This window comes from Quercus lobata, chromosome 12 (assembly GCF_001633185.2).
Source record: "Quercus lobata isolate SW786 chromosome 12, ValleyOak3.0 Primary Assembly, whole genome shotgun sequence".
Lineage (NCBI taxonomy): Eukaryota > Viridiplantae > Streptophyta > Magnoliopsida > Fagales > Fagaceae > Quercus > Quercus lobata.
Genome location: NC_044915.1, coordinates 23,051,136 through 23,122,329, shown reverse-complemented (window position 1 = coordinate 23,122,329; position 71,194 = coordinate 23,051,136). Strand labels below are relative to the sequence as shown.

The window sequence follows — 71,194 nt, the reverse complement described above, 5'->3', positions numbered from 1 at the left end:
TTTTTCCATACTCTGTTACCTCCAGAAGAAAATTTAAAAAGTTATACAGCTGGAGAGAACCTGTTCACACCAATTCGGCTGTACATACGGTCTACCCTGAAACTTCAAGACCGAATTAAACTCTACCAAAGAGTTTTTAAACTCACCCCCCTTGAACGAAACTAGCACCCTGCACAAATTTATGAATTTCCATCTACAGAATGTACATGAGAAAGAGAGATAGAGGGAGAGCGAGAGAGAGATTAATCACATACGCTGCCAACACTTGCTTAATGTGTTGCCAACATGTCACTCCTTATTTACACTGCATTACACTTTGATTGTGAAAAGATTCTACACCATCCCCACTCTAGAAGGCCTTATTGGAACTTTCTCTTCATCTTAATGAGATGACTCCATAAAAAGGCGCAATCCCAGAAGCTTTCCATAATTTATGCATCAACCTGCAAAAATATATGATAAAAAATGGAAAAGAGAACAATTGCACATAATTAGTAGTCATAAAATCCAAGTGAGTTCCGGTTAGCTAAACCAGTAAAGTCTCTTATAGTTGAATAAGAGATTTTGATTCAAACTTCAAATCCTACCTACACCAAATATAAACCCATTGGTGTTTTGTCCTTATGATAAAGAGCAATTATCATAGAACGAATGCCACAGATTTCAAATTCTATCGCATATCTATCAAAAAAGAAACAATCAGAGAGACAATAGTTTCAGGTTTCTACCTTCTTCAGAGAAGGCAAATATGCCACCAAGCATTTCATCATCTTCCCCATCCTCCCCTGGCTTTTCCCTCTCACAGTGGTTACTGCTGCTATCAACATCACCAGTATCGACCACAGTTAACCCATCACACCCATTGTCCTGCATTACCTCAAAGTGCCCCACCTGAATTAATGGTCCAAAATCTACAGCAGGATAGTGCACAGTTGTATGCCCTTCTTCAAGAATATTCAGATTAGAAGCATGTTGGTCAGATCCTGAAACTGAGACTTCACTGATCCCAATCCCACCAGCGTTTGGAGATGAGGCATCTCTTGTTCCACAACTGTCAACTTGAGAATCAACAGGTTTTGGATGTTCAGATGGAGCAGGTACAATATTCGATGAGTTCTGCTTCAATAGGGAAGGTTCAAAAAGGGGTCTTCTTTCCGGGTAAATCTCATTCAAAGTTTGACAACTGTATGCATATGACTTCTCACTATTTATTTGATCGAAGTCAGGAAAATTCTCAATTCTTCTTGATGAACCTGACAGGAATTTTGTTCGTAAAAATTAAATAAATACGTATTCAAGTGGACTTCAATTGTTGAAGTAAAAGACAAAATCAGAACTGCATGTTGGCTATGCTATTTTGCACATCATGCATTACATTTCAGTGGTTTGACATAGATTGTTTTCAATCAAGCGCAATATTGATGGATGAAGTCTAAATATCATTTTATCTTTCAAGAAAAATAAAAAAGAAAAAAGAAAAAAAAAAAGCCCGTCTTTCTTACCCCCATCCGAGCTTTCAGTCGAACTAAGTGATGCTGGCTTTGAGTGACAGATGACAGTCTCTTCTGTGATCTTGCCTTCACCTGGATGATGCTCTGCAGATGTAGAATTAGGATATCCTCCACTGGAAAGGCCTCTGAATCAAACAACCAAGTAATTACTCCATAAATAACACAAACAATCAGCATAAGATAACAGACACACAGACACAGACAGTCTCAGCAGAAGTCAGAAAAATGATAAGACTTTTATGACGTTAGACATATTCTGATAGCATCTGACAGATCATAATTCTATGCTACATCAGAGTCAACATGACATGGAACCCTTCTTGGCAAATGCCTCTAGACCCTAAGATCACGCATTTACTTTTTACTATTATTTTGGATGAAGTGGCACCTCACCAAGGCAGGACCCTTTGGAGTTTGGACCCACCTCTAGGGAGTAAACCACAGATACTTGACCCCACCTGCAAGAACTGGTGTATAAGATAATCCAAGGGAACTCCTAGAGGGGATCGAACCTAGGATGAGGGTCACACATTTACATCGCCAAATTACTGTAAATTGTAGCATCCAAGCCATAACGTTTATGATGTAATATTGTACGGAAAAGTATGGTTGTAGCTACAAAAATAATTATCGATATAAAATTAACTCCAGTAGAAAAAAAAATCTCAAGTAGTTTGGTATCAATGAAAATATGGACGAACAACGTGACACCTAGACCTACAAGTTCAATGTAAAAGTAAAATTTATCCAACACCCGTTCCTCTCTTGCAATAACAACATCAACACAACAATAAAACAGTTTAATAGAAGTTCTGAAAAGGTTAAAGTAACATGCCTTTTTCAATTAACATTACAGTGAAGTATCGCCCACTTCCAACACTAGACAGGCTCAAAACTCAAAAGCAATTTTAATCAGAATATTTTACAAAGATACAAAGTCCAAAATTTTATGGCAAGAATCAAAAAACCAATTAATAAAGAGGAACCAAAACCAGAATGGAAGTATGGAATAAATGATCATTACCTGCCATTCCAGTCTGATTTTATGCTAAGGAAATGATCAAAAACAGGCAATAATTCCTTCTGCTTTATTTCAACTTCATGAATGGAGACCTTTTCAATTTCAAACTCTCCACCAGCAACTGTATCAATTCTTGGAGAATCCATTGTGTAAAAACAGATCTATAACAATGAAATAAAGAAATGACATCCAAAATATAGAAGAAGATAATGAGCATTGCAACTTTAACAAAAGAAATACCTTAGATTTTTGCCATATTGGTAACCTGCCGGAGCTTATTTGCACCTCTGCATTAGACAGGTACCAGTGAGATTTTTCGTGAGGCTTTCCAGAATAAGTCCTCGCCATACTTTTCCCCCTGATGCCATCATTTATGTAAAGAAAATCCACTCCATAGTTATCTCCAGAACCTGATTTATTTTGAATAACATCAGTAGCATCTGGTCCATGAAAATTGGTACCAGAAACAGAGTCCTCTCTCTCTGGCCAATCAGACCTTCTGCATACATCCCACCATTGAATAGGTTCAACTTTCACTCTTAACTCATCCTCCTGCATATGTACAAATGAAGCTGACTGGGTCCTTGAACCACTGTCACATCCTTCGACCCCAACTGATGGCAGAAGTTCGTGCTGAACTACATAACCTGATGGAGTATAAACTAACAGACGCTCCAAGGTATTGGCTCTTGAGTTAGAATTCTGAAGGCTTTGAGATAATGAATTATGAAAAACAGCAGCAACAGCACCAGATGGCACAAAAACCTTCCCTGTTGCAGCAGTAGTATTGCTAACTGTATTAAGCCATCCAAAACTACTATATTTTATTCTGCTCACTACCGAGAGGGCAACAGGTGGTGGCGGTGGAAAAGATTGCTGATTGGTGATGCAAGATGAAGTAGACCACCAAGGTACAGACACAGCAGGAAAGAGGGAGGGCTCTTCACCTTGCGAACTAAGCATTCTAAAACCCGCATCACCACCAAAAGGAGACAAAACAAAAACATGACAGGTACCCTTGGATGAAACAACTGCAACCCACTGACTATAATGACTAAAGCAAATGTCCTGGATGATCTGCATAATAAATAAACACAAGAAAAGGAATATAATAAATACTCACAAGAATCCAGGCCTTAGAAGAAAATCAAATCTTAGATACCAATAATCATCTTTAAATTGAATGTATACTAACAGCTGATGTTATTCCACGGTGCAGTTGGTAAAGATGCACATGAGAAGAACCCCATTCATAAGTTTGAACACCTGATCCACTGCGTGTGCAAGATGGCATTATCCGGAATATATTTATGTTATTCCCATAGACTGAGGCAGTAACCAGAAGGGTCCCACTAGGGTCAAAACATAGTGCAGATATTGGACTGGTATGCGCTTTAAATTGTGATATGACAGCTCGGGAAACAAAATCCTTCACAACAACCTGCAATCAAACATTGTAACTGAATTTCACATAGTCATAAAACTTCTTCCTTTTCTTCTCCTTTTGACATTGTCATGTTTATAGATTAAATGAATCATTAAGGTTTTACTTCTTGTAATAAGAAAGAAGTTAACATTAGTCATTCTCTCCTGGTAGTTTTCACTCCAAATTTAAATTTTAAATTCTGGTCAACAATATCATGAAAATTTTGCATAATATGATAAGAAAGAACCAATACGTTTAGACAGAAAACCAATAAGTTACATCCCTAAAGTAAAACAGACAGTTGGTTTCCAGCATTTAACATAAGTTTTATATCATCATATAGGAAATCCAGCATGATGCAAGCACCAAAAACAACAAGGTTGGAAAACAATATTTCCACCATACTATCTGACTTTACTATTAGGGCCCCAACATAGAGATCAATGATGTTCATAAAATAAGATGAATTACTTAAAATACTTCATATCCCGAGTGAAATACTAACCGTCCCTGCGTTATCCATATCTGCTCCTGCATGCCTACCAACTTTCCAGCCTGAATTTGGTGATACTGGAGAGTTAGATCCATCAGGGAGCAGTTCTTGATAGTATTTAGAAAAAGTTTTGTATCCCATGTCCCCCAGGTTGATAATTCCAGCAGCCAACTGTTTGCTAGACTCCATTGCATAGCGAGCCACCAAACTACCACTGCCAGGTGATGTTGAAGGACTAACTCCTGGAGAAGGAGTGAGGGTTTGTGGGCTTAAGCGACCAGTGCTAGACACCAGTGGGTTGTTGGAAGCATAAGCTAACCACCTTGGACCTACAGCCATCGGACCATAACCAACATTAACCCCACTGCTCCCCTGTCCTGACAACTGAGGAACAGGATAGGTGAGAACACTGAATTTGTTCTCAAGAGTGAGCGCATCAAAGCAGTAAATCTGCCACCAAATATAAAAAAGATTTAGTCAATTGAGTGGTAAAAATAATCCTTATATTACAAAGGATGCTGCCTTCAATAGAGTGATATCATGATAGTTCATCACACCTACAGAGTAAAAATCTACTTCGTCTTCATAAGATCTGACTACCACAAAGGACTCAGAAAATATAAACCAACTAGTAAGAACTGACTGAAATGCATCACTTCATTAACAGCCTGAACCTATATCATTAACAGCAGCAGAATTATGCAGAAAAATAAATTCAGATTGCAGACTCATGATAAATGTATGGGGGTTCTCACGTCAAACTCAACCACAGTTAGATATGTTGAGAGTTTGAAGGCAGATATAAATAGTTAGATACAAAATTTAAAATATATTGGATGGTTAAATATCTTTTGACTGAGATATCTGTACTTCTAGACTTGTGTAGTCAACCAAATGTCACAGATCAAGCCATCTTACTTGCGTTGCCAGACCAACAGCTACTATTCGAGGACTGCATCTAACCATACACACAGCAGACCGGAATCTCAGGACATGAACATAGCAATGAGACCTAAGGGAGTAAAACCGGACAGCAGTAGGACAGTTGGCTGAGTTTACAGATCGGGACTCCATATTACCATCTCTGCCACCCAAATGGCTACGATTTTGACCAAGGTTTGAACCATTGGTTTCTTCACCCGCAACAACCAGCAATAAAGGATATGATGTCTTGAATCCTTCATAACCATCATTCAATGCAGGGAAGGGCTGAATCTGTAAGAATGAAACCGGGCCATCACGCTTCGAAACAAGTTCACTGAAGTTAGAGGCATCCTCCACATCAAGGACTTGAAACCCATTCTGATAACCAAGCAAGAGAACCTGTTTGAAGACAGACGGACCAAGCTCAAGCCTATCAAAGCCAGCCCAGGTTACCTGTTCACCCAAAAAAGAAACACATTCTCATAAACACAATCTTAGTAAAAGGGGAGCAGATGCATATGCCATAAAGTTAGACTCAAGAATTGAACACCACAAAATGTCTTCAGAATCAAGACATTTAACAAGTTTAAATCCAGTCCACATAAGCCAGGGGAAACACACATCATAAAGCACTGTGTACTATTATTGATACAATGCAAAACAAAAGAAAGTACCAAACACCATCATATAAAATTAGAAGTCCAGAGAATTGCACGAATGAGAAACGTTTACAAATAGTTTTTCTTTCACAAAGTAAGATTATATCTCAAATCCAGCTCAAACAATTTTTTTTTTTATAGGTAAGAAAAATTTTATTAATCAAGGTTACTTCATAAAAGGAGAATGAAGTACCAAAAATATATTCAAACAAACAAGAAAGAAAGCAAACTATGTACAAATAAGAAAAGAAGCTAAGAACAATGGAATGAAATCACTAGAAGTGAATCCCCAAGAACGAGACCAGTCAAACAGTGTCCCTGTAAATAATGCTATGAGCTGATCCACCAAATGCTCCTGATCGTCAAAAATGCGACCATTATGCTCCCTCCAAATAATCCACATATTTGAATTGATAGCGTCCATTCCATAATGATTGTGTAGGCAGGATTTGATCCCAAGTCCCTCATTTGACAACACAAGACTTCACAATCCACTTCTTTATTGTGCAGGCAAGATTCAATCCCAAGTCCCTCATTTGACAAAACAAGACTATACTTACTAGTTGAGCTAACTGAAACACACAACGATACAATCAACTTCAAAAACACCAATCCAATGACTTCCATTTCCTCACATTTCACCAATCTTTCCAGTAAACCATCACCAAACAAAAGAAAATTCACTCGGCGCCTCGATTTTCATAACTAGCACCATATAGCTGAGTCAAATACCTAAGCATTACTAAGAAGCTCAGCACTAACAATTAAACACAACTGCTCTAAGTTCATATCATGAAAATTTCAATTCTAAACTAAAAATAAATTTCTGTGATACAATTAAACATACAAATACACAGAAACACTATAATCTAACTAATTCAGAACCAAAATTTGAGGCTTATATCAAATTAAGACTAAAATTTACACAGAGGACGAAAAATCAAAGAGATATGAACCTGATCTTTGTGATCCTCGGAAGAAGATGAGGAAATGGAAGCAGCAACCGAAGCTCCGGCGGAGCGAACCGTGGAAGCGACGGTGCTGGCGTTGGTGGAAACTGTTTTGAGGCACGACGATATGATTCTGAGTGAGTTCGGTAACAAACCGTTGTTCTTTGCCTTTACTTTCTTCATCTTCACCACAACCATACAGTAACGGTTACAGTTACAACAACAACAACTACCACCGACTCGCCGGAGCTACTCGGTCCTCCACCTCCTTCCGCCACCTCCACCACCGCCTCCGACGGTAAAACTAATTCCACTTCTGCCTCCGCCGACGATGAACATCTCCTCCGATCGCTGCTGACGATCGGATATCTCATCCGATTGCTTCAGCGCGACAGAAAAAAATATCGCAACACGCACACACACACATACACAAACAAACAAAAATTTTCTTCTCCGTTTCTTTTCGGTTTGACTTCGAAACCGAAAATCTCTCTCTCTCTGTGAGAGTTTTTTCAATCTAAGTTCATTGTACTTTCTCTCGCTTTCTTTCGCTCTCTTTCTCTATCTCTCTCTCTTCACTGAAAATTTAACTCTTTGTTTTCATCATTTTTTTTTAATTTCAATTTATATTTTTTGCTTAATTTGTTTTTTGTTTTTTTCAAATGCCGGAGATTAAGGAAAATGGTGGTGTTGGAGTTAAATACAACGGCGCTTAAAAAAGAATATCTTTTTTCTGATGCCGTAGCTAATTAACCACTTAGGATTTTTCCTCACACAACCACTTAGGATTTTATAATTTTATAAAAACTATTATAAAAAAAATTCTTAAATATTAGTTTTACTTATATATATATATATATATATAATGGATATTTCATGTAGTATTTTTTATATAAAAATTATAGAAAAGGAAAAAATTAATTTATTTTTTAATAAAAATAGTATTATATATATGAGGATTTTGATACTTTAATTAATGTTATATGAGATCATAGATAAGGCTAATTTCTTTTCATTTATTGCGATGGGACAATTGGATTTTTAATGCTTTTTATTTTTTGTTTTAATTTTTATTTTTCACAAATGGGCCTACACCGATGATAGTTGATAATGATATTGGTGGCGTGGAAGGTGTGGCCCTGTGGGCTGTGATTGGGCTGTTCAGTCATTGGCAGGTGTTTTAGTTTAGAATACGGTAATTAATCACTACTTTTTGCCTTAATTTTAGTTTAGAATGCAGGGCTAATTTAGTGATGAATTATCAGAATGATATCATTTGTGTCCACTTTGCCCAAACTTTGGGTCAAGGTGACACCATTTTTGGGTTGGAAATTTGCTTTACTTGAGAGACTATGTTACATACCCTAACGTGGAATTGTTGACGTTTTTGATCATTTTTGTATTCGAAGAATTCTGTTCTTAATGTGTGTCAATGAATGAATTCATAATGACCTTATTTTTTTTTGCAAATAAGATCCTAAAAGAGACAAAAATGATGACATTTTTGGCATGTGGCTGCTTGATTCAACTGAGGGACACAATGGTGTCATTATTACAATGTAATTGTTGGTATTTATGTTTTGTTGTTGGGTGTTTTAAGTAACCAAATTGTCTTCAACTATAATCCAGAGTTCCAGACAATTTAGATTATTTTCATACCATATTTGGCTATAACTTATTAACCATACTTACCAACAACAAAAGAAAAAAAACAAATTCTTAAACCATAAAGTAATTCTTAGATAATTGAGAAGTCTTTAATCATAATTTTCATTGAAGTTATTATGTCCTAAATAGGGCTGTAAATGAACCAAGCTATTTATAAGCAGCTCGGGCTTAGCTCAATAAAATGCTTGTTCATGTTTGTTTGTTTATAAACAAGCCAAACTTAAACTTTAGTTTTAGGCTTTTTAATAAATGAGCTAAGCTCGAGTAAAAAATATTATTCATGAACAAGCTCGTGAACAACCAAGGCTCGATACAAAAGTAACAAAACAAATTGAACTTAGGCTTATTTATGAGTTTGGTAATAAAATTGATATGAGCTTGACCAATAAACTCATATTCTTTTAAGACTTTAATTAATTATAAGTTGAAACCACTCATCCAAACCAAATAGGCTAGATAATAAACTTGATATAGGTTTGATAATATACTTGTTTTGGATCTCAAGCTCAAAAGCATGATATTGAGCTTGAGTCTGGGCTTGATATTGAGCTCGAGCTTGGCTTGACTAATGAACCAAGCCAAGCCGAGCTCAACCTTTTATACTTTATAACGAGTTCAAACTTGAACATTATTTTTGGGCTCGTATCAAGTTTAAGTCAAGTTTGAACATTCTACTTTTGCTATTGAGCTGAGCTTGAACATTCACAACTCAACAAAACTCGGATCGTTTACAGCCCTAGCCCCAAAGGATCCAAACCTTATTTTGTTAAGCTAAAACAAGCTCTAAGCCAAAGATTTGTGATTGGTTTTGGTCAAAACATCCATAGATGTAAGGGTATGCATTAAACCCACCAACCCAATGATTTTCATAGGTCAGTAGGTTGGAATTTTATTTTGAATCTTGAGTCGAGTTGATAATTTTTTTCAATCTAACTTATCCCACCATGTATATAAGTTTTTTTTTTTTTTTTTTTACTTATTGTAAGGACCAGATTTGAATTCCCAGCCCAACAAATAGATGGACTGAGACCCAAAAAGCTCAAAACAATGAATTTGTAAAGAATGAGTTGGAAAATTGGGCTCTAATGAATCAAACAAACACAAAAGTAGATTTAGATGACAAGAAGATGTAAATGGACAAGTTTATAATGAAGAAAATCATCATTGGCAAAGTCCGAGGAGATCTGTTCTTATATATTTCTTTCAGATTTGATTACAAAGTCAGTTCTTGATTCTACAGTAATTTTCTCTTTGTTTCTTCCTCTCTTACCCATGGAGGATTTCTTACATTATATAGTTCCCTTTAGACGATCTTGATCCTATACTTGTTGATCATTTGAGCCACTATTTGAGTGCTTGTCCCATCAGACATCCTCTCTGGCCTTTCTGTGAGTTGTGATAGCCAAGGTAGCACTGTTAAGAGGTCTTCTCCACATAAATACGGACAGAAAGTTAGCTGCAGGACATTCAATGTGGTGGTAGCAGCTTTCCCTTTAGATATTTTAGGACATCTCTCTGTCTTGTGTACCTGTAGTGCCTATCCGTATCAGTAGAGTGTTCATGGGACGTTCTCCCAGACGACAAACCACCTCTACAGACCCTCGACCTTGGTTAGCCGAGGATGCTCTCATCCTTGGTCCAACCCCTTATGCTGTTATGATCAAAACTGACTTCTCTATCTGCTAACATGGGCTCTTTTGATAACGTTTACCCTCCTCGGACGCCTTTAGTCCTTGGCTTGGGCCTTAGGTCCATTATATACCTAAATAATGGGATCCAAGGCCCAATGCCGCTACACTTATATAGTCTTATTTTAATTTTTAGTTTGATTGATATTTATATTTTGATGAATTTGAAATATAATTTAAGTATATTATGTAGATTGTAATAATTTATTGAAAATTTTAAAAAATAATTAATAAAAACCTAATTTTTTACAAAGAATAAAATATTAATCCATTAGTTGGATTGAGTTAGGTTGATTGACCATTACACACCTTTACATAAAGGTTACACATATTCATGCCCATCTCTAATTGGGCCTTTATAGCCCATCAAAACTAGTGATAAATTAGATAGGGTTATATTGGGTGCAAAGCCCACCTATAATGTATTCTTCAATGTTGGTGGCTTAGTGCAACAAAAAAAAAAAAATGTTAAAAAACATGTGGAATTCAATTCATTTTCTATTTCTAGTAAGGAATATTAAAAAAAAAAACCTTCGACATGAAGAAAATAGAAAAATAAATTGGCAAATTACATATACTTTATACTTTATACTTTATACTCTTCCCATTACTTGTCAAAGTCTCCAAGATGGGATTGATAAAAGGAATAGCTGCCATGATAGAAATTTTCACAAAGGTCTAGTTGAAATTGAGCTCTATGGGTCCCCATTTGGCCATTCCCCACTTCAAAATTTTATAAAAAGTAAAAATGCCAACAAGAAACGTAAATGGCAAACATCTATCTTAAATAAATAAAAACTAAGGACTAGAGGCCCTTATTTATTTTTATATATATATAGAGAGAGAGAGAGAGAGAAAGAGAGTTTCAACTCATGACGTTCGCTCCTGATGATAAAAAACTTGACCAATTGAGTTAAATGAAACCCACCCAACAACAAAACATAAAGGTCATGGACCAATTGATTTTTTATATAGGCGGAGATCGAATTTCAGATCTTTGTACAACAAAAAAGTTGATTTTAGATGAATAGAAACTTTGTGATGTGTGATAGATAATTAAAGACATTACCATTGATAAGATTTAGAGAGGTTAGACTGTTTGAGTACTGAGAAATAATTAACGGGCAAGATTATCTATTTGGTCCATTCATACTCATAGTAGCTGATACTTGGTTGGTACCTTTATAAAGTGAGGCTTAAACTAAACCTGAATAAAGTAAGGCTTAACCTAACTTAGCCCATACATTCCTCCACCCCCATTATATCAATTATAGATGATATTGACCTCCTATCAATCAAATCTTCTTCATTAAAAAAAGGTAATTTTAGCTTACCCAAAAATATATATTTGTGTATTTGGATTAACTTTATTTTTCGCTCATAGCATATTTTATTATCTTATTTGATAAGATTGGATAAAACTACATTTGTACCTAGAAAGATAAAGCTTTAGAAAACTGTATATAAGCAAATAAACTAAATAAACCAGAAGAAAATAAAGTTAATCAATCGCACTTAATTATTAATCTTTATTTTTTTGGTACATCATTATATGGTAAATAAACCCAAATGGTAGCTTGATGTAATAACTAATAACAAACATCTCTAGGGAGAGAGGTGCAATTGTAAATAACCTTAACAGAAGTTTCCCTAACTTCCTCCAAGTAAAACTGTACAGAGAATTCATTACAATATAAGTTAATTTAACATTCTCAGGTTTTGTTACCTAATCTCTTTTATGTACATAGGTTCAAACCCGTTGTCATTCTTTCCTTTTGTTCTTTAACATTTTCTTCTGAGTACATAGGTGAAAAGGCATAATCATTCCTTTCTTCTGGGACCAACATACTAAAATTCTTGATGGGGCAAGATCATTTAAGCTTCAATGTCCTAAATCTTTGTTTCATCATGTACATGATGGTGGATAATGAGTTATAATCATATTTGGAATTATATATGGAACCCATATATTGATGCTCATTAGTATCATCTAAGTCTTAATTGGGTTGCACTCTTCTGCACCAATGAACTCTTCTTGGAAAGCTCTCTGGAAGAATGCTGTTCGACTGCTTTTCATGCATTTCAAGCAGCTAAGGTCGCCATTAAGAAGCTGTAGAACCTGCTACATTTTCAAGTGCAGACAGTGAAAATTGTTACTATAGAGTTCTTTAATGTTAAACTAATTACTATTGATTATGGGGAAAAAAAACTAATTACTATCACAGATTAGTTTATACCTAGTAGAAAAGAGAGGAATAGAGTAAAAATTACATGTTTTGGTTATAAAATTGAAGTCCTGCCAGACTATCAGAAATGAAATACCTTGTTGCACTTCAGAATTAGACAATGATGAAGCAACAACTGGCATAAAAAATTAAAGTCTTTCTCCTAGACCCTACATTATCTTTGGATATTTAATTATATACAAGTTCAATAAATACATGGTCAATCCTAACTAATTTGTTGAGGATACATAGTTGATCCCAAAATTTTGGGACTAAGGTTTTGTTGTTATTGCAACAAGTTCAGTCTTTTAGCATTGGGGGAAAATCTCCAAAGCTGAACCATTGAGTCAGGCTCAACTTTGACCTGAAAGTCTCTTCTTAATTGTATTATCACTATACTCAAATATTATTAGCTGTGCTAGAACAGAACATGCCTGACTCATAGAAGGCCGTCGAATTGATGACTGTTGTATGCATAAAGAGGAAACCAAGAGCACAAGATTCAACTGTCGAGAGTTGTAGTCATCAGATAGAGAAGGATCAACAAGCTCCCTAATGTGATTCTTCTTCAGCAAGGGTTTTGCCTGATACATTTAACAAAAAGAAATTATCAGTAGCCATCTCTATGAGATGTACACTTAACATACAAGTCTAAACCTGCACATGGGAATATAATTAAGAGATATACCCACAAAACAACGCTTTGCTGTGAGTAATCTAGTGCTCGGCGTCCTGTGACTAGTTCCAATAACAGCACACCAAAAGCAAAGACATCAGTTTTTTCATCTACTATCCCATGCAGTAAGAACTCAGGAGCAAGATACCTGCACTTCAACAATTAATGGCTTCAGTCTATAAACAATTCTTTGATTGATAGTCAGGAAAAAAAAAAGAAGTTAAGCTGGTTAACAACCCAAATGTGCCTTCAAATTTTGAAACAGTATGATGAGTCCACTCCTTTGGTAGCCATTTTGCAAGTCCAAAATCGCATATCTGTTACAAAATAGGCATACTAATTGAAGTCCACACTACTGAAAAATTACATATAAAGTGCATTGGGAAGTAATCTAAAAACACTTGACCTAAACTTCATGATTGAAGCATGAACTTCTTCACAAATGTCCAAGCATAGGTTGCTTATATTTGTATATCTTAAGTGACTAAAATGGTACCTGAGGCTCATACTCCTCTGTAAGCAAAATGTTTGCAGCTTTAATGTCTCTGTGGATGATTCTTTTTTGACAACCCTCATGAAGATATACTAAACCTTTAGCTGTCCCTAATGCAATCTTATACCTAATACCCCATCCCAGCTTTTCCTTTGAACCTATATATAGGCATTTTCCAACAAGGAAAAGAATTAATAAAACAGGATACATTGAATTATAGTCTCTAAATTTTGAGATATAGTAACCCCAAAATGGAAACTGACCGTAAAGCAGAGAAGCTAAGCTCCCATGTGGAGATAGTTCAAGAACAAGGTGCATTCCTCCTTCAGTCCCATAGCCAATTAACTTGGCAGTATTTGGATGGTTCACATGGACCATTATACCAAGCTCAGATAAGAAGTCCCCTATAATCTCGTCAGCTGTTCCCTTTGTTTGACGTTTGATTGCTACAAGTCTTCCATCTCGTAAACACCCCTTGTAAACTTCAGCATAACCACCCTTTCCAATCAGGTTTTCTACACCAAATCAAAGCCGAAAATTCTATCATGGCATGTCATAATTAAATTATAAGTAACAGATTACTAAATTTGAAATTAAATACTGAAGCATACTACAAACCATGACTGAAATAGTTGGTTGCAGTTTGTAGCTCATACAAGGTAAAATTCTTCCATGGTAATCTAGTATAGTTCAAATCAGTATCTGCACAAAAGCTTGGAAACATAGCTTTGGCCTCCCTCATACTACCACTAATTCTTCTTGAGAGCTTCATGACACTGAGAGGATGCATTGTGGCCAGTGATTTTTTGGATCTACTTCTTAATAATTGGACAAATCCATGCCAACGAGAAGTGGGCTTTGAGTGTTGTTGCACTTCATAGTCTACATTGTGTTCTTTTGAAGAATATGTTTCAGATTCTGAGCTCTTAAAATAGTCCTCAAGAACTCCAACAGGAGAAGAATAATCTACCTTCTTTTTCATATTCAAAGAACAGAAACCTACCAAGAAAGGAAAATATTGCAGCATGTTAATGCTAGGAATGGTAATTGAGAATGAACAGTTTGAAATAGATGAGTGAGTGAAAAGATGGAAACTTTTACCTTATGTTGAATCAAAGGCAGCATAAACAGCATTTGATTTTCTTATGTTGTTTCAGTCAATTACCCAAATGTTTTTGTTCTCTCTGCAAATATGGTTCCCAGATAATGATTAGAAGCCAAAACATGAACAGAAAAAGTCATTACAAGTAAATCTTTATTAATAAGAGGAAAATTTAGATATATATATAGATGAACAAAAGTGAACAACATATGAAACAAACACTAACGTAGATACAAAGGAATTGAACTGATGGGACAATGCAGAAAAGAATGGTATCTTAGAAACAAAGTAGAATTACAAAACAAGTTGGATGAGAAAACTAGACATTGAAACAAAAAACTATAGCCAAAAGATTCCAAACCACAAAATTCTGATAAGCCATTGAAATACCATACCCGAAAAAAGAACATTTCAAACTTACAAATCAATGAAACAGGAAGAAGAAGCATAGCCCAATATGAAAAAAAAACACATGGAAGAATTCCAGAACAGAGAATAAGCAACAAAAAGCAAACTTGATGCCATATAATCACATATGAACACAAATTGCAATAAACCCACAAAATGAAAAGTGCATAAAGCCAAAATATAGTACTAAATTTAAAATTACTAGAACAAAAACAAACTTGGATTTGGACATACCATGAGGAGAAACTGAAGGCTGCATATATTTTCCATGCAAACACACAGAGAGAACAAATAAGAGAATGAATAGAGAAAATACAGATGAAAGAAGAAGAAGAAGAAGATGCGGGCTTTGATTTCAGGGTGTCCTCTAAGCTCTTCAACAAACACTGCCTTTTCTATGTTTCCTGGGCTACTGTTCACAATTAATATTTTTTTGGTGCAAGTTACTGTTAACAATATATATATTTTTTTTTTGAAAATAAAATATACAAAAAATTATAAATACAAAAAAACAGGTACTAGATTATGTTATTGTATTCTACTATTCTTCAAGACAAGGTCCTAAAGATTCTTATTGATCTTATCAGGTAACTTCAATGGTCAGAGAGTCAGAGACGGCTCTATTTGGCTGCTTGGTTTGCTTTGGGAAATGTCATGTGGTGTTATATAGATCATGTGAATTAGACACTAGGCTTTATGGATCAAACTGTGTCCTATTCAAAGGACCATGCATAAATAATATGTGGAGGCTGTACAAGTTCAAAGTCAGAGAGAGTTACATTTTTGAATTGTTCACTTCATTGATTCCTATAGTTATAGGAAAAAGTTGAATAGACAATTAAGTTGGACATGAATCCATACTAGTTAGGAGGAATGTATTAAGTATTAAATGGATGAGGATAATTTTTTTTTAAAGCTGTCATTAAAGCTTGAAAGGTAAAGTTTGATAATAATAGATTTTAAGGCTGTTCTCAAAATTGTTTTCATTTTAATGACTTGTGGGGAACTCTCTTTTATGTAAAATAGAATATGTTTAGCTTGTAACTTTCTCTTGCCCAATTAAAAAAGAAATAAAATTAGTATGAGGGTATGAATTAATTCAACTCAATTAAGTTTTAATTCCAATTAATCTTAAGATAAGACTCTATAGAGCTTCATCAACTAATTGAAATCAAATTCACTGAATCCATAAAAGATTTCTTCACATTAGTTGACTAATTTTACATTAATTGTCGACTTACTAAAAAGTAAAAATCTCTCTTTTTTTAAAAATCTTTTCTTTTCTTTTTTTTCCTTTTTTTTTTGGCTCAAGACTAACTGTGTAGAAAATTAAAATAAACATCAACACAAGTATAATTTTTAAAATTATGAATAAATGGTAATTAAAATGGAAATTTATGAATAAATGGTAATTAAAATTGAATTGACCTAATGTTTGTTTCTTTGGTCTTTATGCCTTGGATTAAGTAAAAATTGAGACAATATATGAGGTTTAATATTTCCATTTTTTTTTTCAAAAAATTCGCAAATGATTATGAATGAATATGTAAATTAGCTCCATGAGTCACATCTACTCAAATTATCATTATTACTATTTTAATCACTAAGTAGCAAGTATCATCATTACTATTATAATGTGAAATCAAGACTTTATACCGATGCACGATTCCCCTTGGGTACGTTATGTTGCAGGTATGATATATTACTAGATTTTTTCAACCTTTTCCACAGACATACGACAAGCCAATGGCTATTATTTATTTGGACTTTTAATCGATTGCGTTGTACTAACAATTCCTTAACAATTTAACATTCTTCATAGCAATTATAAATACTTGCTTCATAATCATTCAAACGTAACTCACACATTCACTAAGTATAAAAAACCAAAACCCCCTTGCAAGAAATTGAGATTATGCATATGATTAAGATTAATCAAAATATTGTGCCGACTATAGTGTACCATTGTACCAATTGAAAGATTTATTATATTAAGTGTTTCAGTTAGCTTAATTGGTAAAATTTTGTCAAGAGTCTTATATCTGAATTGATGCCTTCCCATGCTTAGCTTAACTGGTAGAGCATATTGTAATTATTTCTATAAAAAAAATAGTAAAGTCTATGACAATTGAATAAGAGATTTGAGATTTAAATCTGATTTACACTAAAAACCGATTAGTGTCTTAATTTGATGATAAAAAAATACAATCATGTAGACATCATAGGTTGAAACTTTATTAAAAAAAAAAAAATTATTATACACTTCATTGCTTTTGTCCAACATGTAGTTTTTATACACTTTATTGTTTGCTTTTTTCACAAGCTTGCTGATAATTAATTAATTCACCAAAAAAAAAAAAAAAATCTTGTAGATAATTTGGGACTTGGGAGTATGGGGTTTCGAGGAATCAATTAAGAGTGTAGTTAAATTATTAAAAAGACACTTTAATTCTGGCTTTGATTCAGATATAAGCAGTGTCAACATCGATTTGTTTTTGGTTGGGTTGGTGGCTTATTTCCATCTTACATTAAAAGCAGATCCATATTTGTTGAGATTGGTGTGTTATGTGTCAACCACCTTCATCTATTTTACCATTACTGTTGAAATATATCAAAAATATATTAGTATTATGTTCTCTATTGCTCTTTGTTAGATCATCGGCTGTCGACTTGTAGACCCATGTAAGCCCAGGCCCACTGGCTTTTATTTCTACAACACTTTACTGAGTGTATCTATGAGACTATGAATTGGTTTCCCGTCTATAGTTTTACACAATAGTTATTTAACGCTAGATTTAGACAGTAGACGGTAGATTAATGCAATTATTTATTTATTTATTTTTTCATTTTATACATAATTGAGTAAATTGATAGTTTGGGAACATAAAAAATAAATTGAAAATTCAGGATGAAAAACTGTAATTCCATCACCCTTTTTTTATTGAGAAATACTATATTTACAACATTTTCATAACGCTTTTACAATAAATTTTAAGTGATAGATTATTATTAGTTGTTATAGGTGGAAAAAAAATAATTTAAATTATGAATTCAAATTAGAACTAATAACAACTTACTACATATAATTCGTTATAAAAGTATTATGAAAATGTTATGAATGTAGTACTTTTCTTTTTTATTTGAATACTTGCTTTGAATGGGAGTCCATTGCCATTGGGAGTCAATTCTTAATTTAATTCCTCAATGCTCCTCTCATACTTGTAATCATATTTGACAAAAAGACCTTTATGAGTTTAATAAAATAACTAACATAGTGGTTGTCATGAAGTGGAATTTCAAGATAATTCACCACTAAACAAGAAAGATTGAGAGAAAAGACCTTCTAACTTCTATGTTCTAAGGTCAAAATGAAAGCTTCATGAACCAAAGTCTCGGTTTCCATGAGTGGAAGTTTAGACCAAAAATCTTGCATTGACTTATAATTTTAAAGCTTTGAAAAAAATGATATCAAGAAGACTCTGGAGTGAAAATGAGGGCTATAGTATGGTACTAAAGATTTCTTTATTTTTTATTTTTTAATTTGATAGTTGAGAGATAAGGGGATTTGAACTTTAGATATCTTAGAAACACTTAAAAATGCCTACAAGTTGAGCTATAAGACTCTTACCAATATTACATCGATGATTGAGGACCATAATGGTGACCATTACACATTGAGTTTAATATTTCAGGAGTAAAATCAAGACTTAAAAGGAGGGTGCAAATTAAAATAGAAATCATATTTATAATGACATGTTACGTGATAAATCTACATAATATATATAAATCATATTTCTTTTAATGGATTTTGTTTTATTCTTTCATGAAATTTTGCTCTACAATTGGGTTGATGAGTTTATGTATTCTTCACAAGTCCACTTTTAATTGATATGTTTTAGTGTTTTGTTATTGCGTTTCTTTAATTCTCCATCACATATCCCCTGTCTCCCTCTTACGACTTTGGCTAAGTGAAATTTGTTAATGGTTAAAATATCTATTTGCTAAGTCGTTCAGTTTTTGAATTTAAATGTCTAATCAATTCTGTTAATCCTTCCATGACTTATTCGTAATATAAACCAATCAACTTACCAATTATAGAGTTTGGTGACAGTTTAACTAGCAAGTGGCAATTGCAGTCAATATATAACTTCTTCTTTTTCCACAAAATCTTGTGAGCATTAAAAAAAAAAAAGAAAAGAAAAACCTAGAATATCTGCACAAACACTAACTCTCACTTACGACTTCAACTGAAACCCAGTAAAAGACTATAATTTTCATGTTTGGTGGTCTGACTGTGTTCAAAACTTCAAACACAATCATCATTTGATAGAATTTTTTTATTTATGGATGGTATGTTAGGTCAAAGTGGGCATTGATTTTTGATGCCTGCTAAGATCACCTATTGGCTAGGTAAAGGGTCTGCACCTAACAGGTTGTGATAGAAAAACATATTGATTTGAGCCATATAATCATGGGATTTGGGATATTCTACCAAACACAAAAGATACTTGTAATCAATATTACAAACTATATTACGCTAAAGTTGATGGAAAATCAAATAGTCAATGTGTATGCTTGAGGGCCAAGACATGCAAATATGGCTCTCAATTAGCACAGACACACCATGCCTGTTTAAGCGTAGTTTATTTTTTCAATTATTTAAAAAAAAATTATATCTAGAAAAAAGAAAAAGGTTTTAAAATATTGTATTTTGAAAAAAAGTGTGGAAGGTTTGTACATGAATTTTATTTTTTTTCAATGAAAGAAAAAAAAATTAAAGCATTAAAATTAAGTGATCGAGAGCAAAGTTACAAATATCTTGCCACCCAGTTTTAGAGGGAAAAAAAAAAAAATCAAGGCTGAAGTGAAGACTACTGAGGGCCTGATTCATTTCCATTTTTGATACCTCCACTCTTCACCTCCCCCTTGCGCACGTATCTAGCCCAATATCTGAGACAATTCATGTTAGCCCATTAATCACCACAATTAAAAAGAATAAAAAAGTCTCTCTCCTTTTCAATGTGGGATTAAACATTTTTCACAACTCTTCATCTTCCATATTCACTCCACATCTTTACATTTATTTTATAACATTTACTCATTTTAATTATTTAATATTAAAATGTTCCAACAATCCCCCACTCATTTTAATATTAAATTTTAGTTAAAGAGAGATTACCAGGCAAAGATGGGTCACTATGCATCATGAAGGTGTGCTCTGCATTGAACCTTCACTTAGTAAAACAACGATCTCAACTCCAGAGTCGTAGTGGTCTCCGACTTGAACTAGGACTGCTTTAGGGAAATTAAACATCACTGCTTACACATAACAACCCAGGTGTTGACATGAGCTTTTATAGCTAGCACTTTACGGCCATGTGCTGATCCCAGTTTCATGAGTGTATTTGAGATTAAGTCCAAATCTCATAGGGAGCGGCCCCACCCCCACACTCACATAGGTGAAATTTGTCAAGGGTGCTCCTGCAATTCTGACACCCCACTCATACGAGCTACAAATTTCATTAAGAGTTTTTTACTCAACCTCTCCACATTACAGGATAAATGCACTTACATCATAGGGATGAACAATTAAAAAATTATTTACAGAATAAATAATTTAAAAAAAAAAATAGTGCATTTCTTACGACCATCATATGATTCGTTTTTCCCATTGAACCCAATTCTCAGGATCTCTGGTCCTTGGGTTGGGTATCCTCATACATGGCTCATGATTCTATGGACTTTAGTCCCATCCCCCTCGATGTATTCCAGACTCTATCTTTTGCCAAGGCCTTGGTAAATGGATCTGCAAGATTATCATTAGATTTAATATAATCCACAGTTATGATGCCACTACTCAAATAAGATCGCACGGTACTGTGCTTTCTTCTTATAGGTCTGGATTTACCGTTGTAGTAACGGTTTTTAACTCTACCAATTGCAGCAGTGCTATCACAATGAATTAATATAGGTGGAATTGGCTTTTCCCAAAGTGGAATTTCATATAACAAACCTCTAAGCCAATTTGCCTCTTCACTAGCTGAAGCTAATGCTATTAATTCAGCTTCCATTGTTGAATTAGCAATTATCGTTTGCTTTTTAGATTTCCAACAAATAGCACCACTACCTAAAGTAAAAATATAACCAGTGGTAGAGAGAGAATCACCTGACAAAGTATTCCAATCGGCATCACTAAAAGCTTCAATCACAGCAGGATACTTTTTATAAAATAAGCCATAGTTTTTGGTACCAATTAAATATCTCATGACTCGCTCAATAGCTAGCCAATGATCTTTACTAGGTTTGCTAGTAAATCTGCTTAGCACTCCTACTGCATATGCAATGTCAGGTCTAGTACAATCAGTAGCATAACGCAAACTACCAATGATACTAGCATAATCCTTTTGATTAAAAATCTCATCATCATTATTCACAGGAAATAAATGAACACTAGAATCAAAAGGAGTAGCTACACTTTTGTGATCATGAAAATTATATTTTCTCAGTATTTTCTCAACGTAATGTGATTGATCAAGATATATTCCATCACATGTTTTTGTAATTTTCATGCCCAAAATAAAATTAGCCTCACCAAGATCTTTCATATCAAAATGGCTTTTAAGCATATTTTTTGTTTCATTTATAACATGCATATTTGAGCCAAAAATCAACATAGAGACTAATAATAACATGTAAATTATTCCATGATTTAGAATAAATACATTTATCACATTCATTTGATTTATAACCATTCTCAATCATGCAGGAATCAAACTTTTCATGCCACTGCTTAGGTGCTTGTTTTAAGCCATATAGGGATTTAGTTAACTTACATACCTTGCTTTCTTGTCCAGGCTTTACAAAGCCTTCGGGTTGGTCCATATAAATCTCTTCCTCTAGGTCCCCATTAAGAAAAACAGTTTTTACATCCATTTGATGAATTTTCAAATCAAAAATTGCAGCAATGGCAATTAACAATCTAATAGATGTAATTCTTGTTACCGGAGAAAATGTATCAAAGAAATCAAGATCAGCTTTTTGTTTAAAGCCTTTTGCAACAAGTCTAGCTTTAAACTTATCTATTGACCCATCCGGTTTCAACTTTTTTCTAAGGACCCATTTACAACCTATGGTCTTACAACCCGGTGGAAGATCTACTAATTTCCAAGTTTTATTAGAAATTAGAGATTCCATCTCATCATTTACAGCCTCTTTCCAAAATATAGCATCAGGTGATGTTAAAGCCTCTTTTAAATTTTGGGGATTTTCCTCAATGTTAAAAACATAATAATCAGGACCAAAATCCTTTTCAACTCTAGCTCTTTTACTCCTTCTAGGTTCCATTTCAAAATTTTCTTGATTTTGTAAATGTGAAGTAGAAGAACTAGGTTGTGGCAAAATATTTTCTTCACCCCCACTATTTTTCAATTTAAAAGGAAATTTTTCTTCATGAAAAATTGCATCACCAGATTCAAAAATTATTTTGTTTTCAAGATCAAAAAATCTATAGGCTGCACTATTAATCGCATAACCAAGAAAAGCACAGGTAGTAGCTCTTATACCTAATTTAGGCATTTTAGGGTCAGTAAGCCTTACATAAGCAAGACAGCCCCATACTCTCAAATATCCCAAATTTGGCTTATGTCCTTTCCACATCTCAAAAGGTGTGGTGTGTGATTTTTTATGTGGCACCCTATTCAAAAACATGACATGCAGTTAAAATAGCTTCACCCCAAAAATGTAAAGGTGCACCAGATTCAATTAACATGGCATTTGTTAACTCCATTAAAGTTCTATTTTTTCTTTCAGCCACACCATTAGAAGCAGGTGAATATGGTGCAGTAGTTTCATGGATAATTCCCAAAGACTGAGCAAATGAGTTGAATGCACTTGATTCATACTCACGGCCTCTATCACTTCTTATTCTTTTTATTTTTCTACCGAATTGATTTTCAACTTCTTTTAAAAAATCTTGAAATTTTTCAAAAGCATCACTTTTATTTTTTAACAAATAAATAGTTGTATATTTTGAGAAATCATCAATAAAAGTGATAATATATCTATTTCCTCCACGAGTTAAAATTCCCTCAAATTCACATAAATCGGAATGAATTAACTCAAGCAATTCGGTATTTCTTACAACATTTTTATGAGGCCTTTTTGTAATCTTAGCTTGACTACAAGTTTCACATTTTTCAAAATCTTTTGACAGTCTTGGAGTTAATCCTAAACTACTCATGATTCCCACATATCTACTATTTATATGACACAAACGAGCATGCCAAAAATTAATAGAAGAAAGCATATAAACTGAACTGGTAGATGCTTTATTATTCTCAACATTCAATTTAAACATTCCATCACAAGCATAACCCTTGCCCACAAATAATCCCTTTTTTGTGATTACATAATTATCAGATTCCATAGTTTGCTTGAAGCCAGCCTTGTTAAGTAAAAAACTTGACATCAAATTCTTCCTCATGGACGGAGTGTAAAGTACATCTTTCAATGTTAGCACACGTCCAGAAGTGAATTTCAATTCAACCTCACCACTCCCAAGAACCTTGGTTTTACTAGAGTCACCAAGCATAACAGTTTTTTCTTCTTCAAAAGGAGTGTACAATTTGAACCAATTCTTGTCATAGCAGACGTGCCTATTAGCACCGGAATCTGCCCACCACCCTTCAACATATTGCATCATATTGATGTCTGTAATCATAGCCACTAAAGGCTCTTTGGTTACGTTAGCCTGTGGGACAGATTCACGTTTCCGAAATTTGCAAAATCGAGCAATATGCCCACTCTTGCCACAGACAAAACAGGATCTATTAAATTGATCTTGTGAAGGGGGTCCTTGGTTCTTATTGTAATTTTTATTTGGGTTTCTCCTTCCTTGAGGTCTATTATTATTTTTAAAGGCTCTTTTTTTAGGCTTCAATTGAACATTTCTAGGAAAATGATTTTTGGGCATATTATTATTGGATGAAATAAGGTTTACCTTTGTGGTGGAATTACCATTGCTCTCTTGTGTCATGAGTGCATCTTGTCCCCTAGCCTCCTCCTCCACACGGATGTGTGTGATCAAAGTCTCCAAGGATGTCTCCTTTTGTTTGTGCCGCAAAGTCTTTTGGAACTCCCTCCAAGATTGTGGTAGTTTATCAATTATGCCAGCTACCACCAAATTGTCTCCAATCTTTATGCCTTCGGATCTCAATTCTGCCACAATCATTTGGAAGTCTTGTGCTTGATCCACCACCGATTTTCCATCCACCATTTGGTAACAGAAAAATCTACTAGCAGCATACTTCTTTGCACCTGCCTCCTCGGTATCATACTTGCTTTGTAAAGCCTTCCAAATTTTCTTAGCAGAATTGTAAGTTGTATCATAATAATCATAGAAATGATCGGCAAGTACCTCCAATCTTCACCTCCCCCTTGCGCACGTATCTAGCCCAATATCTGAGACAATTCATGTTAGCCCATTAATCACCACAATTAAAAAGAATAAAAAAGTCTCTCTCCTTTTCAATGTGAGATTAAACATTTTTCACAACTCTTCATCTTCCATATTCACTCCACATCTTTACATTTATTTTATAACATTTACTCATTTTAATTATTTAATATTAAAATGTTCCAACAACTACCAAATACGTACATTTTCTTAAAGTCCATTTGTGATTTGACTAGCCAGTGAGCCACTCTATTTGCACTTCTAGTCGTCCATTTGACTAGCCTACATATAGGTGACATGATCTAGAATCAGTTTTCTATGATAACTTTCTTTAGTTGTTTATCCTTAGCCAGTTAAAGAGTCTATGACAACTTTCTTTAGTTGTTTATCCTTAGCCAGTTAAAGAGCCCAAAAGTTTCAGCAATATACATAAGATTTGAATTTTGAGCCCAAAAGATGGCTTTGGCCTATGCTGCTTCAACCTTCAGGTTGCATTTTGGAATTTGTGTAGCCCAACCCTACCTGATTCTGTCACTCCAATCACCAAGCACAGCCTGTGATACCTGCCTTATTGACTCCAATGCTGCATCACAGTTTGACTTCCAAAATTTCTCACGTGGCTTGGCCCAATCTCATACTTGGCATTGCTATGATTACATTCGAATCAAAATTCCTTAGGTGGATTACATTAAAAAAATGGATACATCTATATCTATATAATATTTAAAAGTTAAATTGTAGCATTTATTCTTGCTACACTCCAATTGAGCCACATCACTACATCAGCATAGCATTTTAGTTCACTTAGTCTATTTCGGTCCACTAGGTTTATTTGGTCTATCTCAGTCTATTTGGTCTACTTCAGTCCAATTAGGTCCACCTTGGTTCATTTCAGTCCACTTTAGTCTATTTCTGTCAATTTGATCCACTTCAGTCCATTTCAGCCCAATCCCTACGCATTTCACAGGTTAGAGACTAATTACATATATTGCCATCAAGATTTAACCACAATTTTGAAATTTTATTATATTCATCGCATCACATGATTTCTTGGGCCTCGTCTTATTATTCTTAGGGCCATTGTCATCTCCTCTATCTTAGGAGGATGTATCTCTTGGATCAACTAGGTCCGGTCCCAAAGTCTCTAATTGTCCTTTTGTTTCTCTGTTTTAATATTTCATCCAACTTTTAAAGCTCTTATGATAGAGGAACGTGTGATGATCACTACTAAATCTCTTTATCATTTCGAGTGTTTTCGCAAATTATAATGAATATTGATTTGAAGTTTAGATTAATAAAAAAATTTGAACAATGAATTATAGAGTTTTTCCCCTCTCTAACAGCTCCAAATTTCAACTTTAGCCTTAAAGATGTTTACAATGTTTGACAATTTGTGCTAAGAGAGCTTTAAGGATCTTAGAACACTTTTCTGGTTGTGCTAATGCACCACCAGAGGCACCCTATATGTGTTAAAATGAGTTTTAAGGCTCTTAAAGCACTTTTTTGGCAGTACCAGATACAGTATACGTTGCAAATGTTTTACTACTAAAAGAGATTTAAGGATCTTAAAAAAGAACCTTTTCTGGCTATGCTAATGCACTACCAGAGGCACCCTATATGTTCTAAAAAGAGTTTTAAGGCCCTTGAAGCACTTTGTTTTGACAGTGTTCATATATATACACACGCTATATTTTAAAAGTTTTACTATTTACGTACACAAGATGTTTAGTTGCATCCAAAGCTTCAAAAAATGAATACTAGTAATTTTTTTTTTTTTTTTTTTTGAGAAAGAATACTATTTATTTTGGTAATTTATTATTTGCACGTGATAATAATAGACGAACCCAATGGAAACTTCCTTAACATTAATGCATATACAGAGAAGAAGTCATTTTGATACATGATTTTAAAAAAAATAGATAACAATCACTTAAATGAAATAGTATATTTTCCTCAAAGAAAAAAAAAATAGTATAGAATTAGAAAGAAACTGTGTAAAGTAGTTGCTTCCAATATTTGACAAACTTTTTTTCTTTTTTTTTGGATAACCCAATGTTTGACAAACTTCATTCTTGGGCAAAATAAAAAGAAATAACTCCTAAAAATACATTCCTTAATTTGGCAAACAAAATAAAGACGGTAAGGGAGATTTAAAATAAATAAATAAAAAACATGGATAGGATTTGGGGAATAGGATTGAAAACCTCAATAATAATTTTTGTGGCTAAATGGATGTGTGAAAAGCCTTATTATTTATTGTTTGGCAAAGTTTATTTCCTATTAATAAAATTCCCTTACACGATAACTTGTGGGCGTATGCAATTGACCACTAAAGTAATTGGAATCATTGTTGGCATATCTTATTGAAATAATAGTTTATTATGTGGAGTCGTGGAAAGGATAGCACGATGGTTATACACTCTATTTCCTTCTCCAATTAATTACTTAGCCAATAGCAATCATACAGTGAATATTATTATAAATCATAATCAAATAATATAATCTTAAGAGATAAAAATAAAAAATAAAAAATAAAAAGTCCGCATGCAATGGGTCTTTCATCAAAAACACCTATCTCTGTTGGTATTTTATAAATAAATTTTCAACTGAATAAAGTATATATGTATAATTTAAACATCTAGTGTTTAAAACGTGAAAATAAAAATGAATTATTAATATTATGTGTTGTCGTGTAGTCGGTAATATGATATACATGGACTCGAGTCATATATGCTAACCTAGGTACTAGGTAGCCAACGTATAGAACTATTATTCCCTGTAGAAAAAAAGAAAAAACAGTTGTAAATAAATAATGTTTGACTTTGAGTGTGTTGATTTGGCTGATGAAAATGATGGATTTATTGAAATAAATAACTTAAAAAAAAGAAGAAGGTATTTTTGAATGGACAAAGTTTAGATACAAAATTATTTATAGTCAAATGTTACAACTTTACTAAACAAAATAAATAATACTATATATTTTGAAAATCTAACCGTTGAATTGCATATTCTTTACGCTCTTAATACATATATCAAATTTTGTGTAAATTAATATTATTTACTATATGATCTATAAGCTAATATTTTATGTATAATTTTAAACTATAAAAACTTGCAATTTAAACAATTTATTAATGACATAGCTATTGGTCTTTAATTTTTTAGAAATTTTGCAAATATAGAAGATATAAAAAAAAAGATGTAATCTAATAGTGGATTTGTCAAAATTCATATTCAATAAAAAGATATTAAGTAAGGTTATAGTTTAAAATTACAATCAATTTTGTAATTAAATTTTATTCTTTTTTAATATGAAAAAAATGGAACATTGAAACAGATCCTGTAGCTTAAAGGATTGATTACTTAAACTATAAAGTTTATGAGGGGCAAAACCGATCCAATAGCAAATTGGGCTAGGCCATGCTCAATGCAAGTTGTCTCTACCTTCTCTACCAAATTGGGCTAGTCCATGCTCTATGCAAGTTTGCCCTACCTTCTTAGGCCCTTTTTGTTGTAACAAACTTTCCCTCCTTAGGGTCCGTTTGGTTAGAGGAGTGGAAAAGTGGGAGGATGGAAAAATGGGAGGATAGAAAAGATTTAGTTTTCCCCCATGTGTGTTTTGTTGGAGGGGGTGGAAAACTTTTTTGTTTGGCTGAAGAGAAAAAGAGAAGGATGGAAAATGTAGTTTATATAAATTGATTATTATGTCCTTGTTATATAATATATAGGAAATAGATATATTTACACTCATTAAATAATATAAAAATTAACACAAATATATGTAAATTTATATTAATTATTTTATTATTATAATAATTTAAAATTTATGGCTCTGCTTATTACCTAGGAAGACAATTTCAACCAAAAAATAAAAAAACAAAATAGAATGACATAACAAACAACTATTGATTTGCACTTTTTGTGTCTATTGTTTAGTTATATTATATACGTGCTGTGTGAAGACATTTGGGAATAATGGAAAAAAAAAAATAATAATCATTCACAGGGGAGATGAATAAAGTGAGGGGTAGATGAGATGAATAAAGTGAAAGTATTTGAGTAAAGTACATCATTCAACACTTTTTCCTCTCTATTTTCCTCTCAAATTGGGAGGATAAAGAAATGTGGGCTCAGAGGGAAAATTTTCCTCCCCATTTTCTCTCTTGAACCATACAGTGGAAAATGCAATTTTCCACCCTATTTTCCTCTCCCTCTTTTCCATCCTCTTTGTTTCACCCCAACCAAACATACCCTTAGTTTATTTTATGCCACACACATCAAATCTCTCTTCCAAGTTTATATCACAAATATTGTGTCATAATGATATATTAAATTTCTCTTACAAGAAAGTGGGTATATTTAATATATCCCCTGACACATCAATTCTCTCTTGCAAATCTATGTCACAAATATTGTGCGACTTGTATCATAATGATATATAAAATTTCTCTCATAAGAAAGTCGGTATATCAAATCTCTCTCGCGAGGGAGATTTAATATATCATTGTGATTATAAATACTTGTTATTCCTTCTAGAGGCTCCTATATTGGGAGGCTGCATAGGAGGCTCTGGAAGGTTGAGAGGGTTGATTTTTCAGGCATTATTCAATAATAGTTGAGTTGCCAAAAAGGGGGGAAAGGGATAGATTTCCTGGAAGGAACCTCCATGATTGGTGTGCGGTGTGCCCGCCTTCACTCACTAGTCAAATGTCAAACTTGCTGGCTGGGCTCAAAGCCCTAGCAAAGAGCAATCAAGCTTCAGACTCAGACTCCATAGATTTTAGTCAACAACCAAAAATCTCAATCTCAATCTCAATACCTAACCCTCTCCTCATTCTCACACCTGTTCTAGAAACTATTCCTAAGAAACAAACGAACACCCATCACTTTCCAATCTTGTCTCCCTCTCCACCAACTACCTAGACTCTTCTTTCATGGTTTCTTGATCAAAGTTCCCATAAACGTATGATGTTTATAATCATGTACATGGGGATCGATCTGCATAGTTTTATTTTGTATATTGAAATCTACATCATAGTTGAGGTTGTTAATTGTTATAGGACTTATGACCATAACACATAGTGGGGGTGGGTTTAATTATTAATCAATCAATATAATATCATGGATTGGAATCAAAGTTTGCAAATCGTGACAAGACAAAAGTAGGAAATGAATGAAAGCTTTCTCCTTTTACTTCCTTGGGAAAGTCTTTCAGAAATCTTGAATTTTGACCCATATAAATTAGCCGACAGAATTAAAGTTTATTAATCAAAATTATCTAGCAACCATAAGTTAATTTATTTAAATCATGAATTAACAATTCAATTATCGTTATCTCACGTTTTAAACACATGGGGTATTTTCTTTTATTTAATTAACCAAGATATCCTAGCATTATGAAGGGATAAAGCAATTCACAATTGGAAACTTAGAAATTTTATTTTTTCAATTTACTAGTTGACTTGAGTTTCTCACTTTCTTGATGTAATTCTGAAGAAAACAGCCTCCCATAGTTTGATACAATGAATTGGACGTATATTCAAATTGAGTATTTATTGTAATTTACATTTTACAAAAATAGTTTGATATTGACAAATTGAGAAGATTTATTGTAATTTACATTTTACAAAAATAGTTTGATATTGACAAATGAGAAGATGACAACCAAGAGATCTAAAGAATTTAGACATGTGCATGAAATGACGTCACCATGTCATCACAACATATGTCTAGATGCATGTTAGAAATGATTTTGTTAACACTGCCGTGCCGTCGGGAAGAAAATATACATATGAACTCTGAATCACGACTTTTGGTTGACCGAAAGCTCTATTTTTTTTTTTTTTTTTGGTCCACTTATAATTCACATAATATAAGTTTTTTAATTTTAATAATTAGACAAACCTTATGTGAATTCTTATATTTTGGTTAATATAGACTTATAAAATAATTCTTGAAAAAATATTAAACTATTGAGTTTGTTTTGTACTGATTCTTTTTTTGAGAAGATGTACTCATTCTTAAATATTCTTATACACACATTTACGTGAAAATAATAAATTATTACATTAGTGTCTGTTTAAAAATAACTTATTTAGTTGAAACTGAAATTTTTTTACTGAAATTACTATAGATAAAACTAAAAAGTAGTTAAAATAATACAGTAAGACTCATAAATAGTACCAAAAAGTGTAATGGGGTCCATGAATAATAGTAAAAATAAGCTAAATAATAAAAAAACAGGCTTTTTAAACCAATGTCAAACGCACACTAAAAATTTGTGCTCCTTTTATTAATTTTAAATATATATATATATATTTATCACTTTCGAAATGTTATAATAAGTTATTTTTTCTCTTAATTAAAACTCTTGCTTTCTATATTTTTTTTTATTTAAATTATTTACATTTGATTGCCTTTTATATATTTTTAGTCATTAAAAGACATTGATAAAATAAAAAGAAATATTTATTTTATTTAATGAAGTGTAATAATAACATATTAATTACGATATAAATCATAAAAGAATTATGTAAAGAAAATCCATTAAAAAGAAAAGAAAAAAAAATTAAGGAGAGAGAGAGAGAGAGAGAGAGAGAGAGAGAGAGATTTATTATCAATCAAATGGGTATATGAATTTTGGGTGGAGGACAATTTCCCATCCTTAACCCTTAACTCCGTCCTTGGTTGGCTTAATGGTTCTGAAATGAGGTCTAGCTAGGATTGTTAAAAGACTCGTTCGAAAAACCATGTGCTCTGCTCAAATTGACCTATCAAGATTTGAGTAGTTTTGATGATATAATGTGGTTGGCGGTGGATTGTAGTCTCCAAAAATTGATCCTTTCAATTTGAGTGTCAATTTTCTTGTAGTGAAATATGATGCAACTGAACCAATTGGCAAAGATCTTAAAGGGCTTTCAAATTAGGTGGAAGTCTCTTGTTACCCTTCGTTGTCCATCATTGTCGGTTTTGATTGAATCTAACCACCACACATGAAAGACCAAACAATTGTGATCATGGTTGTTTGTGGTGAATTGTGATTTTTGCTATTCTCCACTTACACACTGTTTGGCAAAAATTATTTTTGCCAACTTATTTTACTATTCAACTTATTTTTGCTACTATTTATGGGTTCTATTGTACTTTTTGGTACTATTCATGGGTCTCACTGTTCTATTTTAACTAACTTTTACCTTTATTTACAATACTTTCAGCAAAAAGTTTTCAATTTCAGCAAAATAAGCAGATCCCAAATATACCATTAACGAGGTTGGTTTGAGATGCAACTTAAGACCTAAACCACCTTGACTTAAAGCTTTCAAGGGATTCCTCCCTATCATACAAGAGGAGGTATACCATGCATTGGATATATGTTTCCTCCCTCTCGTATGGGATCCACCTCTATGTAAGAGGAAGGAAACATGCATTCGATATGATATATTTTATTGTTACAAAGGATGGGAGCCACATACACCTAAGGAATAATGAGATGATTTTAAAAGTTTGACCAACAAAAATAATTGAATTTTCGCTCAATAGTTTAAATAGATAATATCATAATAGTATACCAAATTATCATTTAACTTGTACTAATGTAATGAGGCCAAATTGGCCATTTACTACTTTTCGTGAAAATTATTAGTAACATACCACTGTTTACAAAATAAGTAGCAATATAGAACTTTTTTGAAACTCAAGTTCATAAATTTGAGTTTGCTATGTAAATTGAGTTTTAAATACTCGAGTTTTATAAAAAAATCTCGTGCTGATGTGGATTTTTTTATTGAAAAAATGCCACATGCAACTCAAGCTTGGTAAACTTGAGTTCCATGCAACAAAATACTCGATCTAATCAAGCTCGAGTTATCTGTAAATACAAAACTTGAGCGTAATGCTCTTTTTTTTTTCTTTTTTTTTTTCTTTCTTTTATGGTACTCGAGCTTACCACGCTTAAGTTCCTTGTAATATGGAACTCGAGTTTTGCAAGCTTGAGTTCCTTATACTTTTTTTTTTCGATAATCAACAAATAAACATAAATATAAAAATAAGTAATTTTTTTCATTTGAATGCACAAACATATGTTTTTATTTATTTAAATGAAAGAATTATAAAATATATAAATTTTAATTTCAAAATATTAATTTTTAGGCCACTCATACCCCTTGTTCATTCATTTTTAACACACTCATCAATTTCTAACTTCTCGGAAGCGTTATGGTCAAATTGGTTAAAATATTGGGGTTAGAATGAGAAATTAGAACAACATGTAAAAGAGTGTGTAACTCCCAATATTCTAACCAATTTGACCATAACGCTTCCTAGAAGTTAGAAATTGATGAGTGTGTTAAAAATGAATGAACAAGGGGTATGAGTGGCCTAAAAATTAATATTTTGAAATTAAAATTTCTATATTTACAATGCTTTTATTTAATCAGGAAAAAAAAAATGTATAAGGAACTCGAGGTTGCCAAACTCAAGTTTCATATTACAAGGAACTTAAGCGTGGTAAGCTCGAGTACCATGGAAGAAGAAAAAAAAAAGAGTATTATGCTCGAGTTTTGTATTTACAGAGACCTCAAGCTTGATGAGATCGAGTATTGTGTTGTATGGAACTTGAGTTCTATGATTTTTTTATGAAAATCGAGAGTTTAAAACTCGATTTACATAATAAACTTCACTTTTATGAACTTTGAGTTTAAAAAAAAGTAATATATTACTACTTATTTTACCATCAGTGGTTCGTTACTAATAATTTCCGCCGGTAAGTGACCGATTTGGCCAATGTAATGATAAGTGATAACCATGGGACCAGTTCCAGGAAACTACTACGGTACTACCTGTCTGCTTCTCTCCCTCTGTCTCTCTGTGCTAGTCCTAATTCATATCTCAAAAACCTGTCAAAAGGGCTGGCCTTATTAGACCAACCAATTAATAATTAAAGTTCACTCCTTTAAGCTTTAACTAACCAAATCAAATCTATCCCTTTTCCCCATAGTCAAAACACCACAACTCCCTCTATCGTTTTTCGTTTATCTCAAAAAAAATAAAAATACCACAACTCCCAACACAAACTCTCCACACTCATCTCTCTCTCTCTCCTAAAAACTCTCTCAAATCAAATGGTCTTCCTCATTACCCTTTTCCTATTCTCACTCCTACCCTCTCCAACCTTTTCCCAAAACGCCACCACCGTTTCATGCCCCCTAGACTTCAGCGTTCTGTCCCAGTTAACTCAGAGCGCAACTCGCTCAGCACCCAACAGTGACACAACCACCGAGTGCAACCACATCCGCAATGGCCTCCAATTCGTCCTCTCTAACTACCTCCAACGCACCAACTCGTTCCTCCCACCACCCAACTCGTCCGAGTCATGCTGGGCCGCGTACCAGTCCCTCATCAACTCGTCCCTCCCAAACTTCGATATCAGAAAATCCTGTGGCTTTAAAACCGAGTGGATCTCACAGGGTTGCATGAACATCACCACCAAAGCTGAATTCGAAAAGTTGATCCCAAAACAAACCTTAAACGATGTTGTTTCGAGCTGTAACCAAAGTTTAGAGAACAACTCGCCTTGTGCTTCGTGTACAGCTACCTTATCCACTTTACAAGCCTCGTATCTTACCGGTACTTCGGTTGGAAACGTGTCTGATTGTACTGCGTACCCGACGATTTATGCAGCGGCTTCTGCTAATATTTCTGGTCCCAGTGATAAAGGTACTGCTAAGTGCTTGTTTGGGTTGGAGTTCTCAGTGCCTTCAAAGTCTGGGAGTAAAAAAAATGTGGTGATTTTGGTGGTTTTACTTGTATTTGGAGTTGGGTTTTGTGTGATTCTTGGTGGGGGTTGGTTATATTTGAGGAAAAGGAAGAGAAGACAGAGTTATGTTGAGAGAGTTGAAACGAGTCTTGAATTTGGGTTGGATTCGATTAGTGGAAGTACCACTTTGGTGAGATTCACATTCGATGACATCAGAGAGGCGACCAAGAATTTCGCCAGAGATAGTATTATAGGGAGAGGAGGGTATGGGAATGTGTACAAAGGTGTTTTGCCGGATGGGTCAGAGGTTGCTTTGAAAAGGTTTAAGAATTGCTCGGCTGCAGGGGATGCGAATTTCACACATGAAGTTGAGGTTATAGCTAGTGTTAGGCATGTAAATCTTGTTGCTTTGAGAGGGTATTGTACTGCAACGACACCTTTTGAGGGTCACCAGAGGATAATTGTGTGTGATTTGATGAAGAATGGGAGTCTTTATGACCATTTGTTTGGGGGTTTGGAGGATAGGAAGCTTAGTTGGCCTATTAGGCAAAAGATTGCATTAGGGACTGCAAGGGGTTTGGCTTATTTGCATTACGGTGCTCAACCTGGGATTATACATAGGGATATTAAAGCAAGCAATATACTTTTGGATGAGATGTTTGAGGCTAAGGTGGCTGATTTTGGTCTTGCAAAGTTTACACCAGAGGGTATGACACATTTGAGCACAAGGGTTGCTGGGACAATGGGTTATGTTGCTCCTGAGTATGCTTTGTATGGACAATTGACTGAGAGGAGTGATGTGTATAGTTTTGGTGTTGTGTTGCTTGAGCTTTTGAGTGGAAGGAAGGCCCTCTCGACAAACAGTGATGGCCAACCAATACTTGTTACCGATTGGGCGTGGTCCTCGGTGAGAAATGGGAGGACTTTGGATGTTATTGATAATGGGATGCCAGAATTGGGTGTGCCGGAGGTGTTAGAGAAGCATGTTTTGGTTGCCGTGTTGTGTTCTCATCCGCAGTTGTATGCTAGGCCTACAATGGATCAGGTTGTGAAAATGTTGGAGACTGATTTGTCAGTTCCTTCAATCCCTGCAAGGCCAATTCCTCTTGTGGCAGAGATGAATGATATTGAGAGATCTGCAAGCAGTAGCGGCTCGGGTCAGCTTTCTAGCCCAACTGGGTATCAGCCTTATACATTAGAGAATGGCCGGCTCTCTGACCATAAGGAAGAAGGGATTAAGAGTTCAGAATAGTAGGAACTGGAAACTGTTATAATCACCTTGATTTGTTTGTTTGTTTATATATTATGGTTCCTGAATTCGGAATCAAGTAAATCCATTGTAAAGAATACACATGTATACTTGTAGTTGATTCTTTTTAAAATTTTTTTGGAATAGAACATGAGTACAACTGTGCTTGGAAAATTTGTTTGTTACTTATTTGATCCCCTGTTTCAGCTTGGAAGCTTGATGCCTTGCAAATGCTAAGATGCTGATATGGTATTTGTATCACACAATGCATATTTGGGATCACGGACCAGTGTGATAAACCATATTTTTTGTAGTAGTGTGTTCTTGTGCAATGCATCACCATAACAAAAGAAACCAAGTTTTACAAACTAGAACTTGTAACTATTTGGCAACACTTTTTGGCCTTTCTTACAATATAAGCTAATTTGGCTCCACTTCTTGCAATCTTTCCACTGACTAGCCTTTGTAATTGACTCATGATTCGTTACAAGGATTACTATATGATAACAAGAATTAACCTATAAAACTATAGTACAAATTTGGGCTCATTACAGAGAAGCACAGATACCCTTTGCCTGATCCCTTTCAAAAAACCACCTGAAGTTGCTTCTTCTAATTACAAAGCCATGGGAACATAGGTGCAATTATATGATATATGATGACTGTCCTCCCTAATATGGTTGTCAAAATCTCAATCTGGATCTTACGATTTTACTATCTCGTCTGTTCAAAACGATCCGGATCTTTTAGGGATCTTTGCGATCGTTCAAGATTGATAAAATCATACAATTCTAACAATCCCAAACGATCCTAATTTCTTATAATTTTCTTTAACTTGACAAAAGGCTGAGTTGGACCCAAAATGAAAAATAACAACTTAATACCAAGTTTTGCTATTCTAAGTACCAATTGGACCTAAATGAAAAATACATACTAATAGAGTGTCACGTTTTGAGATTTTTGGCATTTTTAAATGATATTTACAAATGGATGTTGTGATGTATGGTAATTACATCAAATGGATACGATTTTTTTTTTTTTTAAATGAATGTATAATTTATGTGATTATTTAATATATCAATGTGATTTTTTTTCCCCTCAAATAAATAGGATCTTACGATCCACAGTCTGATTTTTTAAGGATCTTTGTGATCATTCACAATCCGTAGGATCGTACAATTCTAACGATCCTAAACGATCATGGTTTCTTGTAATTTTCTTTAACCTGACAAAATGTTCAGTTAGACCCAAATGAAAAATAACATCTCAATAGACCAAACTTTGCTATTCTAAGTATTAGTTGGACTCAAATGAAAAATACATACCAATAGAGTGTCAAGTTTTGAGGTTTTTGGCATTTTTAAATGATACTTACAAATGGATGTAGTAATGTATGGTAATTACATCAAATGGATGCAAATTTTTGGTTATTTATTTATTTTATAAATGAATGTATAATTTATGTGATTACAGGGCTGGCTCAATAGGTGATGCAATTGATGCAATCGCCTAAGGCCCCCAAATAAAAGAAGGCCCCAATTGTAAAAGAAATTATATATATAATCTATTTATCTATATATTTTAATTAAAAAACTTTTAAGCACTTTTATTGGTTAATAAAATGCATTAAAAATGTCTCATTGTATCTAAAATACAAAAGATTAAAAAAGAAAAAAACAAAAATAATCAAATTTTAGCTGACAAATTTAAATTTAGGAGACAAATTTATTAGCTCATTTTTAAAATATGCTAAAATCAAAATTAATACTAGATAAATTCATTAATAATATATCTTAAATGTCTTGAAATACGCTAAAATAGAGGTTATAAATTAAAAAAAAAAAAAAATCTCTCATCTCTCTATCTCTCGGCCTCTCTATCTATCTTCTTACCTTTATTTTCTTCATCTTCATCTTGATTCTTGATCTTTTTTTCATAAACTCACTTAGTTAGCTTAAAATTTTTCTTTGTTGATTCCCTTCAATTCAGAGCCACCAGAGGTAATCTTCTTCTCCTCTCTACCTTTCCGAAAATGAAGATGATGACTCTTCTATTTATTTAACTTAAGTTATATATATTTTTAGTTTATTTCACCGCACAATTTGATGGGAGTCCCATCATGAGACACGTTTTTTGCTATGATAGGACCCTTTTCTGCCCCTCTCTTAGATGGACCTTTTTCTGCTACGATAGGGCATGATTTTTACTTTAAAACTTAGCCATAGGATGATAGAGTACAGGCTGGACGCTGGACATCTGCTGATCTGCACTGCTACACAGGCGCACAGCAGCAAAGGCTGCACAGTGCGCAATTGCGCAATGCAGCCCATAGTTATACAACACGGTTTCTCAACCATTTTTTTTATTTTTATTTTTAACACAGTTTCTCACTTAATAATTTGATGTCTATCATATCAATTCATTTGTATTATAGTGACACTAATTTATTGAACCATATATTATATTAATTTTTATTTGTGTAGATTTAGGCTTTAAAGTGGTCACGGCTTTAAAAAAGTTCAATAACCAGATTCTATTGTTCTATACTTTAAATTTTATTTTTAGTTAAATTATCATTTTTAATTATAAATTTTGTTTTATTTATTTATAAATATTTTTTCATTAAATAAAAAAAATTCAATATATATATTATTTGATTAATATTTAAATATAAAAAAGTCCACTTAAAATTTTCGCTTAAGGCCCCAAAAGTTGTTGAGCCGGTCCTATGTAATTATTTAACATATTAATATGTGTGTATGTGTTTTTTTTTTTTCTCAAATAATGTAGGATCTTAATATCTTATAATTCATGATTTCACTTACCTCTCACGATTCTACATAAGATCCTGATTTTGACAATCTTGCTCCCTACTACTGCATAGCTTTTCATATCAAGGTAAGACCATGCAATCCCCAGTTGTTTTGAGGCATAACCAGTAACCATTTCCCAGTAATGCATTGGTGCACTACTGCCCTCCATTGAATTTCATGTTTCACAGAAGTAGGTATTAAAAATGAGGTTTGTTTCCTTTTATCAAGGATTTAGGTAGCCCTGTTCTACGTTTGTGGCATGTGTCTGGCACACTTTTTCATTAGGGAGCTGCCATTGTAAGTTATTACTTATTAATAAATAATAACCAAGTGTGTGTAGCCCTCCATTCTGCAGTCTGCATACACTGGATAACTATGGGGAGGGAAAAACTCCTTGGAGACCATACAAAGGTGTTGGTTGAGAGAACCCAATGAGGAACTCATGGATTAAATGAGACTTCAAAATCATTTAGACTAATTCTTGGCAGTAAGCCGGTAATTAGTGTGCTGATATTTGTACAGGTTATTTGCTTGGCCCTCTTGGAAAAATGGAAAAAGTAGATGAATTTTGTTATTGAGTTTAAATCTGCCTCTTGTTTTACAGGATACATGGTTTTAGAAGAGGGCTGAAAGTGAAGTTCAAGGTTTAGTACACTTCGCACACTGGAGAAAGATTGGCTACAAGTCCTTTTTTTTTTTTTTTGGGTAAGAATTGGCTACAAGTCGTTAATCTATCTCTATCATTTGTAGAGATATGATACGAATCATTTGCTCTAATGTTGTACGGCATGTTGCTCAGCTGTCACTTAGTATTGGGCTTCTTCCTGGACCAAGTTGGGCCTCACTTTTAAGCACCTAGCATGCAAACTCAATCAGTCCCCATATTTCAACCTCTCCAATCAAAGTTAGGGTAAGGCTACCTACCAAAAAAATATAAAATATAAAAAATTCACCCATCTTAGTGATTCTATATTATATTTATTAGCTACTATATCGGAGCATCATACGACATTAATTAGATAAAAAATGACAACGACATCATCCATATAATTTATATCTAATTATTTATATGATATCTAAAAGTTGAAACGTAACATTTATTATTACTATGCTCTTATTGATTAAGATTAGCATAGCATTTCGATTCATTTTGGTCCCTTTTCGATCCATTCTATCCATTTTGGTTTATTTTAGTCCATTTTAGTCCATATTGGTCAATTCAGTTCATTTCAGTATACTTCGGTCTATTTCGGTCCACTTCGGTCTTTTTCAGTCTATTCAGTCCTCTTCGGGCTTTTTCGGTCCACTTTGGTTTTTTTAGTCCTCTTCGGTCTATTTTAGTACACTTCAGTCTATTTCAGTCCACTTTGTTATATTTGGTCCATTAGGTCCACTTCGGTCCACCAGCTCCACTTTGGTCCATTTGGATATAATTCGTTTCATACCGCCTCTTCAGTCTATTTCAGTCCACTTTGGTCTATTTCGATCCACTTTAGTCCATTTAAGTTTACTTGGTCTATTTCAGTCCATTTGCTCCCTTGCTCAATTTAGTATTGGATTAAGAATGGTTATTGAATATAGAGCACCATAGATCAGTCAATCCCCTTGTTGAGAGTACTACGGCAGTGACATTGTGGTCTATCTGGCATAGTAAAAACCAATTGATTTTTGAAGGTAAGACCCCAAATCCTCATGACACATTGATGACTTGTAATGCTTTGATTAACAGGTATAGTTCAGTTTTTTGTAAGGAAGAAGCAAGACATCAAAGAGTGTACTCAGCACAGCCAGTTGAACCTAAGAGAGTAAGAGATTGGAAGATCATCATCATAATTGCAGGACATAACCAAGGACATGACAGGATATGCTTATACTCGATTTCCCCATTCTTCTTTTTTAAGGGTAAAACTTATGTAGTTTCTTAAGTTCAATTCCCAATTAAATTCAACTACTTTTGGCCTTTGACACATGGTTATGTGATTTGATTGAATTTAATCGGAGATCCTAAGATATAACAAATTAAGGATTATACCTAAATTTTATCATTCTTTTAAAATGGACTATCTAAAGATCAAATATTTCACGAATCTAAAAGTAATTATAGTATCACATCAATACCAGATTATATTGTGAAATTGTGCCCTCATTGGAGGCATTGGGCGGCTTTATGCATTTTGGGGTCTAAGGCGAAGATTTTTTTAGGTATATTTATGTTTTGTTGATTTGTTTTGTTCTGTTGAGAGAGAGAAAGGGAGAGAGATTGAGCATCTAGGTCATAGAGAATTTATCTTTATCTATTTTTTATATTTCAGGTATAATTCATTGACCTCCTTTCCTTCCCCCCCCCCCCCTTATTTTTGGCCTCCTCCCCAAATTTATTTTGTTCTTAGAAGTTTGTTTTCCTTATTTTTTTGGCTAAATTTCTGGCCTCTTTTTATTATTATTTATTATTATAATTTGGGATTTAATTTATTCATCTATTTATCTATACTAATAATAATAGGATTTCCTATTTGGGCCTCATCATTTTGTATACTAAAATATTTTCACACAAATTTTTAAACTCTCTAAAATACCCCTATGTTTTGGTTAAATAATTTTAAATTTAAAAACAAAAATCGGTTAAAAGAGTAATTTACTATTTTTAAAAAAGTTCCTAAGTTTTAGGTTTTTTCCTTTCTCTTCTCCAATATGAATTACTACTTTTTATTTTAAATTCAAAACTTCAAACTTTTTGTCAACTCTCACAAATAAAAAGATCCTAAAAATTATGACACTGTTTTTATCTTATTTTTAAACATTATTGCCTGTTATCTTACCTCTTCCTTAAAAAAAAAAAAAAAAAACTCAAAGGTTATTTTATATCTATACTACTATTTAAGGGGGTTCCCCTATTTAGGTTTCTCAATTTAGATGCCCAAAATACTCTCAAATTCATCCGTTTCTAATGCTTAAATCATAGGGTTAAACATGTAAAATTAGTAATTTACAAACTCCTAATTTTTAGCTAAATTAATAAATAAAAATAGTTTTTCCTTCCACCTCCACATTTCTCTCTCACGTTAATTGTCAAGTACTAATACACCTTCTTTTTTTTTGAAAAAAATATAAAAAATAAAACTTTTTTTTTCCAAAAACGTACCATTTTTTATTATCACTAAATTGTTTTTTTTTCCACCTCCATATTTCTCTATCATATTAGTAGTCAAATACTAATACAAATCATTCTCAAAAAAAAAAAAAACTAAGACAACTTCTTCTTAAAAAAAAATAAATAAATAAAACTGCCATAATTAAAATGTGTAAACCCAAAAAATAAAAAAATAAAAAGCATCATTGCACGCGCGAAGCATGTGTGATGAGGCTCGTACATAGTTGTCAAAACGTGAATCGTATCGCGAATCGATTCTTAATTTTTTTTTTTGTATCGTATATCGTATCGTATCGTATATCGTAAGATACACAAACACTTAATAAAATTTATAAAAAATTATAAATATACATATATAATGGGTATATTCATTATAAATTTTGAATATATTCAATTAATAACTAATTTATTCATCACTTATGTAATAATATTTAACAAGCTAACTAAATAAATTAAACTAGCATGTGTTCATAACATACACATTCAAATTACTTAAATTCAAAAGTAGCAATATATTACAAATGACCCAAAAATAATAATTTATTTTCATCATATTCATCAAATTGCCTAATCAACCTCATCTAAGTCAACGCTATCATCATGTTTATAATTTTGCAAATTTATTTCTTCATTAAAATTTTCTTCATCTCCATTCGTCATTAACATTTACTATCTCTTCTTGTTCTTTTTATTTTAATAATTTTTTATAAATTTTTTTTGGCCATCTAGTTTCTTGGACTTATAACAATAACAATAAAAAAAAAATAAAAAAAATTTAATATTAAAGTGAAAGGTAAGTGTGTACTGTGTAGTCTAATTGTAGGAGAGATGGGAAAAAAAACTTATGAATATATTAATTTAGTAGGCTACATTAAGTAAACTAATAATAATTTTGTGTTCAAAACAAGTCTAACAGCTAGTTAGATTCAAATAAGAGTACAAATTTTAACAAAAAATCTCATTTTAAAGCATTTGTCTATGTATCGTACGATACGTACGATTTTACGATACGATATGATTCATAAGATACACATATTGTATCGTACAATTCATGAACACTTACAATATGTCGATACGATACAGAATTTTTTACACACAATACGATACGTATTGCATATCGTACGATACTGATAACTATGAGCTAGTATAAATGATTTTTCTTATTTGAATTTCAATGCCTCTACAAGAGAGTTGAAGAATCAAGAATTTCAATTTCAAATAATTTCTTCCATTCGTATCGACCACTAACTCATGTACAAATAATTAGTTAAAAAAAAAAAAAAAACATATTCACTAAGAGAGATCCTCTATTCCATTTTAAACATGATGACATTTAAGCCCAAAATAAATAAATAAAAATTAAAAAGATTTTTATCGCAGGCTATACATAACGAACCTCTTTTTTTATTTATTTTTTTGAAGTCAAAGAACTAATCTAATTAGATAAAGCTTGGATACGTCCCACAATTTAGGGGTCGGCAAGAGCCGGCACTGGCATTAATTGCAGAAATATCCAGATTAGCTAATGAAAATGCAAATCTAGTAAGGGAAAACCAGTGCCTACCAAGTACAAACACACATCCCAAGATCTCTTTGCATCATCTATACTACTATTTAAGGGGCTGCACCTGTTTGGACCGGATTTTTTTTGTTCCAAATCCTATGTTTAAATAGGGGCAAAACTTGGTAAAAGTTCTTCTTTAACTTCCACATAAAGCACTATCTATAAAATAGGAACATATTCCCAGTACAGCCTACGTTTAAGTAGGGGTAAAACTTAGTAAAAATACTTATTTAAGTCCCACGTAAAACACTATCTACACTAGCCGCTCTTCTATTTTTTAGGTAAAAATTAATAATATACATTTATTATAATTTGGGATTTTTACCTTTTCCAATCACAAAAAAAAAAAAAAATAAATAAATAAATACGTGAGGTGAGTTTTGTAGATTGGAGGAGTTTTAAAATTAACAAAAGAGTGATCCTATTTTGTAGAGAGTTAGAGAGTAAAATTAGGAATTTAAATTAACGTAAAAGTAGGAGTTTATTAGAAGCAGGAAGACATTTTAATGTAGAAGTAAGAATTTATTATTTTTGTCAATTTACTATTTTAACCACATTTTTAAGTTTTAGGTAGGGGTATTTTTGAAAATAAAAAAAAGTAATAACTAACTTTCTTTTGCCAATTTACTATTTTATCCCCATTTTTAAGTTGTTGGTTAATTAATTTAAGGGTATTTTTGACAGGAAAAAAAACAATAACTAACTTTCTGAATTCTCTTAATATATACAGATAACTAACTTTCTGAATCCTCTTAATATATACAGATACAGATAACAAAAACTACCTTTGAATAACCTCCTTCATGCTTTCAACTTCCCACTATAAAACAAAAACTCTTCCCACTAATTACATACAATTCCACTATAGAATACAAACTTCCCACTAAATTACTGTGGAAAATCAATCTTCTACAATCACGATAAGGTCTCCCTTATTCTTGGGCTAGATTTCTTTTCCTTTCTAATCATATTCAGCTTTTTTTTTTTCTTAAGACTTTTTTATGGTCATCAGCAGGTTTTTTCGTACCATAGCTTTTCAATTCCATTAAAGAGGAATAATACCATTATCAAGTATTGGTCTTTGTGTAAGTGTTCATGCGTGTGTGTGTTCTATATATCTATGGGTCATAGTGCATTTTTTTATTCGTAAAAATTAAATTTTAAAATTGTTCATCAATTGGCTTCAATACTACATATATACATATGTTATTTACTACTTATTGCTGTATGGAAACATTTCTTTAAAAATTAGAAACTATATTATTTATGATTTTATGTTTTAAACTAGGCTCTTTCTTATATGGATTTATGTTAAATATTTTTATTCATATAAATTTGAGGATGTTGCATTTGCCCATTGATTTTACGCATTTGTCAACTATTGAACACGTCCACAAATGAATAGATGATTTGAATTTGAATTTAATTTTTATGAACAGGTTGTGAGTGAGTTTGCATTGTCATCAAAATTCAAGAAGAATAAACTCTATTTACAAAAGCAAAGGACTTCTTTATCACAACTATTGGCAGCCTGTCTTTTGATGAGGATTTCACAATTCACAGTTGGTTTTTGTTGAATATTGGTATGTTACTTTAACAAAAGCATTCACATTATGTTATCAAGTTTTGATATTTAGTCTTTGTTAGGCTGTGTTATTTTAAATATTATCAAGTTTAGGCATTTGTTAATTTAGTCTTTGTTAGGCTGTGCTATTTTTATTTTTTCTTTTTAGGCATTTGAAATTTTTTACTAGAATTGTGCCAGTACAAAAAAAATAAAAATAAAAATAAATTACTTTTGGGCCTGGTTTCAAAAAATAATAGATGCACCAAAAACAAATTATGTGGCTTCATATTAAACTTTGAGAATAGGTGGCCATCTCAAACGATATTCTTGGTGTTTTAAAAAATTAATACTTTTAAATTTTTTATTATTTTTTTAGGCAATTGAAACTTTTGCTTTAGAATTGTGACAGTTTATAAGAAAAACAAAAAACTTCTAGGCTTGGGTTCAAAAAAATAATAGATGCACCAAAATACAAAAAATTAAAATTTATGTGACATGATTTTAACTTTGAGAATAGGTGGACTTTTCAAGTATTCATGGTGTTTAAAAAAGTTTGATACAATTTTAAAGATAACTTCACAACTTCCATTACACACACACACACACACACACACACACACAAATCCTTCATAACATGAGAGCCTATCCTATTAAATATAAATATATATATATATATATATATATATATATATTAATGCTATTTAATATTTGGGGTAGGGAAATTTCAATCAATTGAGTTACAAGTAAAATACTAGCCTCTAAGCACACGCTTTTTTGGGTAAGGGTTAATTTAGAATATTTATTATAATTTGAGATTATTACATTTTTCAATCACCAAAAAAAAAAAAAAAAAAAAAACCTAGGGGTGTGATGAGTATTATGTGTTTGCAAGTGAAATAATTTTTTTATTACACCCCTAGATTTTTTTTGTGATTGGAAAATAAAGTAATCCCAAATTATAATAAATGCTTCCAATTAATCCTTACCCAAAAAATAGAAAAGTCTTTGAGCACGCACGTGAGCGCGTGCTCAGAGGCTAGTATGAATAATTAATACAGAGAACGTGCTTTGACGAGTGATATCACGAAAGGAGCTGAGTCTAAAGGTAATGCCTTTCCTTTGGTAATGAATAAAAGATTTTATCAAAATCCAGTCTTTATTTTTTTTAACTCTCTAATTCAAGCACCACAGATCCTCCCAATTTGAATGACTCCAATAAGGTTGCGAATTTGTAATGTTACTATAATTTTTTTTAAGAAGAAATTTGTAATGTTATCTATTTAAGGGTTTTTTTAAAAAAAAAATTTTGTAAGCTTCAAAGTAATACTTTTTTTTTTTTTTGGTAGATAATTTCAACCTATAACGTTTGTTCATGGTAACGGTTCTCTATCATTTTTATTATCAAATTAAGACACTAATTGATATTAAGCCTGAAGATAGACAAGACTTAAAAACATAGGGAACATACACATTGACATATAGTCACTTAGAACAAAAGAGAACATAACAGTATCTCCTAATACTAATACTCTATTTATTTATTATTTTAATGTGAATATCTTCCAAATATTAAGCAAAGATATATGCATTGAATCAGCTACAATGCTTTATCCTCCCCTTCATTAAGTTATATCTCTTCCCGTGTAGTGTGTACCTAAACACATGCAAAGATATAGATGCTGATTCAGCTTCACATGCCAGATACCTCAGGACCACACTCATTCTCAGTCAAGTACTTTTAATATTTTAGAAAATCTTGAGTTGTGTTTGACTTGACTAGAGGTGATAGGTGTTTCAATTAAACACAACACTGCCAGTGCCATGGCCAAACAATAGACCTGAACACAGCTTATCTGGTTTTCTATCAATTTATTTAGCTGTCATTTTTTTTTGTCTTGTTTTGCACATTATGATCCACTGGCAACTTTCAGCATAAGTTACGGACAATTTAAGCCTCAAAGTAACCATTTCTTACATCTACAGGCTACAGCTCCATAATTACAAACCAAAGAAAGTGGCTAGGCAGTCCATGTGCTGGTAATGAACTACTATATGTTTTGGTTGCACTTAACAGTCTCACACTGTCGTTTTGACACTACAGAAGTTTATATATATAATAAAGTTTAGCTATAAAATTTGTTGTAACTTAAGACTATAATCTTATTTAATATATTTTTATTGAAGGTTAATTATGATAAATCTACCATTGAGTCACATCTTCTTCTTATATTCTCCATTCTTGCAAAATTTCTAGAAAAATTAAAGATAAATAGCTATACATAAAATATGAGTTTATAATTTAAACAATTTATTGATAATATAGCTATTGATTTTTATTTTTCTAGAAATTTAGCAAACATGGAGGATATAAAAAGAATATGTAATTTAATAGTAGATTAGTCAAAAGTAGTATATATCACTTTGATAAATAAACTAAAAAAAAAAAAAAAAGAGTTTAAATCACTGGTGCTTATAATTTGCCATGTTTGCTTTTAAAACAACTAAGCATATATACATCCATGAAAAAAGGTTCATTTATAGTTATCCCAAAAAGTCATGAATTCACATGTTTTTTCACTAGTAAAGCTCCATGGTATGATACACATTTAAATAATGTTTTTTGTTGGGATATCATCAAAATTCATAAAGAGAAAAGAGAATAAATTCATATAATATAATAGCATACATTGAGCCAAATCAAAATCCAAGGCCAGGTTTACAGCACGGGAGATCTGGGGGCAGTAAATAGCCTTAAAACCGATTCAAAAGAGCACAGTTTTCAGCATTTTAGGTGTTAGAAATATTTGTGTGGGTAGTTAGCTAGGTTCATTGTAGTAGTACTAATAGTACTAACCATAGGGTGTATATGGATAGCCAAGGATTATTCTCTATATGTGTACCCAAATTGTTTTGAAAGTAGGCCAAACCATGTTAATTCTGCTCTGACTCTTTATATTAGCAACCCAATTAAAAACAGCGTGACAATGAAATACAAGTGAGACCAAAGATTTGGTGTCCTGGACTATGCTTTACAGCCTCCAATATAAAATGCACTCCTCCTTTGTCACAGCTTGGATGGCTCCAAATGCATCATTTTCTATCATGATCATACCGTCTTCTACATATTCTTCCCTTACTAAAGCCAACACGTTTTTTTTTTGTTTTGTTTGTTGACAAATGACACTGGCATCATCTATGCCAAGGTTTCTTTTTGTAGTCACAGTGATTAGTGAATGGCTTTACATTGCATTTACACAACTTCCACACGAGTACAAGAATCAGTAGTTCCTTTCACAGCAAAAGCATCATCTCATGTAGCTTATTCTACACAAAACTGAAATTTTTTCCGTGTAATAAATTCAACATTTTAGGCCTTACGGTATTGGTTACGAAGCTTAGTCTATTTCATTGGAAGTGACAGCCAAGTGGATTCATAATGTCCTGTCCTTGTACAAAGAGAGAAGGAAAAGCCTCGAACTAACAATCAAAGTTGAAGATATCAACTTGTTAGTGAATGGTAGTTACCTGAAAGTTTTGGTAGCTGAGGCTTTGTGCTTTGCTTTTATTGCGTGAAAGTAGTTATCACTGCTTAGTGCCTATTTCAATTTCTGAATATGAATGAACGTTCAGCTGCGCCTTCCATCCTTGATTTAGGATAAATATTGTAACTTAGGGGATATCCTATAATGTATTGACTTTCAAATAAAAGGATTTGGATTTCTCGAAGTGCTATCCTTTTAACAAAAAAAATGATAATAATGAGTTAGAAATCTTTTTAAGGTTGCGTTTATTGACTTTTCTAAGAGGATCATAGATTGGAACATCGTATAAAGAATAAATTGCAAATTGTACCTCTAAATTTAGGAGTGATTAAATTTTACAACCTAAATTTTCAGAATTTGGATTTTATCCCCTAAAGTTTAGAGTGTTTGAATTTTATACCTTGATATTTCAAAATTTAAATTTTACTCTCTAAAATTTAAGAGTGTTTGGATTTTACACCTCAAATTCTGAAACTTTAAGGTGTAAAATCCAAACACCTCCAAAATTTAGGGAATAAATTCCAAAAATCCCTAATATATAGGAGTAAAATCTAAATTTTGAAACACCACGGTATAAAATCTAAACACCCCTAAACGTCAAGGAGTAAAATCCGTATTCTGAAATTTTAAGATGTAAACTTTAATTACTCCCAGACTTTAGGGGTGTAATTTGTTATTTAATATAAATTAAATAGATGAGTAATCAAAAAACGACCGATGGGATAGACTTATTGGTCAAAATCAAAGTTCTCATCTTCAATTAGAATTAAAATTCCAACTCCAGCTAGCCTGAAGCATAGCAGAGCTTGGAATTTATTTCATACTATTAAAAGTCTACACTATGGACCACAAAAATTATTCCGTTAGACAAATAAATAAGAATAAGGGAGAAAAAATAAAAAAGAGCCAAATGGAGGACCATAGAGCATAATCTGGATATTAACTATTGACGGTATTCTTTTCCTTAAACCTATCAAAAAACACTAATATTACTCCTATTAGAAGTTTGTTTCACTATCTTGCCTCTCTTTTTCACAGTATACAAAGGAATGAAAGTGGCTAAGTTCTGCTATGTAAGTGAATGAAAAAGATGAATCATGAATGAATTAACTTTATATCAAATTTGACTATTTAGATCTGATATTTATTCTCCGTTTAAATAAAAACATCCTCCACACAATCACAAAATGTATGTACAGAAGTGCAAGAATACAAAAATTTTCCAAAGAAGAGAGAAGAAAAGTCTACCCAAAAGGAGAAATTATTTTTCCTTTTCTCAAATCATTGATATAAAGCTTTTTAGTTTTCACTCAGCCATGTCCATGTGAAAGTAAAAGACCACGTAACTTTACTGTCTAACTCTGTTTGCATGTAAAAGACAAAAGCCTTTTACAGTTATGCCAAAATTAATATAAACATTTCCTTGTCGACACACAATTAGCAACAACTTGAGCAAGCCAATTTCAAATTGAATAAATCATCGCCAACTTGGTTATGCTACATGAATTGAACTCAATAATACACTCTGGAAAAGGAGTAGAATATAGGTACAGCATTTTTTTTTTTTGAGAAATGAGATTTTTTTCATCACTCATGGCATACAGAATATAGTGCCATATTTACAAGTATATATTAGAGGAAACAAATATCCTTGCTTCTACTAGTATACACTTCCTTGCTTCTGAGTGCATCTCTTTGTATCTTCTTCTTTTTGCTATTTTTATAGAGACAGATATATATAAAGATACTGAAGTTATATAGACAAGAGGATATGGCCATCAAAGAGGATGTTGAGAATTCTGTGCAGGAGGCAGAGATTAGAGAGCCACTTATACAGGACAACAATAATCTAGCTCATGGAGAAGATGGACCATCTCAGAAAAGCAGCAGTGGGCATCCCTGGATGGTTTACTTCAGTACATTTGTTGCAGTTTGTGGCTCCTACGCATTTGGAGCCTGTGTAAGTGCTTTTTATGTTTTTTTGGCTTTCCTTCCAAGCTTGTACTAATGCTTAGTTTTTCTAATAAGCTCTCAACTACCTCAGTTTCAGATAGAGCATAGAAAAGATATGACAATTGGAATAACCAATAGAAACCGACCTCAAAAACATAACTTTTCTCTGTGCACAATTTGGAACAAGAAAATGATCTGACATCTTCTGTTTTGTCACACTCTTTTGGTTTCCAGGCAGGTTATTCATCACCTACTCAGAGCGCTATTAGGGAAGAACTCAGTCTATCTTTAGCAGAGGTATGCTAGTGATTAGAGCAATTATTCTAGTTGTATAAGTTTGGTGCTTCAAGCTTATCTGTTAGGATATATAAATTCAAAAGTGAAAAGTATAAAACAAGTCTTGAAACAATTAGTGAGGATGATCTGGATGACACAACATGCCATACTACTGAAAATTTTATGATTTCTTTCATTTCTGGCAAACCAAGTCTTTGGGCGCTTGACTTTCAAATTGTTTTGCCTTACTCAATGACTCTGTGTGAATGCAGTATTCAGTCTTTGGTTCCATATTGACCTTTGGTGCAATGATTGGTGCAATAACAAGTGGTCCTATCGCTGATTTTATTGGTCGGAAAGGGGTAAGCAATTGTTGATCATGGTTATTCTATTGAGATCAGGATCACGCATACATAATGAAATCCTTCAAAATTATTCTTTTCTTTTTTGTTGAATTTATCGACTGTGGAATACATGCAGGCATTGAGAGTGTCTGCTGCTGTCTGCGTTGCAGGATGGCTTGCTATTTACTTTGCTGAGGTTCTGACATTTCACTCTTTGAAGTCATTTGTGCTTATAACTACAAAGCCAATCCCTTTTACCAAAAGCTTGACCTGATCATCTTTTCTACATCTTGATTGACAATAGGGGGCTTTAGCTTTGGACATTGGAAGACTGGCAACAGGATATGGAATGGGTGTCTTTTCCTATGTGGTGCATATCTTTTTATATTTCTGAAAATTAATACATCCTATTTGATATAAGACTTGACACCACATCTTTTGGTGATATACTCTATTGTGATTTTTTCATCTCCTTTAATTAACAAGTTTGATACCGTGGATAATAAGGTACCTGTTTTTATAGCTGAAATTTCACCCAAGAATCTTCGAGGAGCACTGACAACAGTAAATCAGGTAAATATGTACCATAAAACCAATTGGAGAACACTGTATTTATAACAATTCAATCTTTGAAGCTAGAAACATATTTTGTTGTGAAGTGGTATTTTTTTTCTTAAGAATGCAACAGTGATAACATAATGCAGACCTTTCTGATACGACATGGGATGATTTCTGGTGTTGTCTTCTTAATCTACAGTTCATGATTTGCATGGGAGTGTCTGTTGCCTTCATTATTGGAACAGTACTATCATGGAGAGTTTTAGCATTAACCGGTGAATTTTCTTTGCACAGCCAAATTTTCTATTTTATTTTATCAAGAACAGTGAGATTCAGCATAATCCTTGTAAGACATAATATTGTGTGTATATCTTAGAAGATCCTACAATGAGCGATACTATGACAGAAAGCTCACTGTGAAGTACTTGCAGGACTTGTCCCATGTGCTGTTCTGGTTTTGGGTCTCTTTCTCATTCCCGAGTCTCCTAGATGGCTGGTAAGAATAGGGATGAGTCAAATTCAGATATGTGACATCCGTGCATACATGTATATACATAAACACACACACACGAATAGATTATTGTTCATGATGGTCTTTCTATAATGATAACAATAAAAAGAATGCACTTCCCATTATAAATTTAGGCAAAGAGAGGGCGGGAAAAAGATTTTGAGGTTGCACTTCAGAAACTTCGTGGCAAGGATGTTGATATAATTCAGGAGGCAGCCGAAATCCAGGTTCTAGATTCTGATTTCTGAACTATATACCAATCTACAATGAGAAAATTTTCGAGCATTCACAGGATGATATAGTAAAGGGGTGTCATGTCATTGCTTGACAGGATTATATAACAACTCTTGAGCAGCTACCAAAACCCAAGCTCCTGGAATTGTTTCACAAAAGATACTTGCGCTCAGTGATTGTATAGCTTCTCTCTCTAAGCAAATTCTAACTACTGAATTTTTCTCTTTGTTTTGCAATCAATTCATTCTTAACAAAACCATTAGCAAAACTAGTTTTATCGAACTGTTTCTTCCTTAAACAGATAGGAGTTGGATTGATGGTCTGTCAACAATTTGGGGGAATCAATGGAGTCTGCTTTTATACTGGTGAAATATTTGAGACAGCAGGTATATAGACATTAATAAATATTGCCTTTACCAGAACAGGAATGCAAGAGGCCTGGTGTAAACCTTTAACTTCACAAAAATGGGAAAGAAAGAAAATTGCAGCCTTCTGAAACCTTTTTAGTTTTATTCTCTGTTTTGCATCTCATTGACCAGATAAATCTAAATTCTCAACAAAATTTTGCGTCTGTTACTTCAAAATGCCTTTATCTTCCATCTTTTATACAGTAAATTACCTCGAACAACTTTAAACAGATACTCAAAAGATAGTTTGTTCTACAATTAGTATCTAATTATTGTACGTGATACCTCAGGATTTTCTTCTAGTATTGGAACTATAACCTATGCAATTTTACAGGTAATTAATTCTCATTCGCTTTGCCAACTCCCTACAATCTATGATAACTCTTTCTTATATAAGCATAGTCATATGATCTCATTTGCAGGTTATAGTTACTGGTATGGGAGCATTCTTCATAGATAGAGCTGGAAGAAAGCCCCTATTATTGGTATGTTTTAGTGCAAAACATGATCAGCTGAAAAATTGCTCACACAACTCCTCATTCATGAATACAAGTATTGTATTTTTTGCTCTGTTTTTTATTTGTTTGGTTTCACTTTAGGTTTCTGGATCAGGATTGGTCCTAGGCTGTTTACTAGCAGCAATTGCATTCTATATGAAGGTAATTGTCAAACTGTCAACTTAAAAGCTTCCTCTATGAGTTTTAATAGTTTTCACATGTAAAGATTGTTTCATGAATCAGGTTAATGAAACTGCACTCCAGGCAGTCCCTGCACTCGCTGTTACTGGCATACTGGTAAAATCAACTGCTTTTCAAAATAACTATGCAACTTAGATCAGTCAGCCAAAAAATCACTTCTCTATGTTTTTCCCTCATGTTCTCTAACATTTATTCCTTGATGTCAGCTGTACATAGCATCATTTTCAGCAGGAATGGGTGCAGTTCCTTGGGTTGTGATGTCTGAGGTAATTAGAATCAGCCATATAATGGTTCTCATCCTATCTAAAATTTTATCTGTGCCACCAATCAAAAATTTTCCATCTGTTGCAGATATTCCCGATCAATATTAAAGGACAGGCTGGAAGCCTTGCTACTCTAGTCAACTGGTTTGGTGCATGGCTATGTTCCTACACTTTCAACTTTCTTATGAGCTGGAGCACCTATGGTAAAGCTCTTCCTTTTCATTTAAAAGTAGTATTAGTAATTAGTATGGCAATACCATATCAGGCAAGTTTACTAGCTTAGCAACAAAAATTTTTAGTATGGAAATATAAAACAAGTTTAGGGTATCACAACATATACAAAAAACAGTTTAGCTTGTTGGAGTGATGAAACTAAAAAGAATTTGAGCAGTCTGTTAATTTGAACAGGGATTTTCCACAAAAATACCTAACTCTATGTTAGGATGAGCTTAGGAAATCATTAGATACCACTTAACTAGTTTCTCTGGTTTTCAGGTACCTTCCTTCTGTATGCAGCAATCAATGCACTGGCTATATTGTTTGTGATCATGATTGTACCTGAAACAAAGGGGAGGACTCTGGAACAAATCCAAGCAGCCATTAATAAATAAAGTTATTCTTCTTCTTCTTCATCTTCTATTTTTTTTTTTCTTTTTTTTTTCTTCGGAGGGCAATAAGAATATTCTATTATGTTCCATCACCCTATGTTGGTGCAAATACAATAATAATGGAAATAACACAACAAGAGACTGAATAATACTTTTGAATATTATTAACGTAAAGAAAGAAATTATACAACACTATTTGAACTGAGGCGCAGCACTCGCTCTCTTTAAGGAGATTCAAGCCTTGGTTGTCTAAACTTTATAACCGGTGCAGACCTTCTCTGACTTGCCTCCCCCCAGATATAACAACTCAATAAGTGTCGTATGGCTAGAATAACCTCTACACAAAGTGCTCAAGCCCAAAGTTCCACCAAAAAGAACACCCTTCACCTCCATCTTTTAGAGGCTGATTCATCTTTTAGATAGGTTTTTTGAAAGAACACCCTAGATAGAGCTACTCAAAAATAGGTTTTTGAGGTGAAGAGTGGAGGTATCAAAAATAGGTTTTTTACAACACACACACCCATCTTTTAGAGAGAGAGCTACTCATCCTTAGTGAGAAATCATTCTAGTCTCTTCTCCTTCCCTCTCCCATTGTCATACCTTAAGAGGAGATTTGTACCCAAACATAACCCACATCTTTTCAGAGTATAGAGAGTGTTTTTGAGCTTGAGAAGTTTTGGGAATTTGCCAAAAAAAGCTGGTGAGACTTGACGGATGCAATTGGGCGTATTGCGTGATCCAGAGAGTTGGAGAAGACAAGACTTCGTTAAGTCAGTTGGTAGCAGGAGCTTGGAGGGCTCAAGTACATGGGGTAAACTAGGCTTGAAGGATCTTTTGTTATTTGTGGACTCCAACTTTATTCTCTAGAGGATCAATTACTACTTGGAGGACGGCGAAGAGGTTTTTTGCTAAGTTCTTTGATTTCTTCTTCTATAACTCGTCTTGGTGTTATCTTGTGGTTGCATTTCTCTTCCCTTACTCCTGTACTTTACTTTTATTGTTTGTTGTTCTTGTTTATGCACTAGAGTAGTATTGGTTCATTGCACACATTTACTCTTGTTTCTGCACTTTGATTAAGTAAGAGTAAAAGTAATCTAGCCGTAATTTTAATTGGGGGTCTAAACAGCTCTTGTGTTTTCATACAAATTCGAGCTTTCACATATTTATCAATATTCAATTTATTTATTTGAGGTCATCAACAACAAAAATTTCTCCAAGACACTTCCTTTTCCTTTGTCCAAGTAAGAATTGGGTGGGAAGATGAAAAAGAAAAAGGAAATAAGGACCATTTCCCCTGAGGAAATCTTTTTTGAAAGTTAGACATGGCTACATTAGACATCTCAAGCAAATTCTCAAAACTACCAGAATATTGTAATGCTGTTGTCAGAAACAATTGAATGAATGGATGATATTGTATTAAGAAACAAATTTTATTCGTTCAAGATAGAAGTAAAAATGTATTGAAGCAGGATTAAGAGAAAAACAAAGCCTAAACCTTTAAACAAAGATCCAAATATCATAATAAAAGGAAAGTTTACAAGCAAAGTAAATAAGGTGTTTATGAATTTCCTAGAGTAATGCTAAGTTGGTAATTACTGCACTAGCCAATTTGTAGGCATTCACAAGTCCCCTATGGTTTGCACAAAAAAACTTGATTTCTGGTTATTGACATCCTAGCCATCAAAGAGCTACGAGATGAATGAGTTTTTACGTCAATGGAAAATGCTTAAAATGTTCAATCAATGCTAAAATTTGACTCAAAATGCCAGACTAAAAAATGATATTCCAGACAGCTCCCTAGGTTTTTAATTTTGGAAGATGGCTGATCTTGCAAAGGCCTTAATCAACGTTGATCATTTTGAGAGTATCTCCTAGTTTTTCAAGCTAATTATTGCGTGCATTACTGGAGATCACAAATTTACAAATTAGCTTACTGAGAAGCATAGCTCACTTGTCGAAAGCAACTTACAGACTCGTTTACGTTTACTGGCTAAGTACATTATTGAGAGAAAATTAATACAAGCAAAAAACAGCCAGGAGAATCATTCTTACATATATGTTCAGTTACATTAGTTCATGATTAAGGATCCAGTTAATGCTTCATGTAAAAGAATCATAAACTGTAATAACGAAATGGGAATACACTGCCTCTTCAGAAAAGGACTTGTCTCCCAACAAGCAATTGTTCTGCTTATTTATCCTAAAATGTCTGTGTGCTAAGTCCATACAGCTTCTTTGCATACCCAGATGAAGTTCAACAATGGATGATAACAAATTGCAACACTTCAATCTAGTGATTAAGTCTTAATTAACCATCCAAAGATACAGTAACAACAATACATCTTTCCATGAAGTCAACAATTTGGCGATTTCTTATAATCTTGGGTGGTTTATATTGACTAGCTGGTGCTCCATTCTCAATGGCTACCGATGATAATCTATCAAAGCTACCTGGCTTTACAATGGATACTGCCAAAGGACCTAATTCGCCTCTTTTCCTCTGCACCATGTAAATGCCTCCCAAGCTATCCTCAATAGAGGAACCACACCTCTTGAGAATTTCAACTGACTCCTCTAGCTTCTCTTCCTGCAAAAGCTTACATCCCTCTCTAACTTCTATATAAAGCTTCAAAAGCTTTGGGCTCAACATTAAGTCCAAGAAACTTGCAAACTCTGAAATCTCTGCTGCCATATCTTTTCTGATGACCCTTTGAAAACTTTCCATGGCAGACATCAAATGTTTCTCAGTTATTATCTCGGACGAAGTATTAGGAGCTCTCATCACATACTCCACTTGTGGAGCAGAATTATAGAAATCAACAACTCTCACAATATCACCTAAACGATATCGGTAGAATCCTCTATATGTAGTGACAACCACTTCATACATCTTTCCTACCTCCACACCAGAAATGTCCACTGTTTCTTCACCAACATTGATCTCATCCAAAGCAAATGGAAGAAACTCAAAGTAAGCTGCAGTTGGAAGCAACACGAATTGGGTTGTCTCGGGAGGCTGCATAATATCCAAGTTGATACCCACACAGCATTCTGAAGCAAAGTAGTCTCCACCTAACAAAGGTACCTCTCCTGCATAGTGCTTAAGCCTTGGATAATACTGCTTCATACTCCCTGTGGTAACACACCTAATGTACCGCACATTAGGCCACAATTTATACACTATCCCACCCCAATTCTTGTCCTCACAAATCACCCGAATTCTCCTTGACAATTCTGGTTGAGGGCCCCCAAGAACTTCAGTAACAGAATCTTTCATCACAACATCGGAAATCTTTGAACTTGGGACCCCATGTTCAAGATCATCACATAGCTGCTCCCACCTGGACTCTAAAAGACTAAACACATTGATCAAGCTTATGGCATATGGGGCACGAATCCCATCAAGAGAATCAGAGTTTCTAAGGCCACAAAGTAGGTGGCAATACATCTGGTGCTCTATGTTTGACCCAAGAATGACTTCCCGGGGGCTTGAACAAGAGACCAACTGAGACCAGTTCGCCTTACTGCCATGCATAGGATATGAAGAAGCAGCCATAACCTTAAAACCGCCTTTGGTAGTTGTTATATTATCGGCATAAATAAACCATAGGACCTTATTCACAGATGGCCTAGGAGGAAATAACCTATATGATAATTCACATTCATTTGTTATATAAAGCCATATTGTATGAGCACATTAACTGTAATATAAACTATAATGGTACATATATAGATCATAAATAAGTTACTACCTCCGATGAATTGCATTGCTGCCCTGGTGAGCTATGAACGAGGCGGCTCTCGAGAGCTTTGAATCAAAGTAAGGGATCAATTTGGGCTTCATGGTACTTGCTCCTGAGCTGCAATCCACAAGTTAAGAGTCCACATTTTCAAAACATAATTAAAAATTAATGCTTTTTCTGTCATAAAATAAAAATAAAGCTGAAATATACTTTTTATCCCTAACACTTAGCCAAAATTTGATTTCATCTCCAAATTTAAAATTTTGCAAGTTTGTTCTTATAAATTTAAAAGGTATCATCGAAATCAAGGTAGCCTAGAATAAATTTAAATGACAGATGGATGGAATGATCAAATTGATAATTTTCATATTTTCAAGCAAAACTTATTATAGTAAAACTAAATCTTGAATTCTGAGGCCTATAAAATGTCAATCTTTTGACTTGTGTGAAATTATTATTGTTATGTAATTCTGTTTCATGCTGGGCTAAATTACTATTAAACCTTAGTGATTAGAAAGATTAAATGTAGTTGGTTTATGATTCAAAGGCACGGAATTCAATTGTTCCTCCATGATGAGGGCATATAAAGTAGAAGTTCTTAAACTTGAAAGATCAAAGTTGAAAACTTAGACCAGATTTTGTGGATTAAAAATGTATCCCAGTCTAAAAATTAATGCTAGAAACATCAGAAAGCATGACAATGATAATTGTATTACAAACTTTACGTTGTTACACATAGTGATGCTTGCTGGGTGTTATGACATCACTTGCTACAACCACGTTAAATTCATCATCATCAAATTATACTGGAAATCATTATAAGAGATAAAATACACAATACCCCATTGTGGTTTCCTAGTAAAACACGGATATTCCCTTTAAGCCTGTGGTATCTATGGTTGTACATCTTTATACATATAACAATAGCATGGACAATGCTATTTTCATATCAATTTTACTTATTAAGTCATGTAATTGTGTGAGGGGATAAGTAAACCTGTAGAAGAAACAGATGAGAGGATCAACGGACAGGAGAGGCTCAGGCTGATCATGGTCAACGGGTCCATTGTTGGCCATCTGATTGATGTGGTCAACGTAGTCCTCGTAGGAAGACAACGGCACAGCTTGGCGGAACGAATTTGCATCAACCGGCGCATCGTAGCCTTGGAGGTAAGGTCGGAGATAACGTACGCCGCCGCCTTTGCTTTGGTGTTCGAGGATGGACCTTAGGGCCTCGAGCTGTCGACCAGTGGCATCCTTGGTTGAGTCCTCCAGCTTCTTCAGGATCTCCTCGTCGTCGGTCGGATTCATTGTCTCTGCTGGTCTGGTCCGGTCCGGTCCGCCGGTGGTGGCGGTGCGCAGGCTAAGCACTTTGCAGCAGGCAGCAGCGAGAGAGGTGGACGAAGAAAAATGAATCAAAATGCCGACGAGAGTGAAGATATTGTCGTCATTTTGGCTTTACTTTTCCGTATTTGGAGTTGAAAAAGGTTGTAATGTGACAACGTTTTCTTCGCTGCTTATGTCATTGGCTGGCTCTGGGCGTTTTGGGAATTCAATTTTTGTTGTCTGAGGAACAAATGTGGGTTTTAGACTTTTAGCCACTTAGTGCAAAATAAATTAAATAATACAATATATTTATTTGTCCTTGATTCTAATCGTAACTTACTAATCATCGTATGACTATTATTTTTTACTACCATAATTTTACACATTTTTAAACATAAATAAAATGTATAATTAAAAAAATATACATAACACAAACAGTTTGGATAGAGAGACTATTTATTTATTTTTAGTTTATACTCTAAAAAAAAAAAAAAAAAAATTCATATTCCATCACTATATTTATATTTGGATGCTAATGTGGTATTCAAGGGTAGGTTGAAGAGTCCAATTCCACTTCTACTTAGGGAACCATATATCATTTTCATCGATTTCAAGAGATAAAAATAATAAACACCTACTTCAGTCCAAATTTGGTATAATTCTACCAATTCAGTCTATTTTAGTCTCATTTTGTCTACCTTGGTCCATTTGGTCTACTTAGGTATATTTCGGTCTAATTCAATCAATTTCGAGTGAGTATAAACTAAAATAAATAAAACTGTTATCTTTATTATCTCTATCTTAAAGTTGATGAAAATGACATATGGTTCTTTAAGCAGGGGCGGAATTGGACCCTTCAACATGGCCTTAAATACTACATTAGCTTAAGGATATTGATACAAATGTACTCTCTCCCCTTCTTATAGTTTTGGTTTAAATTAATTTTTAGATATTTTGGAAGTGAGAATTTGAGTTTATATCAATATACTCTCCTTGGGCCTTAGCTATGTATTTGAATGGATATATGAATTATTTGAGTAATATCAACTGTAAATTTTTGTGAGATTTGATTATTATAACAATTTCTTAAGAGAATGACAAATTTGAATCCTACATTATCTACTCAATATTTGCATGGTGTATGGCCATGGAGTTATTAAGTGAATAATGTCAACAATTTATGATAGGGGTATTGACTTACAAAATTTGAAATTGTTAGGAGAAACTCGTGTCAATAATGATGTGGCATAACAACTTTGATGCCTTCTTAATAATAGGGAAGAATCAAAGCATGCAATCCACCCTTTTTTTTAACCAATTGATCATGCTTTTTCAAAGGGAAAAAAGAAACAATTATTCACTCACAATTTGAGAGTTTTTTTTTGGGGGGGTGGGGGGGGGGGTGGTTAAAGTGCCTTAGGCCGAGGCTTGAGTGGTCTTGGTCTTGGGCTGTCCAAATTTGCCCACTTGAACATTGGTTGAGGCCTGAGGGTATTGAGCAAGCTTAATTCTGCATTGGCTATCCATTGAATCATTAGTGGGTTTATATACACCCTTAAATGTTAGCTTAGATCCCAAGGGGAATCACAGTGTGTGTAAGGAGGACCTACCCAACATGGGCTTTGCATGCACCTGTGTGCTGAGCCATGCTAGGTTGGATTAAGTTAGGCATGGGCCGGGCTTCATTTGTATGTATACTATTAGTTTTTTTGTGTCTGATTATTGGCATCTCTTCATCAAATGTTCTAAACAGATGTTTATTTATATTCAAAATCCATCATGCATTCAGTTAGTTACTTTATTAATCTTACATCACTTTTCTATATATAGCGTTTGTCAAAGAGATAAAATCATGATTTTTGGTTTGTCAAGCACATAGATTGTAGTGTTTACAGGGTTAGCCCAATAGATTTGGAGGCCTAAGACAATATATTCAAGTGGAGCATTTTTGTTATCATTTAAATAATATTTTATTAGTTCTTAATATTATAATTTTAAAAAAAATACATTTTTTAATTTTTTATAATACTTTTTTTGGGAGGAAAATGCTAAAACTATAACAAATTTGACTACAAAAAATTTATAAACAATGTGGCAACGAATGTAATTAGTGACAATTCAAAAATATAATAAACAAGTATTATCCCTGGACGTGCCATTTCAGCCGAGTCCTACATTATCTACTCAATATGTGCATGGTGTATGGCTGTGTAGGTTATTGAGTGGATAATGTCAACAATTTATGGTTGGGGATATTGACTTACAAATTTTGAAACCTCAGATTGTTAAGAGAAATTCGTGTCAATAATGATGTGGCATAGTTATAACATGTTTTTTTTTTTTTTTTTGGGTCAAAAGTTATAACATGTTTTGTTTAAACAACTTAAACTTTTTAATTGGATTGGATTTCTTAGCTAACAACTTTGATGCCTTCTTGATAATAGGGAAGAATCAAAGCATGCAATCCACCTTTTTTTTTTTTTTTTAACCAATTGATCATGCTTTTTTAAAGGGAAAAAAGAAACAATTATTCACTCACAATTTGAGACCTTTTTTTTTTTTTGTTATTAAAAGTGCCTTAGGCATTGGGGCCTTAGACCAATGCTTAAGTGGTTTTGGTCTTGGGCTGCCCCTGGAAGTCACTTCGGATAGAATGTTTATTATTCTTTGTAGTGAAGGCAGAGTGAAAAGATTTTCATTTGTGAAGTAACATGTATTCAACATACAATGATATGATGATAATCCATGTATCTAGAAAAAAAAAAAGCATATACTTACATAAGGTAAAAATTGATTTCGAATGTGCCCACTTGAACATTGGTTGAGGGCAGTGAACAAGCTTAATTCTACATTGTTTATCAATTGAATCATTAGTGAGTTTATATACACCTTCCTTAAATATAAGCTTAGGTCCCAAGGGGCATCACAGTTTGTGGAAGGAGGATCTAGCCAACATGGGCTTTGCACAGACCTGTGTGCTGGCCCATGCTAGGTTGGATTAGGTTTGGCATGGACCGGACTTGGTCTGTATGTATACTATTGGTTTTTTGTGTCTGATTATTGGCATCTCTTCATCAGTTCTATACAGTCATAATTATGTTTATTTATATTCATCCATCATGCATTCAGTTAGTTAATATAGTGTTTGTCAAAGAGAGAAAATCAAGGTGTTTGGTTCATCAAACACAGATTGTAGACTGGTGCTTATTCTGCTTGTATAGGATCAATGTATATGAAAGGCATACGTCCAAGAAAGGCATACGTCCAAGAAATTCATAAGCAACCACTGTGAAATTTATCTTATAGGTGTAAAAAGACTCAAAACACTAACCTTGATAGATATATATATATATATATATATAATTATATATATAGTAATTCAGATTTGTGATTTACTGAGTTTATATTGTTTACAGATTTATAGACAAGTAGTTCAATTTATTTAACATATTTGTCACTAAAAAAGGAACATCTGGAACCGTGGAAAAATCTCAATGCCTATTGTCACTGATGGTAGTTCAAACACGTAAAATCTGCTTGAGCCCATGACATTAATCTCCCTGCCCAGCTGGAAACAAGTTAATCATGGTCTAACTAAGGGTCTGAAGCTGCAGAGCTTGACCATTTGTTTGTTTATTTTTCATATACTTGTTTAGAAATAACAAAGTGAACAGTGTATACAAGAGGATCTTCTTCAGCTACCGAAGCAATCTTGCTATTAATTTAAGCATGCATATATATAGCCCTCATGGGTTAACGTAGACTTTGAGATACTAGAAAAGGGGATAATCATAATTACCACTCTTGTGGAATTGACCTGTTGTAATTATCTATGCTATTTACAATATTAAAAAAAAGACAGATAGAGAGAGCATACATTTTATATACATAATGTAATTGTCATCCATTGTTTAAGTGGCGTTTAACTGAGATAAGCATGAAACATGAAACTTGTAAAGATGACATCCATTTAACGTAGAATGAGTGCATGCCTACCAAACGTAAGCGCTTAGTATATATGCAATCCGGCATATGATGAAAGCAACAGTGATGGTCAAATGAGCAAGTAGCAACATTTCACTATTAAAATGTTTAAGTTTGAGTCTACAACCTCGTATCTCATTGCATTACTCATCTCTTCCTCGATTCAAATCCCCCTTCCCTACTTATTTTAAGAAAAAAGAAGAGTATAAGTTCCAACGTCCAACTCAATAACTATACAGATTCTTCTTGAAAAAAGAAAAAAAATGTTACACCACCAGATCTTATTCCTCGCCTGATATCTACCTAAACACTTAAAAAAGTAGTGTTAAATGATTTACAAAGCAAAAAAGGCAAAAAAAAAAAAAAAAAAAAGGTCCAAAATCAAACCATCTGCCCCCTCCCACATACAGAAACCACATTAAAAAAAATGAATTTATCACTTTGAGTCTCATGTATTTGTCTTCCATATACCTTTTGATGGAGATGACTGTGTTACCTTTATAACTTTCTGTTTTGGTTGTCGCCTTTTTTTATTGACATTTTCTTCAGCAGCTGTACTTGTTACTTTTACTAAATCAACTTTCACTATGTGATGATCAGAAGTCCCTTTGGAAGAAAACACTGAATATGATCCAGGAACAAACTTGTAAGGTGAATTTGGTGATGCCAATATGTAATCAACCCGAGTTCCATATTTGCATGTTCCCTGCACACCTACATCAAAGCACAAGGCATTGAGAAGAGTAATCAATTTTGAAACTTAAGGCCAAAAAATTAGGTGACATATTTAATTTTGTACTTTGGCCTTTGGCAATCATGACCACCGATTCGCATTCTCCTGCAAAGTCCTTAGCGTCTGTATATTGTTTGCTCTTCAAAAATCTCATCACTTCAACCTTTGGTGTTGGCTTTCCTATCTCCTCATAGTACTGAAACACAAAAGTCCATGAAGGTTAATGTTAAAGTAATTCATACATTTATTTATTATATTATTAAAGTAAAACCAATTACATCTATTGTCGCCTTAGTTTGTAAGACTTGTGTAATAAAATTGTAGTAGTAGATTTTTTGTTTGCCATATATGTTGTACCAATTACCAATTTTATCAATGACAATTCAGAGAGACATAGTCGAGCCTATCAAGGTCATGCTACATTTACCTTTACGATGTCAGTCCATCTTTCTTCTGAGTAATCTGTTTCATCAAGTGAATTGAGGCCTCCAGTTAAAATGTGAGCTTCATCACTAGACTGTATTATTGTATTTATCTGCTTTATTCGCCAGTTCTCATCGAGATGATCAAGGAGGGTGCAGTTGAAATTAACTTCTCCCAAGTGGGGCACATCAATCGTGGCCTTCAGAACATTCCTGTGCCCACAAAACCCAAAGGGGGTTACATAATAGTGACTTGTTTTCATTGTTGTTGCTTGTTCAATTTTCAAGCACTAAAATTTCTGCCAATCATGTTTTAAGTGATTTGGCATATTCTAGTGTTTCCAATGAAAAAAATCCAGAGTTTGAATCCCTCATTTCTGACTTAAAATGCATTTTTTTAAACAAGTTCTAGGATTTGTTAACTGGCTTCTATAAGTCATTGAACAAAACAGTCATTTTCATGTTTGTACATAAAACAGAAAGAAGAGTCAAGAGCCTCTTAACTACTACTATTATTTTGTTTTAGCAAAAGTAGGACTAAGTAAAGACAATGATAATGGATTACTTATTTTTAAAGGCATGAGAAGCCCTTGTATATCTCAAATCATGCTAATAGTTTAATGGTATATCGTACCTACATTGCAGTTATACCAATGCACATCTTACCTAACATTAATATTTTATACCCTAACTGTGATGCTTTATCTTTCTGTTATAACAAACGAGTCTAATCCTGGAAAGGAGTGAAGGAGCTAGGTTTCTCAAATTTCAGTGATGCTGACTAAGTGATAATAATTGAAGATAGAGGATTTGCCATTATTTGAATTTTTTCCCAAATAATGAAACAAAATTATTGTTAAAGCCATAGGGATTTTATTAGATGCAACATCTTTCTGACAACTAATGGAATAAATGCACAAGCCATCACAAAACATAACAGAACTGTTGGGATTTGGCTAATATGGCATTTAATATAAGTTGAACTCAGAATCAAGCTAGGAAAACACTGGGGAAAAAAAATCCAAGGAAATTGTCAGAACAGCAGTGCATTTTCTCAGAAAATATAAATATGCTGTCACTATAGAATGACGTAGAATTGTATGTGACTTTACTAGTAATTTGCAATTTCCTTTTGAACATATGGGTTGTTTCTTATCAATCTGAAATTTAATGGATTAAGCAATATAAAGGCACCTATCCATCCCACATTGAATGTTGGCAGTGTCAAGTAGTTGTCACAGTGATCTGGAAAGATTAGTTATCAATTTTTTAGATGACACTAATATATAAAACTGAGAAATAATGAAATTTCCAACCCTGCATCATTGGGTTCATGGCATACTTTTTGTAACTGGGATCTTGATTCCTGACAGGCCCACTAATGTATCAGAGCTGTTTGTACAGAAAACAGTTGAAGGAACCTCAGGATTACTATACTGATACAATAAAGATTAATTACAGTATATTAATAAAAATACAATAGGTCTGATTCTTATTATCATTTTCACAATCTTATAATATTCAGAAACACAACTTTGTTTTGGGGGGGGGGGGGGGGGGAAGGGAGGGTTTTGTCTTTGATAGTTTACCTAAGCAATTTTAGAGTAACGGTATAAGAAAAAAGCCTAAATGATTGGTAACTTTATCAAAAGGCACTGATTTTGTCAACTTTGTTGTGGAAAGGTTGGGACTTGGGACCGTGAAATGAATACTTGAATGAGAAAAATTATAATTGAATGCACTTTTTTTTTTATAATTCAATGCACTTTTATTTGTCAAGAATAAGAAAACATCATTATGACTCTCTTTAATGTAGAAATATGCCTTTATTTTTATGGAAAAACAGAATCAAAGCAGAGGAAAACAGAGGAGTAAAAAAATTCCAAAATTGACTCAATGAAGATGGGTAAAGAAGATGATACTCACCGGAAATCAGAATCATCAAAGATCTTCTGAACTTTCCACTGCTTAATAGGCCATCTTGACAAGATGGCGTTGCCGTACTCCGGTGCCCAGCTTTCGGCAAAAACGTAATTCATTCCCAAAGCACCAGCCAAATCAGACAGAGGCTTCATGGCCTTTTCTTCCTCAGCCTTCACATCTTGTAGAGCCAATATATCAGCATCCAACTCTCTCAGCACTTCAAGCACAGTTCTGCTGCTTTTATAGGTCTCGCCAACTATACCATTTAGCATACTTATAGGCAAGCTTGAATTGGATATTAGAGGAGCCTTCCCTTTCAAAACTCTACTTATTCTACTACTTGAAGCAGAATCAGAAGCAGAAAAAGAAGAAGAACCTTCTCTTTCATCAAAGCTCAACTGTCTATTCCGTAACAATGAAATCTCATTATCGGGTAAGTTTATCGACACCCTTAACTTGGACTTCACAAACTTCTGTTGCGTTGAAAGATTGTTTGTACCATTCATGGAACTTGGATGCAGGGGAGACTGCTTTAGAATACTTTTTGGCCGATCATTCACAGACTTTGTGCGTAAATTCAAGTCCATTGACCTCCTAAAATTCATTATATCTCCATTTCCATTTCCAATTTCAAAACTGGTTCTCTTCTCAGCCTCGGGAATTGCTGGTGCCATGGAAAAGAGGGCAGCGTTGAATGTAGCTATCCGTATAGGCTTTTCCGAGTTTAGACTACCCAATTCGCCATTTGGATGAACTGCAGCCGACCCATTAATGGCCACTTCACTATTGGCATCATCTTGAAATTTGGAGCTATTTTTTCCAAACCTTTTGATGATAATTTTAGGCTTGGAGCGGCGGCGAGTGGGCCAGCGAAGGCGAGAGCAGAGGAGGCAGAGCTTCTTTTTAAGTGATTTAAGCATTGTGGAGTAGTTTGAGTTGAAGAGAATGGGTTGTTGGCTTGGTGAGGGCATGAGAAATGGGGGAAGAAATAGTTGCAGAGTTGTTGCTCTGCTTTTGCTCTGTTTTTTGTTTAGTTGTTTTGTTTTGTTTTGTTTTGTTTTGTGTAGGCAAATAAATAAGGGTACCAAAAGTGGGTTAGTTTTTAGTGACAAATTTATTTCTTTTCTTTAAAGGTGGCGTGGAGGAAAGCAAGGTCTCTCAATGAGTCTTCTAGGAAATGGGTTGGTGACACTTGGCAGTCAAATAGGGGTTGAATTTTAGAGAGAGAGAGAGAGAGAAATGGTGCTATAGCCAAATGCCAACTGCTACACATAAAAGAAATGGGTTTTGTGTGGGTGTTTATTGGACAGAAGTGAAATGCTATTTGAGATTTTGATTAAGTTAATGAAACATTGAAGAAATTTGAAGAAGACCCACTTTTTAATTTTTAATTTTTATATTATCTTAAAGGAAAAGAAAAGAAAAAATCAAGATTATAAAAGAAGACCCACCCCCACCCAACAACTCCATCTCCAAGCCATGCAAGTGGGATTCTTGCTTCGAACGCCACGTCACTTAAAACACGGCGCATCCAACTCCCATGCATTCGTGGTGGAGCCCATAAATTTGTCATAAAAAGATAGGATTTGCTGAGGGAATTTTTCTTCTTCCTTGTGAAATACACAAGAAGATGAGTAGTACTGAGTTTTGTGGGGTTCCTCATCTCATCTTTCAAAGGAACCCAACTTTTTTTTGTCAAACATGGTTGTATATTACACTTTTTTCAAATAATTATTCTCCACTAGTACAAAGTTTCAGATTACTATTCATTTATCATCATCACCCGTATACTATGCACATAAGTTTTATATTGAAAAGTTTAGATATTCTACTATTAAAAAAAAAAAAACTACATTGTAAATGGATCAAATTAAAAAACTACATTGTAAATGGATCAAATTATTCAAATTTGTAGGTTAAGAAAAAGTTAAGATTTGGTTTATATGGAAGGGATTCAATTTTAAATTTGATTTGATTGGAATTATACTACGCGCATAAGTTTTATATTGAAAAGTTTAGATATTAGACCATAGGGAAACACACACACACACCAAAAAAAAAAAAAAAATCTACATTGTAAATGGATCAAATTATTCAAATTAAAAAACTGCATTGTAGATGGATCAAATTATTCAAATTTGTAGGTAAAAAGTTAAGATTTGGTTTATATGGAAGGGATTCAATTTTAAATTTGATTTGATTGGAATTTTACCATGAGATTTTTCAAATTTATACGCACAAATATGATTATTTCAAATTAGGGATAGTGACATTTTATTTTAAAAAATCTCTTTAAATTTGAATTTGAAATTTTAGTTCTTAATTAATTTCTTTAAAAAAAAAATCTTTGAGAGATTTTTTTTTTAATCAAGAGTTAAAGACTCATTTAGAGTACACACCACATCAGATTATATTAGAAAAAATTGTATAACGGTTTTGTTTATAACAACCATGTCCTGCCTATTAAGCCGTGCCATTTTGTATTGTTTATTTTTCAGTTTTTGAAAATTATTTGAAATAATTATATCTAAAAAAATGCAAAATTTGAAAATGGTGTATTTCAAAAATACAATTTCACAATTATCATAGAGTTATAAGTTGAAATTCTATCTAATCTATAGATAATAAATTAATAATAATACAATTTCAAATCACCGTGTCTAATTGGCACTAAATTCAATACTATGAATGAGATGCAAATGCAATTCAAAGTTCAAACATCTATGTGATAAACAGATTTCAATTTGGTTTTTTATGCACCATATATCTTAAAATCTTTTCCAATTTAAAATCCAAGTTTTTTTAGAAAAATTGATTGTAGACTTTATTGGATAATATTAATGTATACAATTGTGAAAAGGAAAATATAGGAATTTGTTTATACCAAAACAAATGCCCCTTTCTCTTCTGCAAGAAGAGAGAGTTGCAAACATGAATACACCATTTTGTATTGTTTATTTTTCAGTTTTTGAAAATTATTTGAAATAATTATATCTAAAAAAATGCAAAATTTGAAAATGGTGTATTTCAAAAAATTCAATTTCACAATTATCATAGAGTTATAAGTTGAAATTCTATCTAATCTATAGATAATAAATTAATAATAATACAATTTCAAATCACCGTGTCTAATTGGCACTAAATGCAATACTATGAATGAGATGCAAATGCAATTCAAAGTTCAAACATCTATGTGATAAACAGATTTCAATTTAGTTTTTTATGCACCATATATCTTAAAATCTTTTCCAATTTAAAATCCAAGTTTTTTTTAGAAAAATTGATTGTAGACTTTATTGGATAATATTAATGTATACAATTGAGAAAAGGAAAATATAGGAATTCGTTTATACCAAAACAAATGCCCCTTTCTCTTCTGCAAGAAGAGAAAGAGTTGCAAACATGAAAACAAGAGTTGTAAATACAGTAAAAAAAAGTTTGCCTAAAATTAAAACAAAAGTTTTTTTTTTTTTGGTAAAGCTTTAGCATCATTGAGTAGTCTCTGCAATCACTTTATTCAGTATTCCCTGATAGAAAACGCTTTGCAACATAAAAAGTTTCTTTTGGTATCAGACTCCACTTTCGTAATCTTGAGATCAGCATTGTGAGAACTAAACTCACGGATTAAATGTTTCCATTTTGAAAGTCTAGGTTTATTTAAAACTCAAGCTTGTTTTATAATCAATGGGCAGATATCATATTAAAATTTTATGGTGGAAAGATCATAGCAAAACATTGTTAGTAACTTATTTTATAGCTAAATGCATAAACCAAGGTGGATAAATTTTTTAAAAATAAAGTCATTCCAAAAACATTAGCATTTACTCCAAAATTTTAATTAAAATTAGCTTTTGAGCACGCGCTCACTCATGTGCTCAGAGACTCTTCTATTTTTTGAGCGCGTGCTCAGAGACTCTTCTATTTTTTGGGTAAAAAAAAGAAAATGAATACTATGGTGAGTTTTGTAGATTGGAGAAATTTTAAAACTAACAAAAAAGTGATCCTATTTTGTAGGGAGTTAGTGAGTAGAAGTAGGAATTTAAATCAACGTAAAAATAGGAGTTTATTAGAAGCAGGAAGACATTTCAATGTAGAAGTAGGAATTTATTATTTTTGTCAATTTACTATTTTAACCTCATTTTTAAGTTTTAGGTAGGGGTATTTTTGACAATAAAAAAAATAATAACTAACCTTCTTTTGCTAATTTACTATTTTAATCCCATTTTTAAGTTGTTGGTTAATTAATTTAGGTGTATTTTTTACAGGAAAAAAAAGCAATAACTAACTTTCTGAATCCTCTTAATATATACATATATAGGATCATAATTCTTTTGGAATTAGGTATCTTTTTACTAAAGTTATTATTATTATTATTATTACTAGCTAAATTAACACACAATGTACGGTGCATTTTATTATTAGATTTCTCCAATATTTCAATAATTTTTCTTCGTAAAAAATTAAAATATTTAGTGTTCTATTTTTATAGACAAAAAAGAAAAACAATTAGAGTAGTGTAATGATTTCATCATACTATATGTGTTTACAAATTTGAAAACTGCATGATATAGTGACTAATATAGATATGCATGTTTCATGTCTATTCAAAAATGCAAATATCATTTTGATAAATAAGCAAATATCATTCTTAGTGTAATGATTTCATCATCATACTATATGTATTTACAAATTTGAAAACTGCATGATATAGTGACTGATATAGATATGCATGTTTTATGTCTACTCAAAATTGCAAATATAATTTTGATAAATAAGCAAATATCATTCTGAATGGTACATTCTTAATTGTGTATTATTAAAATTTTCTTCTTTTTTGTTGGACTTTGTTTCTCTTGTTGTGAAAGTAACTAAA

At 33.2% G+C, this 71,194-nt stretch overlaps 6 protein-coding genes and 1 long non-coding RNA gene across 16 annotated transcripts in view; 3 read left to right on the top strand and 4 right to left on the bottom strand.

The window, feature by feature from the left end:
* Nucleotides 1-7,607, bottom strand: part of LOC115971083 (autophagy-related protein 18g-like) — a 7,783-nt gene extending 176 nt beyond the window's left edge. The window contains exons 1-10 of one of the 3 annotated variants that reach the window (XR_004087224.1): nucleotides 6,991-7,607; nucleotides 5,370-5,828; nucleotides 4,464-4,901; nucleotides 3,728-3,973; nucleotides 2,773-3,609; nucleotides 2,536-2,693; nucleotides 2,347-2,399; nucleotides 1,503-1,636; nucleotides 729-1,253; nucleotides 1-443 (exon numbers count right to left, since the gene is read on the bottom strand). The exon at nucleotides 1-443 is cut by the window's left edge and continues 47 nt beyond it. Coding sequence is in view for 1 of the 3 variants with exons in the window: in XM_031090771.1 (XP_030946631.1) it covers nucleotides 439-443; nucleotides 729-1,253; nucleotides 1,503-1,636; nucleotides 2,536-2,693; nucleotides 2,773-3,609; nucleotides 3,728-3,973; nucleotides 4,464-4,901; nucleotides 5,370-5,828; nucleotides 6,991-7,182 (2,994 nt within the window). In the remaining 2 variants the exon portion in view is untranslated. The remainder of the gene's footprint in view (nucleotides 444-728; nucleotides 1,254-1,502; nucleotides 1,637-2,346; nucleotides 2,400-2,535; nucleotides 2,694-2,772; nucleotides 3,610-3,727; nucleotides 3,974-4,463; nucleotides 4,902-5,369; nucleotides 5,829-6,990) is intronic. The other 2 variants (XR_004087225.1, XM_031090771.1) reach the window with 2 other exon arrangements.
* A 4,363-nt stretch (nucleotides 7,608-11,970) lies between these two features.
* On the bottom strand, nucleotides 11,971-15,729 carry LOC115970846 (receptor-like cytosolic serine/threonine-protein kinase RBK2). Its single transcript, XM_031090465.1, has 9 exons — nucleotides 15,479-15,729; nucleotides 14,836-14,918; nucleotides 14,353-14,733; nucleotides 13,998-14,249; nucleotides 13,738-13,892; nucleotides 13,479-13,558; nucleotides 13,254-13,389; nucleotides 13,000-13,149; nucleotides 11,971-12,459 (listed from the first exon to the last, which is right to left on the bottom strand). Exons 3-9 carry the CDS (start codon nucleotides 14,714-14,716, stop codon nucleotides 12,331-12,333), a joined length of 1,266 nt encoding a protein of 421 aa, XP_030946325.1. The 5' UTR covers nucleotides 14,717-14,733; nucleotides 14,836-14,918; nucleotides 15,479-15,729; the 3' UTR covers nucleotides 11,971-12,330.
* A 17,903-nt stretch (nucleotides 15,730-33,632) lies between these two features.
* On the top strand, nucleotides 33,633-36,051 carry LOC115972534 (probable LRR receptor-like serine/threonine-protein kinase RKF3). The gene has a single exon (XM_031092857.1). It carries the CDS (start codon nucleotides 33,818-33,820, stop codon nucleotides 35,702-35,704), a length of 1,887 nt encoding a protein of 628 aa, XP_030948717.1. The 5' UTR covers nucleotides 33,633-33,817; the 3' UTR covers nucleotides 35,705-36,051.
* Nucleotides 36,052-44,101: 8,050 nt separating this feature from the next.
* On the top strand, nucleotides 44,102-44,795 carry LOC115971233. The gene is made up of 3 exons (XR_004087268.1): nucleotides 44,102-44,154; nucleotides 44,245-44,314; nucleotides 44,669-44,795. It is a non-coding gene; the product is annotated as an uncharacterized LOC115971233 (long non-coding RNA).
* A 4,945-nt stretch (nucleotides 44,796-49,740) lies between these two features.
* Nucleotides 49,741-54,551, top strand: LOC115971762 (sugar transporter ERD6-like 7). 2 transcript variants are annotated; one of them, XM_031091791.1, is made up of 19 exons: nucleotides 49,741-49,885; nucleotides 50,065-50,298; nucleotides 50,526-50,588; nucleotides 50,840-50,929; nucleotides 51,048-51,107; nucleotides 51,216-51,281; nucleotides 51,419-51,484; nucleotides 51,669-51,744; nucleotides 51,901-51,965; nucleotides 52,115-52,207; nucleotides 52,312-52,392; nucleotides 52,516-52,600; nucleotides 52,912-52,955; nucleotides 53,044-53,106; nucleotides 53,221-53,280; nucleotides 53,362-53,415; nucleotides 53,526-53,585; nucleotides 53,671-53,785; nucleotides 54,078-54,551. In XM_031091791.1, the coding sequence occupies exons 2-19, from the start codon at nucleotides 50,110-50,112 to the stop codon at nucleotides 54,191-54,193; spliced, it is 1,446 nt and encodes a 481-aa protein (XP_030947651.1). In that variant the 5' UTR covers nucleotides 49,741-49,885; nucleotides 50,065-50,109; the 3' UTR covers nucleotides 54,194-54,551. The 2 variants fall into 2 exon arrangements, with proteins under 2 accessions (XP_030947651.1, XP_030947652.1); XM_031091792.1 differs by lacking the exon at nucleotides 49,741-49,885 and having other exon boundaries at nucleotides 49,916-50,298.
* Nucleotides 54,552-56,166: 1,615 nt separating this feature from the next.
* LOC115972260 (probable indole-3-acetic acid-amido synthetase GH3.6) lies at nucleotides 56,167-59,476 on the bottom strand. The gene is made up of 3 exons (XM_031092473.1): nucleotides 58,931-59,476; nucleotides 57,943-58,050; nucleotides 56,167-57,834 (listed from the first exon to the last, which is right to left on the bottom strand). The coding sequence occupies exons 1-3, from the start codon at nucleotides 59,242-59,244 to the stop codon at nucleotides 56,499-56,501; spliced, it is 1,758 nt and encodes a 585-aa protein (XP_030948333.1). The 5' UTR covers nucleotides 59,245-59,476; the 3' UTR covers nucleotides 56,167-56,498.
* A 3,554-nt stretch (nucleotides 59,477-63,030) lies between these two features.
* Nucleotides 63,031-67,449, bottom strand: LOC115970718. Of its 7 annotated transcripts, none has more exons than XM_031090307.1 (5): nucleotides 66,325-67,449; nucleotides 64,404-64,611; nucleotides 64,043-64,172; nucleotides 63,715-63,957; nucleotides 63,031-63,546 (listed from the first exon to the last, which is right to left on the bottom strand). In XM_031090307.1, the coding sequence occupies exons 1-5, from the start codon at nucleotides 67,290-67,292 to the stop codon at nucleotides 63,431-63,433; spliced, it is 1,665 nt and encodes a 554-aa protein (XP_030946167.1). In that variant the 5' UTR covers nucleotides 67,293-67,449; the 3' UTR covers nucleotides 63,031-63,430. The 7 variants fall into 7 exon arrangements, with proteins under 7 accessions (XP_030946167.1, XP_030946173.1, XP_030946172.1 ...); XM_031090313.1 differs by having other exon boundaries at nucleotides 63,031-63,424; nucleotides 63,740-63,957; nucleotides 66,325-67,447; XM_031090312.1 differs by having other exon boundaries at nucleotides 63,031-63,421; nucleotides 63,740-63,957; nucleotides 66,325-67,447.
* Between the last annotated feature and the right edge of the window lie 3,745 nt (nucleotides 67,450-71,194).

Bases quoted from the DNA above. Each gene is read 5' to 3' on its own strand.
- LOC115970846 (XM_031090465.1), bottom strand. From the start codon at position 14,716: ATGAAAAAGAAGGTAGATTATTCTTCTCCTGTTGGAGTTCTTGAGGAC. The intron at 14,250-14,352 runs GTTTGTAGTATG...GATTTGGTGTAG, and splicing joins AACCAACTATTTCAGTCATG to AAAACCTGATTGGAAAGGGT. The intron at 13,559-13,737 runs GTACCATTTTAG...ATTTTGTAACAG, and splicing joins CAGAGGAGTATGAGCCTCAG to ATATGCGATTTTGGACTTGC.
- LOC115972534 (XM_031092857.1), top strand. From the start codon at position 33,818: ATGGTCTTCCTCATTACCCTTTTCCTATTCTCACTCCTACCCTCTCCA.
- LOC115971762 (XM_031091791.1), top strand. From the start codon at position 50,110: ATGGCCATCAAAGAGGATGTTGAGAATTCTGTGCAGGAGGCAGAGATT. The intron at 50,299-50,525 runs GTAAGTGCTTTT...TTTGGTTTCCAG, and splicing joins CCTACGCATTTGGAGCCTGT to GCAGGTTATTCATCACCTAC. The intron at 51,485-51,668 runs GTAAATATGTAC...CTTAATCTACAG, and splicing joins CACTGACAACAGTAAATCAG to TTCATGATTTGCATGGGAGT.
- LOC115972260 (XM_031092473.1), bottom strand. From the start codon at position 59,244: ATGAATCCGACCGACGACGAGGAGATCCTGAAGAAGCTGGAGGACTCA. The intron at 58,051-58,930 runs GTTTACTTATCC...TGTGGATTGCAG, and splicing joins CTCATCTGTTTCTTCTACAG to CTCAGGAGCAAGTACCATGA. The intron at 57,835-57,942 runs GTAGTAACTTAT...ATTATCATATAG, and splicing joins AGCAATGCAATTCATCGGAG to GTTATTTCCTCCTAGGCCAT.
- LOC115970718 (XM_031090307.1), bottom strand. From the start codon at position 67,292: ATGCCCTCACCAAGCCAACAACCCATTCTCTTCAACTCAAACTACTCC. The intron at 63,958-64,042 runs GTACAAAATTAA...GCTTTGATGTAG, and splicing joins CATGATTGCCAAAGGCCAAA to GTGTGCAGGGAACATGCAAA. The intron at 63,547-63,714 runs GTATATGGAAGA...TTAAGTGTTTAG, and splicing joins ACAGTCATCTCCATCAAAAG to GTAGATATCAGGCGAGGAAT.